The following is a 72,089-nucleotide window of genomic DNA, read 5'->3' on the forward strand; positions in this document are numbered from 1 at the left end:
GAACATACTACATTGTGTATTTGTTACATGGGCAAGTGCACAGAACCTGAATCAAAAGTTTACAGAAGATATGCTTGATGTATAGAGAACTGCATAGATACAGAGTATCAAGAAAGAAGTTCCTATTGCATGATTTCTACAACTCATTACAATTGCAGTGAAGGGTTGCACAATGAATTGGAGATAGTTTACTAATCGTTGATGATGTTAGAGAGTGTGCATGTACATAAGTTGCACATGTGAAATTTTTTGTATAATTGTGAGTCCACAATATTAATTAAATGTGTATTTTATTTAATTAAAGTATGATAATGAAGTCAAATCAAGGATTTATTAATTAAGTATGGTATAAAGGAAAGATGTTTTCCATGTCTAAGATAATAAGGAAAAAGAGAAGACTTGCAAATTACTAAGCAGCAGATCAGAGTGACATACTAATGCGTGTAAGTGACCTTAAGGATTACTATTACTAATCACAAAGTTCCAGATCTAATTGCATTATTTGAAGGTGAAGGAGTCTAACTTACTGGATAGAGGAAGAAGTAAAAGCCTATTACACATCTATTATTTTGAAATGAATAGTACCGAGGTCAATTGGATAGTGGGTTTGTTGATCTAATCTTGAAGCTATTTGGACAGTGGGTTCAGTTGCCTTCCATAACTCCTAATAGGGTTGGAATCTCCTAACATCGATTTAAAATCTCCTAACAAGGATTCTTTGTACTAAATGTTTTAATAAACTCCTAAAAAGATCCATCCTCTAACAACGAATATTCATATTAGTACATCATTTTGTGGGCATCATTCTCACCAAGGTTTTCCCTCTGATCAAGGGTTTCGCTAGTCAACATATTTGGTGTAATTGTTTATGTGCATCTCTTTATGGTTGATGTTTACTTTGGTTGAATGGTCAAGATTGCTTAAAAGAATAAAAAATTTAAATTATAATATAACTAATTCATACCCCTCTCCCCAAATCTCTTAGTTATATTGGTGAACCATTGTTTCTAATAGTTGACCCTCGGTTTTAAAGATTGGGAAATAATTCTTGTTGATTTGTAGCATAGACCTAATGAACCAAACAAGTTATGCTTTCTGTGGAGACTCCTCTTGTACAAGCTACCCATTCTTAAGCCAAATGAGGTTTTCAATGTTTGACCCTGCTGTAGGAAATCACAAACCATCTACCATATCTTCTTTATTGTGTCTTTTTGAATGAAGTCTTGGCCATATTTCAGATTATGCTTGATCGGAACTTTAACATTCATAATATCATTTCAAGGAGATTTTTTAGTAACAATAAATATTGTAATCTCTTTTGGTTTGTTCTTTCTACTATTATTTTATGGCTCTTATGGAAAAAGGAATGATAATTTTTTCTCTAGTAGTATTAGAAATCTTATTGGGTCTCTTAGCAGACTCAAAATTTATGATATTTCTATGCAGGTTACCTTGGTTTTGAAGATTGCAAAGGATAATTCTTAGAAGCTTCTCTAGAATGGAACAACCACCATGTTGAAGAAAGAGGTCAAGTATGATTATATGATAGAGATTGATAAAAGGGTTCCTTCCACATTTATTAATGTTGTAAGAGAAGAAAGAAGAATGATCCTAGAGAAGAAAGAGACTCATGTTATTGTTGAACCAGTGGCCTTTCTTTGTCTAGTAGCAGTTATTGTGACATTCCCAGGTCCACAAGGATGGGCTACAATAGTCCCTATAAATGTCATACTTGAGTATAGTTGCTTCATAAATCTTATTTTTGTCTATATGTATATGGTCTTGTTGTTAAATACTCCTTGATGGGTCCTTTATACTAAATATGTAATATCTGATGGAACAAGTGATACAAGTCAAACTACTTTAATGGTTATAGTGTTGTAGACATTTTCAAATCTCATATACTCAATACAAAATTTTAAAATAAAATAAAATAATGCTACTTAAATTTTTAAAGATTCTTAACTAAAACTATAATGATGTTAAAAGAAATATTAAGGGATAATGAATAAATAAATAAATTTTAATATCGATATTGATAATATTTATCTGTGTATATTGTAATGGTCAATTTATCTTTAATTAATCCAATAGGCTTATATGTGGGAGCTTTGCTCCCAAATTTTATAATTTTTTTCCGAGAAATTGTTAAGATTTATTTTTCACTATTTTTTGACTATTTGAGTTGTTTTTTATATTCTATTTATTTCCTTATATTCTTGTACCTCATAAATTATAGAAACAAATTAAAATTATAGAAATAAATCAATTCTATTTTTCCCCCTTTCTATTTCTAATGAATTTGTTGCATCACATTAATAAATTAATTATTTCACAATTTTACTCAATAATGTTCTAGTTGTAAATATAGAGAAGGTGTTGCAACAAAGCTAGTTCAGAGATATATTTTGATACACTCAGGGCCCATTTGGTTGTTGGAATACGATTTAGGAATGGGAATCTGAAACCCTTGATTTGGGATTCTGGAACTTGAAATCTAGATTATGGTTTCTAAATTTATGTTGGGACCACTTGGTTCAAATTAAGAATTCTATTATAGTGTGCTTTCCTTACTGTATGTTCTATGACTGGAGAGCAAACTAGTATGAAAGAATTGTATGATGAATGCCTTAATTTGGAGTGTCCTTAATATTTCTTGTTTGGCATTACTATTCTACAACATTGGGAGAATGTATTTAATGTCTGGCATTAGTGATTTGGGGTAAGGGGTTATAGGTTATGTATTTAATTATCAGCAAAGAGAAGCAAGAAATCATCGTAAAAATCTCCCATATCAACTTGTGTGACTCCAAGAACAGAGCTGAAATGTCTGGCAAGAAATCAGCACCTGGAAGACCATGTGTACCCTACAATGCTAAAGTGCATGAATCTATCACTGCGGCAAAAGATGAAGTGTCCGCCTCAAAAATTAGATGGATGTCATCAAGAATGTCTCCCACAACTTCAATGTGAGACTCCATGAACAACTGTGCAATGTCTGAAAGGAATTCGTCGCATGAAGGTAAAGTAGGAAGACATAAAGTATCCTATTGTACTGAATCCGAAGCATCTGTGGCTAGAACAGGATTAGTAGGAGCAACAAGAGCTGGAGGTGTGATCTCATCTGAAGAGGTGTCGGCTGCAACTGGAGGAATGAGTTCCTTTGGGAAGGGAGGAATAGTTGGATCTCCATATGTCTCCCAAAGAAACATCCAAACATCATAGGGATCAGTGGACTTAACTTCATCCGTGGTGAAGTCAATAACATCATAATCCATATGGAACCAGAGAGTACGAAAAATGATGTCATGCTGATCAAAAGTAAACTCAAGATATGGTGCATAGGGTAGTACATTGTGCTGACTAAGATATCTGATAGCAAGTTGACTCCATTCTTGATAGTTGTGTGTGGTCAATTGAATCAAATCGTCCTCTTCCATGATGGATCAATCAAAAGAACCTCCAAAAAAAAAGGAACCCCCCCTTAAAAAGATGTTTTTGGCATGTGAAATATGGCATGTCCACTAGTCTAAAAAGAACAAAGTAGACTACTAATTTTGCTAGATGCAACTGTCGCTTGAGGCGAAAGACTCAGAAATCCTAATTCGGAAAGTGAAAAATATGTCCACACAACCCTAGAATCTGAATGTAGATCTAAAAAGTAGACAAAAAAATACACACTTTCAAAAAAAACAAAACCTGAAAAGGAGTCCGGATGTGCCTGGACGGAGCGTTTCAAGTTACAAAATGCAGGATGAAGCAGGTACAGCCGCCAAAAGATGCAAATTTTGACCAATCTGTGCACCAAAAATAGAAAATAATACCACCACTAAAAACTTCAGGAAATTCTACTTGATTTTGAAAAAAATTGCACCTGATTTCAAATTAGCAGCAGGAAAATTTTGCAAACCCTCGCCGGTTCGAGCAGCCAAAAGTCGAACAAATAGCGGTGTCGAATCTGCAGTGGGTGGGCTGAAGGTACTTTGCAAAGGCCAAAATTTTAGTGATACTACAGCCTGATGCCAAGAAAGGAAATGCACGACACCAAATTTTTTACAGTCTACGGGCACTAGATTCAAACCCTCGCTGAAACCACAGGTCGGGAAGTGCAGCGCCGTGTCCGGACTGAGACAAATCTGTAGGTTAGAGCCGAGATTGTTCAACCGCATGGCCGGAAAGAGTCGTGTGGCCAGAAATGAATGTCGAGCCAGAACCTGAGTTTGCAACGCCAAAAATCGTGGGCGGGCTTGGGTTTATAACGAGCCCACCTAAAAAATACCCTGTGAAATAAAATTAATTCTGCAAATGTGCAGTACAGGATCTGACAACCCATACTACAAAAAACAAATTTTTCTCCGACTAAATCTTAAAAAATAGCCAATTATTCAGATAATAAATCTGAAATAGACAAATAATGCAGAGAAAAAAAAATAATTCATTAGATCATACCCATACTGCAAATTGGGACCTTCGAGTTTCGATTTGCAAAAAAATTTTGCCTCACGGTCGACTTTGAGCCAAAGTAAGCTTGCTTATAGTCAATTTTCACTGATTCAATGTTCCAAATGCAATGGAGAGGTCAGATCTAATGCTAGAGGCTCCCAATTTCTACAGCACTCCGGATTCAAGCTGAGGTGATGAAGCAAGAAAGAGGTCTCAAATGGCTTGTGAAGAGAAAGACTCCAAGCTCTGATACCATGTAAGAATTTTCTTAAGGGAAAAATTCACCCAAGAACTAAGAACTCAAACACAAGCACACAGTAGACCAAAGAAGGATATGATCAATTAATCAGAGTATGTCTGAATACATTGCTCTCTTCAGAATGTGATGCTAATACACTAGGAGTGCCTGATTATAAAGGCTACAAGAGAACTTCTAGAATGCATAGAAGTTAGCACCATGAAGTGTCAAACAACCAAGCACATGTCCACTAGATATGGATTATCCTCCATTAAGCATGGAAGTAAGTGCGGTGATGAGAGCATAAGCCTAGAAGAGTGGAACATGCAAAACAGTGTTGTCGACACCATGTGCTCAAATAAAGGTGCATACTCCTATTTTGTCAACATGACAAATCACAAGGTTGCACAAACTCCTAAGTGTCTCATAATAAAATTAATAAAAATAATAAAATAATGCAATATAATTAAATAATGCATTAACCTAAGTAAACTTAAGTAAGTGTAAATAGTAAAGTACTAATTTACACCAACACCCCCCCTTAAGTGCAAGTTAGGGAAATGTGCTTAAGCTTACAAGCTAGGATGAAGATGCATAATGGGTCCTGGCTACTAGGCCATGTTAGGTACCCATGTACATAATGAAATGCAAATCTCCCATAAAGCGGAGAAAGAGGGAAAACCTCATGAGAAAAACCCTCCCCCAAAAAGAGAAATAGAAGAGGATGCATCGAGGGATGGAGTAATCAAGACGCCCCCGTTATGACATACATCCATGTATATACAAGAAAGAATGGAGAAGGACAAAACCTCCTATAAGGAAAAATTGCCCCCCAATAAAGAGAAAAAAGAGACGAGGCAGTCCCCCCCCTTAAAAATAGTGTGCCAATCAGTGAGAAGTGCTCAGATGAAGAAGTTGATCCACGACCTCTTGATGACGTTCCTCCCCTTTGAAAGAAACAATGGCAAGGGTGCCTTTGAGAAGTGTCCCCTGGATGGAGAAGGAATCTCAATGATGACCGATATCTATGAAACCTGTGTCATAACACCAACAGTCTTCTCAAATGTGAGAGAGATCACCTATAGATGTTGGAAATAAGTATCCACAATCACACCAACCTGAAATGATTGATCATGTATAGCATGTACAATAACTGTAGAAGAATCATTCTCAGTAAAGAGAAGCAAGAAATCATCATAAAAATCTCCCATATCAATTGTGTGTGACTCCAAGAACAGAGCTGAAATATCTGGCAAGAAATCAGCACCTGAAAGACCATGTGTACCCTGCAATGCTGAAGTGCATGAATCTATCACTGCAGCAAAAGATGGAGTGTCCGCCTCAAAAAGTAGACGGATGTCATTGTTACCTCTGGTTTTACCGCCAAAGATTTAAATTCAAATCCGCGGCCTTTTCAACGGTTAGCCAAAAAATTGTTATTGTAATGCCCCGACCCGCCAAAGTTTCTCTCCATCAAATTTTAGATGGATCGACGGTAGGCGCGATCTCGTCATCAAAAGTTGCACGGGAGATAGTATCGGCGACATTGCACCCGAACAACACGTGTTTGGTGGGCCCTACGGGTGGGTCACAATGTAGGGCGGGTCGAGAAAATTTTTTGGTGCCGCAGGCGCTATGGCGCTATCACACACCAATCGAAAAATCTCCATGGCGACATAGTGCCCGGCAGAGATGCTCACAACGGCGGGCGGGTCACGTTGCCGAAAAATATTGCGACAATCAGATAAAGTTTGGCGGGCCAGAGAAAATAGACAGCGAGAACTTCAGACAAAATGTGGGGCCCCATTACGTACCTCATCTGCCCAGTTGGCGGAGCTCGTGTCACGGCAGCGAATCAAAAGGAACCATGCATAGATAGGGACACATCATCGGTTGGGCGCTATGGTCCTATGGGAATTTAGCCTCAATTTTCCCATAGCGACATGGCACCTGGTCGACACGTGGTCACCCTTTGAGGCCAAGTCGCAAGATTGCCTAGTGGTGTTCCGCTGGGCTAGTGAGGAACCGCCGCGTGTAACCAGGCTAGAGTCTCTATCAGTACGATTGGCACAGTCAAGGTTTGCGATCTCCACTGTCAGATGCCATGTGTATATGTCAGGACACGGCAACCATGGGCCCAACAATTTTTAGGAGGGACGGTGAGTGAAGTACGTTGTCGCTCTAATCGTCAGATCTGCAAAGATCTACGGTTGGTGCTATCTCGCCATCAGGAGTTGCCTGGACTTTAGCATCAGCGACATAATGCCCATGCGCCACGTGTCCTGGCGGGGCTGCATTTCATGCCATTAGAAGCAGATAGGGTGGGGTGACCGACGAACCAACAAGGGGACGCCACGTGTTGGCAGGCCTGGCGAATCAATAGGAACGGAGGGTTACAGAAGGTCAGGCTCTCCACCGTCAGATGAGAAAAGATCAACGGTAGGCACCATGTCGCCTTAGCAAAATTGCAAGATTTTTACCATGGCAACATCGCGCCCGATTGACACGTACTAGTGGGGTCAGGTCTTGCTAGATGCACCATTAAGGTGGCACCAATTCGGATGGGGCCCAACCACGGGAAAGAGAGTCCACGACGAATCAGAGACAACCAAGTGTGCCGAGTCAGAATACAGATGCATCGAGGGGCTAAATTTCTTGATGTGATCAGCGCATTGAGGGGTCGATTCTCTACCATCAGATCTGCAGGAATCTAGGGTCGGTGTTATCTCGCCATGGAGGAACTGCACAGATTTTACAATAGCGAGTTAGCGCTCGGAAGACACATGTCCTCGCATTTTGGTTTTCGACGTGGCAATTCGCTGACGGCCAGCGGTTAGGTGATAAGGTGGCGCGGTTAGTTTGACAAAGGCGGTTAATCGCAGGAGGACTTTCCAAGTGGCAAGACAAAGGATTACGATTGGCACGCGTGGCCCAGTCGGCATATAAGAAATTGAGTCGACTAAAAGGCCAATTTGATTCATGAATCAAGATGCAGAGGCGATCGACGTATCTTGCAATCTGATCTTAGCGATCATTCCCGACCTACCAGGAATGAATGCAGGACATAAGGACACTCCACCCATCCGATCGATCCATCTACCATGTCAGGGAATGTTATGGCGTCGTTTTTATCTTATCCAGGCTTTTCTCAGAAGAAATGAGATTTCTCGGTATGCAGGCCAGGATTTCTATCCAGATCCTCGATTGGATTCTCAAGACAGGAAGTTAATGCCAATAGGTAAGAAGTGAATGTAACGCAAAAATCTTCAGTTGTGCCTGATCTATAAAGGCAGTTTCATGATCTGTTCTGAAGGTGGATTCTTCCTGATTTTCTCTGCTACTGCTTGCAGACTTGCAGTGTAAAACCCCTTTATCTTTGAACCATGTAATAGCCTATATCATCTCTTTCAGCCATCAGTGTGAATGTGCATCACTTTTCCTCCTATTGGTGTATTGTTGAGATCAACGATCTGCATACTGTATCTATCTTTGGCCTATCGGATAATACATAAGTGAAATCTCCTTTTCCTAGTGTCATTCGGTTGGTTTCTTCTGATCTGTATGTGATTACTGATCGATATAAGTCTGGATGTGTATGACTTTTGCATGTTATTCTGGTTTTGTAGTATATACATGGGCAGGAATGAATCTGAACACTCTATCTTGGTGCATCACCGCCTTAGATTAGACTAGGTAGATTTCCTTTGACGCTCTCTTTCTCCCTTTCCCTTCTGAGAATAGATAGGTGCGCCCTGATAGTAAGAGGAAGCCAGCCTTCTTCAGAGACTCAACCTCGTCGTTCAAGTCCCACAGCTTGGAGGTTGTTTCCATGTTTCACTAGGTTGTCCTCGCGCATAGGCCTTGGACAAGGGTGCAAACCTATGTGACAACAATTTTTGGCATGCCCGGTGGGACAAATATCAGAAGATTTCATGTCTACTGGTGTCAAAAGAAGAAAGAGTTTCTGAGATTAATGCTGAAGAAGTAGTGCTGGCTTCAGTATTCAAGCCTTCAAGAGGCTGATTCATCAAGTACTTGGCGACTCTGAGCATCAAAAAATCTTGTTTCAGGCCAAAGTTGCAGAAATTCATGCCCAGAGCTGAAACAAGGGCGTCTTCTAGGGGTAATTTTCAATATCAAGAACTCTCACTTTCAAGTCCTAGAAGAAGGAGGACTAGAGCTTCATTATCACTAGTTAGAGGTAGAGTAACAATCAATATACCTGTGAGATCTATCTCTACTCCTCCTACTGTCCGAACTCAGCCTAGATTGCCATCAGCACTCATCAATAGAACACTTGTTTATATGGCACAGCCAAGAGTTCATCCTTTTGCCACCTTTAATGGTGGAAGTCCTCTGTTGTTAGCCCAAAGACATGATATACCAGTAGCCGCACTAAAAAGCATACCTGATTTTACTGGTGAAACTTCTATTTCCCCCTTAGAGCATATCCAAGAAGTAGCGAATGTTTGCAATATTCATGGTATTATGGAAGATGATGTTGCTGTCAGACTTCTAGCCTCATCTTTAAAAGGAAAAGCATTACAGTGGTATAGAGGCTTAGCTCATGGTTCCATAACTGATTGGGATGGACTAGGAGCAGGATTATGCAAACATTTTGAGGATAAGAGTGACCATTTGTCACTATTAGAGTAGCTGACTACAATAAAAAGAGCCCCCCATGAATGTATGACTGATTTTAATTACAGATTCCAAAAGACATGGGATAGAATACCTACTATAGTGAAACCTACCCCTGGTAATGCCTTCTTGCATTACCTTAGAGCGTTTAACAATGATATTACCACTACAATCCAAACTATGGGAGGAGATATATTACCTAATGCTTATGAGATAGCCATAAAAGCTGAGAACATTGTAATACAAGGACGAAAGTTGGCCCCAAGGCCTCCTATGCCTTTCTTTCCTGATGTTCCCAACCACCAACCAGCAATAGCCCCTCTCCCTACAATCTCTACATCGCAAGCCCTTACTCCAGTTCCCCAAGCTTCCACATCCTCAAATGGAATAGATGAACTCAAGGAAATGCTCCAAGGTCTAGTATTGAACATAGATAAAAGAGAAAAGACCCTGGATAAAAAATAACAAGAGCAGGGGAGGGAGTTGAAGGACCAAGGGAAGAAACTAGAGGATAGTTTTTCCCTAATACAAAAGATGAGTAACAAGGTGGTGGCCCTAGAAAGACAGCAAGCCCAGGGTGGCAAGCCTCCCCAATTGCAATATCAGGCTCCAAGTGGTGGTAGACCTCCTAATCAGTGGAATAGCTCTTTTGATCAGAATAGGCAGAATAGTCATGCTTCTACTTCAAGCTCAAATCAGAATAGAGCTATAGTCCCTCAAAATAACTTGGCCCAAGACCAAGATTTTTGTCCCTCGTGTAACTATTCTTATACCTACTGCTTGTGTCAGAAAGCAGAATCTTATTTGGCCCTAACTGTCCAGGAGTTCACAGTAAAGCAATCACACAAAGAAGGTCATCCCAAGGAGGCCCCATGTGTTCAGAGGTAGGGTGGTTGCTCTTTTATGAATCACCAAATGGAGGAACATTGTAATGTAAACCAAGACTCTGTCACTCATAACACAAGAAGCAAGAAGAGAGCTATGGAACATGTTGCTCCTCCTTCTCCTAAGCAGGCCTCAACTTCAAGTGTTATACCTAACACACAAACAACAAATGAGCAGATGAACACTTCACAACAGCAAAAGCAAGGTCCAAGAAATGAGGATGCAAGTGATCCTTTTGTTGCCCCATCTCAACCTCTTATAAGTGCAGCCCCCAAAGTTTCTACCAAAATTCCTAGTGCACCATTGAGTGTGGTAGAGCAAATGAAGAAGACCAATGTAAACATTTCCATGTGGGATGCTATTGCTACCATACCAATGCAGAGGAAGATGCTGCAACACGAATTGGAAAGGATTGAGCCCAAGGATCAGTCATCTGCCATGGAGAGTGCCACTAGTTTAGTACAACCAGTGGGAGATGTGGAGGTAAATAAAAAGGTTAGACCTCCTCCATTTTATGTTTCTCTGATTATAGGGGGAAAATTAGTCCATAATTGCATGATAGATTCAGGGGCTAGCAGCTCAGTAATGTGTAGGTGTGTTGCTAATGCTTTAGGGATGAAATATGAGCCCATTGTTAGGGATGTGTTACAACTAGATGGGAGTACTGTTAAAACCGTAGGCATCCTTAGAAGTGTGGAAATGGCCCTACATGCATGCCCTGGTTGTACTGTGTTTCAAGACATATCTGTGGCTGAGGTTAAGCCCTATTTTGCCATTTGTCTTTTGAGAGACTTCACTGCTCAAATTGGTGGATTCATATCTGTTGATTGGTCTTACATGTCATTTAAGACCAGATATGGGGCCAATGCTTCAATAAGAGCAGAACCTCAAGCCCTTCACCACACTGAACCCTACACTCCCAACTTCATCAATATGAATTGCCCTATCCTAGATGTGAGTGAAAATAATGTAGTAAACGAGCCTGTCACTTCCATAGCAGGGATTCCTGATTTCTTCTTGGATGAGTGGGCAAATACATGTCAGTTTGAACCTATGTCGGAAACCCTTGAGACAGGCCTTAGCACATACTGCATAATAGAGAAGGAGGTTCAAGTTCCTAACCTTGTTAGGACTAACGATGACATAAATGGAGTATGGAGAATGTACTTTGATGGCTCAAGGAATAAAAATGGATCAGGGGTTGGTGTTATGTTGATCTCTCCTACACAAATAAGATACTACTTCTCCTCTAGGTTCCAATTCAGTTGTACCAATAATGTGGCCGAGTATGAATCCTTGATCCAAGGTCTCCTACTTGCCCAAAAGAGGGGAATTTGAGCCTTGAAAGTATATGGAGACAGTGAGTTGGTAGTGAACCAAGTGAGAAATCAGAATATCACCAAAAAAGGCCTGCTCAAGTCTTATAAACATAGAGTCTGGGATTTGCTCGAGGGTTTCAATGCATTTAACATTCAGAGCATTCCTAGGAAGGAAAAAAAACATGCTGATAGACTTGCAGCAGTGGGTGCATCTTATGATGTGCCAGGGAATCTTGAGGAAGAAAAGAAACAACAAATAAGGGTAGTGGTGAGACCTACTATTCCTGATAATAATACTCACTGGCAAGTGTTCAAGTCTGATGAGCAAATTGTGAGCTTCTTGCAGAATGAAGCAGAATTTTCAGAGAGAAGTCAGCTGAGACTACAAGATCAATATGGTGATCAGATCAGCCATCTCAATTCCAACAGGCTACCCAAGGGTCTCATTACCTTGGAAAGCATCTTTAATCCTGATGATCAAACAAGAGGCAAAGGGATGAATCTAGCTACAAAAAAGGATGACCATGCCCCAATTACTATTGCTGATGGAAATTCTCTTAACATGGGGAAGGTATGTTCTAAAGCTGAGCAAGAAGATTTCATTTATCTGTGTCAAGAATTTAGTGATGTATTTGCTTGGACATATGATGATTTAAAAGGGTTTGACCCTAGTTTGTTTCAGCATACCATAGATTTAGTTGATAGGGTCAAACCAGTAAGGCAAAAATAGAGGCCAGTGAATCCCAAGATTGAACCTTTAATGAGGAAAGAACTATCCAAACTGATTGAGGCTAACATAATTTTTCCTATCAAACACTCATCATGGGTAGCTAACCTTGTCCCTGTGAGGAAGAAGAATGGAGAAATCAGATTGTGTGTGGACTTTAGGGATCTCAATCAGGCTTCCCTTAAAGATCACCATCCTCTCCCTTCTATGGAGCAAATTCTATCCAAGGTCAGTGGGTCAAGGAGATTCTCTTTTCTTGATGGGTTTTCAGATTATAACCAAGTGCTGGTTAAAGAGTCTGATAGATATAAGACAGCATTTACTACTAAATGGGGCACCTATGCTTATTGCAAAATGCCATTTGGGTTAACAAATGCAGGTGCCACATTCCAAAAGGCAATGGAGGTAGCTTTTAGAAGATTAATTGACAAGTTTGTCTTGGTATACCTTGATGATATAACTGTGTATTCCAAGAATGTGGAAGATCATCTTGATCATTTGAGATAGGTATTTCTAAGATGTAGAGAGTTTGGGGTATCTCTCAACCCAGCCAAATGTGTCTTTGCTACAAACCAAGGAAAACTATTGGGACACATTGTATCTAAGAATGGGTTGACCGTTGATCTAGAAAGGACAAAAGCAATACTTGCCCTTCCCCTCCCTAAACACAAGAAAGGGCTACAAAGCTTCCTTGGTAGGATAAATTTTGTAAGAAGGTTTATTCCTAATCTTGCCACCATGGTGAAACCCCTTACAACCATGCTCAAGAAAGATATGGTCTTCTCATGGACCAAGGAGGGGAAGGAGAGTTTTGAAAAGATCAAGGCAGCCATAGCATTGGCCCCTACCCTCATGAACCCAAAGTTTGAGAAAGATTTCATCCTCTACACTTTAGGTGGTAAGTCAAGTATCTCTGCTGTCTTGACCCAAACAAAAGACAGGAATGAGGAGCAGCCCATAGCCTTCTTTAGTGAAGGGCTTAAGGAATATGAAGATAAGTATAGCTTTGTTGAGAAGCAAGCCCTTGCAGTCATTAGAGCCTTGAAGATGTTCAGATACCTCTTATCCCATAATAAGATCCATTTGTTGGTACCCCATGCAAGTGTAAAAGACTTCCTATTAAACAAAGATGTCAGTGAGAAGAGAGCTGGATGGATCACTAGGGTAATGGAATATGATGTTGACATTCATATTACCAAATTGGTAAGAGGAAGAGGATTATGTAAAGAAATGTTATCAGATCAGAACTCAGATGAAGAAGTTGCCATGGTGATAGCAGAGCAGTAGGAGGAAAGGTATGCTGATGGTCCAAGGAGCTGGATAAATGACATGAAGAATTTCTTATTAGGGAATGGATACCCTCAGGGATTGGACAAAATGAAAAGAAGACAATATAGACTACAATCCATTCCCTATGTTGTGATTGACAATATCCTATTCAGGAGGGATTTTAATGGGACCCTGTTGAGATGTGTTGAAGGGGATCAGGCTGAAAGGGTGATTAGAGAACTCCATGATGGCCCTGATGGCGGCCACTTCTCTGCAAGAACAACCGCTATGAAAATCATGAGGGCTGGATATTATTTGCCATCTCTGTTCCATGATTGTTACGGGTATGTGAGGAAATGTGAGAAATGTGCTTTTTTCTCAGGCAAACAGAGACTTGCAACTCTTCCTCTCCATCCTATCCAGGTGGATCAGCCCTTCACTCAGTGGGGGTTGGATTTTATAGGCCCCATTAATCCTCCATCTAGTGCAGGTCATAAATGGATCTTGGCTGCTACTGATTATTTCACTAGGTGGACAGAGGCAGTTGCCTTGAAGGATGCCACAGAGCCATCGGTTGTTGAATTCCTTGATGGAATTGTATCTAGATTTGGTGCTTCTTCTACTATTATCTCAGATAATGCCAAGTCTTTTGTTGGAACCCAAATTTGTGCATGGGCCATGAATCACAATATCTACCTAAGCACATCATCGAACTACTATCCTCAGGGTAATGGTTTGGTTGAATCTTCCAACAAGAATCTGATCAGAATTATGAAGAGGACAATAGAAGACAACCAGAGGACCTGGCACAAGAAATTAAGGACTGCTCTATGGGCTGATAGGATAACACCCAAGAGATCTATTGGAAATTCACCTTTTGTGCTAGTATATGGTAGGGAATCTAGACTCCCAATCTCGTTGGAGTTCCCATCCTTGGAGTTGGCTCATCAGCTAGAACTGGTTGAAGATGGTGCCATGTCAGTAAGAATGGCAGAACTAATTGAGTTGGAAGAAAAGAGAAACAAAGCCATGAAAACTCTAGAGATTCACCAGCAACAGATGAAGAGGAATTTTGACAAGAAGGCAAGGGCCAAAATCTTCAGAGAGGGAGATTTAGTTCTCAAGTGGGACTCAGACAGAGCAAAACCAGGAAGGAACTCCAAATTTGACCCATTATGGAGTGGCCCTTACCTGACTTCCAGTTGCAAACAGGCCAACGCATTCCAACTAAGCAGGCCAAGTGGTGAAGTTCTACCCATTCCAGTCAATGGGATCTATCTGAAGCCCTATTTCTAAAGGGTTGTGAATCTATGTACATAGTTAATCTAGTTGCTTCCTGCTTGTTTCTATTTTGCAATAAGTGCACGAGCACATGGCTCTCTTCGTGAGTCATTTTTGACATGTTTCATGCTGCTGAGGAGGTCCTATTTTTGTTTCCAATTATAGAAGCAGAGCTAGAACCTTAAGGGTTTTTAATGTTTTGATTTCCTCTTTAAGGGTTAGGGTTCTTGCAGCTCTCAGCTTTGTGCCTCCTAGTCCTCTTTCGACTCCATAGCCCAATGGATCATTCTCAGGCATTGGTCATGCATCGAGCAGGCTCATGCCCCCTGTGAGTCGCCAGAAGTGTTACCTCTGGTTTTACCGCCAAAGATTTAAATTCAAATCCGTGGCCTGTTCAACGGTTAGCCAAAAAATTGTTATTTTAATGCCCCGACCCGCCAAAGTTTCTCTCCATTAGATTTTAGATGGATCGATGGTAGGCACGATCTCGTCATCGAAATTTGCACGGGAGATAGTATCAGCGACATCGTGCCCGAAAAATACATGTTTGGTGGGCCCTGCGGGTGGGTCACAATGAAGGGTGGGTCGGGAAAATTTTCTGGTGCCGCAGGCGCTATAGCGCTATCACACGCCAACCGAAAAATCTCCATGGCGACATAGCGCCCGGCGGAGATGCTCACAACAGCGAGCGGGTCACGTTGCCAAAAAATATTATGACAGCCGGATAAAGTTTGGCGGGCCAGAGAAAATAGATGGCAAGAACTTCAGACAAAATGTGGGGCCCCATTACATACCTCATCTGCCCAGTTGGCGGAGCCTGTGTCACGGCAGCGAATCAAAAGGAACCATGCACAGATAGGGACATGTCATCGGTCGGGCGCTATGGTGCTATGGGAATTTAGCCTCAATTTTCCCATAGCGACATGGCGCCTGGTTGACACGTGGTCACCCTGTGAGGCCAAGTCGCAAGATTGCCTAGTGGTGTTCTGCTGGGCCAGTGAGGAACTGCCGCGTGTAACCAGGCTGGAGTCTCTATCAGTACGGTTGGCACAGTCAAGGTTTGCGATCTCCACAACTTGGAGGTTGTTTCCATGTTTCACTAGGTTTTCCTCGCGCATAGGCCTTGGACAAGGGTGCAAACCTATGTGACAACAGTCATCAAGAATGTCTCCCACATCTTCAATGTGAGACTCCACGAACAACTGTGCAATGTCTAAAAGGAAGTCATCACATGAAGGTAAAGTAGGAAGACATAAAGTATCCTATTGTACTAAATTCAAAGCATCCGTGGCTAGAACAGGATTAGTAGGAGCAACAGGAGCTGGAGGTGTGATCTCATCTGAAGAGGTGTCAGCTGCAACTGGAGGAATGAGTTCCTTTGGGAAGGGAGGAATAGTTGGATCTCCATATGTCTCCCAAAGAAACATCCAAACATCATAGGGATCAGTGGACTTAACTTCATCTATGGTGAAGTCAATAACGTCATAATCCATATGTAACCAGAGAGTATGCAAAATGATGTCATGCTGATCAAAAGTAAACTCAAGATCTAGTGCATAGGGTAGTACATTGTGCTGACTAAGATATTTGATAGCAAGTTGACTCCATTCTTGATAGTTGTGTGTAATCAATTGAATCAAATCATCCTCTTCCATGATGGATCAATCAAAAGAACCTCCAAAAAACAAGGACCCCCCCCTTAAAAAGATGTTGTTGGCATGTGAAATGTGGCGTGTCCACTAGTCTAAAAAGAACAAAGTAGACTACTGATTTTGCTAGATGCAACTGTTGCTTGAGGCGAAAGACTCAGATGTCCTAATTCAAAAAGTGACAAATATGTCCACACAACCCTAGAATCTAAATGCAGATTTGGAAAGTAGACAAAAAAATATGCACTTTCAAAAAAACAAAACCTGAAAAGGAGTTCGGATGTGCCTGGACAGAGCGTTTCAAGTTGCAAAATGTAGGATGAAGCAGGTATAGTCACCAAAAGATGCAAATTCTGACCAATCCATGCACCAAAATAGAAAATAATACCACCACTAAAAAATTCAGGAAATTCTACCTGATTTCAAAAAAAATTGCACTTGAATCGGAGTCCGAATGACGAAGTTAGGAGCTCTCAAAGTCAGGCTGCCAAACTAAAAAGCAATCTGGAGAGGGGTTTGGAGCAGCAACTGAGAAGTTAAATTTGACGGTCAAACAACCATCAACGCAGTTCTAAAATGCCTTGAAATGATGTCTAGACGAGCATGAAATTTAACCCCGTGAAATGATGACATCAGCAAGAAAAAGACAGTCCAGCCGATGACATCGCAAGCTTAGTGTGATGTACGGACATGCACGTGGCGATCCATACGAATGACATAGCACTGTCGGGTTCCATGGGGGACGTGGTAGTCCCGAGCTGCCAGAAAAAGGAGTGCAGAGGAATGTCGTGCTGGAGTCAGTCAACACTTGCCAGAATCCTCAAAAATGGAATTCCCAAACAGCGCCAGGAACAGTCTAGCATGCGGGCGGGAAGAGAGTCTGCGATCGTCGAAAAAATGCAAGCAGCAGCTGCCGGAGAATGGTCTGTGAATGGGGCTGGAAGTCAAATCGTCGGGGTTCACAGACAGAGAGCCAAAAATTCCTAAAACCACCTTCTCAAACCACTGTTGCCAAAGTCGGATCTGCATCACCGGAGGTTTCAAATTAGCGGTAGGAAAATTTTGCAAACCCTCACCAGTTCGAGCAGTCGAAAGTCAAACAAACAGCGGTGTCGAATCTGCAGTGGGTGGGCCGAAGGTACTGTGCAAAGGCCAGAAGTTCAGTGATGCTACAGCCTGATGTCGAGAAAGGCAATGCACGACGTCGGATGTTTTAGAGTCTACGGGCGCCGGATTCAAACCCTCGCGGAAACCACGGGTCGAGAAGTGCAGCGTCGTGTTCGGACTGAGACAAATCTGCAGGTCAGAGCCAGGATCGTTCAAATGCACAGTCGAAAAGAGTCATGTCGCCAGAAATGAATGCCGAGCCAGAACCTGAGTCTGCAGTGCCAGAAATCGTGGGCGGGCTTGGGTTTATAACGAGCCCGCCTAAAAAATACCCTGCAAAATAAAATTAATTCTGCAAATGTGCAGTACGGGATCTGACAGCCCGTACTGCAAAAAATAAATTTTTCTCCGACTAAATCCGAAAAAATAGCCAATTATTCAGATAATAAATCCGAAATAGCCAAATAATGCAGAGAAAAAAAAATAATTCATTAGATCATACCCATACTGCAAATCGGGGCCTTTGGGTTTCGATTTGCAAAAAAAATTTTGCCTCACGGTCGACTTTGAGCCAAAGTAAGCTTGTTTATTGTCGATTTTCACTGATTCAGAATTCTGAATGCAATGGAGAGGTCAGATCTAATGTTGGACGCTCCCAATTTTTGCAGCACTCCGAATTCAGGCTGAGGTGATGAAGCAAGCAAGAGGTCTCAAACGACTTGTGAAGAGAAAGACTCCAAGCTCTGATACCATGTAAGAATTTGCTTAAGGGAAAAATTCACCCAAGAACCAAGAACTCAAACACAAGCACACAGTAGACCAAAGAAGGATATGATCAATTAATCAAAGTATGTCCGAATACATTGTTTTGTTTAGAATGTGATGCTAATACACTAGGAGTGCCTGATTATAAAGGCTACAGGAGAACTTCTAGAATGCATAGAAGTTAGCACCATGAAGTGTCAAACAACCAAGCACATGTCCACCAAATATGGATTATCCTCCATTAAGCATGGAAGTAAGTGCGGTTGAACCTATGTAAGAACCAGAAGAATACAAATCATTTGTATACTTTTATGAAGGAATCCTACTGAAGAAGATATTGTAAATCAATTTACAAATCAACAACAAGTATTAGTGTCTGTCGAGTCACATCCTGTGAATGTTGAGTTGTGTTCAGGAACTAAGCTACATTCAGATACCAAGTTGCAAAATGAAGAAGATGAACCAAGATTATCTAAATATGTCTAAAGGCATCATCCTACTAATCAAATAATTAGAAACAAAGATGCTAGGCCAATGACAATAAATAGATTGAGAGGTGAATCATGTTTATTAAGCATGAAGGAGCCCAAAATAGTAAAAGATACATTAGAGGATGATGATTGGTACAAGGCCATGGAAGAACAGATTGAATAGATACAGAACAAAACATGGAGTCTAGTTCCTAGACTAGAAGACAAAAATGTGATTGGCACCAAGTGGGTATTTAGAAACAAGTTAGATGAGAAAGGTGAAGTCACAAGTAACAAAGAAAGATTATTTTGCAAGGGTTATGCACAAGAAGAAGGAATTGACCATGGACAGGCATTTGCTTCTATTGTAAGAATGGAAGGAATAAGAACTCTACTTGCTTATGCTACATACAAAGGTTTCAAAGTTTATTAGATGGATATTAAATATACATTTCTAAATGGCATACTAGAAGAGGAATTCTACATAGAACACCCAAAAGGATTTTTTGATGATAACAATAAGAACATGGTATGTAGATTGCATAGAGCCCTATATGGATTGAAGAAAGCACCAAGAGCATGGTATGAGAGACTTCATACTTATCTTGTGAAGATTGGATTTGAAAGGAATGATGATAATAATAATCTATAAATAAAGACAAAAAAAGGCAAAGGTATTTTGCTATCTAAATATTTATTAATGATATCATATTTGAAGGACAAGATGCTTTCTGTAAGGACTTTGCAAATTAGATGAAGCAAGAATTTGAAATGTCTATGTTTAGAGAAATCAATTTTTATGTGGGATTGCAAGTATATCAGATGAAGTATGGTATATACATCACTTAATCAAAATATGTCAAAGAGATATTGAATACATTTGGACTAGAGGATTCCAAACCAATAAGTACACCTATGGTGACAGGACACAAGTTGTCAAAGAATGATGATTCAGCTGAGGTGAATCAAACATTGTACAAGTCTATGATTGGAAAATTGCAATATGTAGTACATAGTAGACCTAATATTGCATTATCTATAGGGATAGTAGCAAGATTCTTTGCAAATCCTAGGGAGAATTACTTAATGGCTATGAAGAGGATAATGAGATACTTGAATGGAATAGAAGAGTTTGGTCTATACTATAAGAAGAATGAAAGGTTTGACTTAAGAGCCTACACTGATGCGGACTGGGCTGGAAACATTGATAACAAAATAGAACTAGTGGAGGAGCATTTTTCTTAGGCAAAATACAAGTTACACTGAAAAGCAAGAAATAGAGTTGTACTTCATAATCTACTGCTGAAGAAGAATACATTGCTACTACTATAAACTATACAAACATTGTATGGATCAAAAAGCTACTCAAAGGAATAAAGGAAGAAATCATAGATCAGTGATACTATATTGTGATAATACAAGTGTTATCAATATATCAAAGAATCTAGTGATGGATACAAAGACAAAAAGAAATTGCAATCAAGTATCATTATGTAAGAGAATTAGTTGAAGACAAAAAGGTTAAGATGAAATATATTAACTCAAAGGAGAAAATTGTTGATATCTTCACAAAACTATTACCTAAGGATGCTCATGAGTATCTAAGAGGTAAACTAGGGGTGATACCCCTATCAAAGGCTATTTAAAAAATAGAAGGAGTGCCCTACATCAAACAAGTTGATGTTTATATAATTAAAAATTGATGCAGTGGATAGATTACTTTAGGAATTGTCTAAAGTAATCACAGAGCTAAAAAAATTAAAATTAGTCACAACCAAGGTGATAGAGAGAGAAATAGAGGAAACTACAAATCTTATATCTACATATTTTAAGGATGACAAGTTTTTGGTATAGGTATTTGGTATTGTTGTCATATATGGTATTGTTGTCAAAGATGAAGAAAGTATTTTAAACTGATCATCATCAAAAGAAGAGTTTTACTAATCAAGTGCAAGAGATAAGTGGGAGAAATTCCTAAATTGTCTACTGATCAGAGAGGGAGAAAGTTATCAAGAATCAAGTCAAAATAGAGAGGGAGACATTGATTAGAAAGCCAAGAAGATCACACCAGAGGGAGATACAAGAAGGAACTTAGAGGGAGTTTTAAGAAAGAGTTTTGTAACCTAATTAGAAGATGGAATTTATTTATAGAGGAAGCAATACAAGTTCTTTTTTTGGTATTTCCTTAGTATTTTAGTCTAGTTATTTTGGTTTTTCGTGATGTTCATCATTTGATTGACTTGGTTGATCAATTTGGTTTCCCATCAATGCCAAAGAGGGAGATTGTTGAAATCTAATTGAAAAGATCATTGAAAAAGGGATTGTTAAGAAGGATATTGTTGAAGAAGATTATGTGTTTGAATCATTATTTTATCATTGATGTCAAACCTGCTATTTTCTAGTAAGATAATTGCTTATAAGATTCAAGTACTATCACTTAGTTGATTGATGAAGAGGATTTGATCAATAAGATGTAACAAAAGCACCTAGAGGAAAGGTTGAGTTATGATTATGAAATGAAGTACAAGGATCGGTTAACACAATGATGACATGATGTGTTGATGATATACTTAAGGTTAGAAAATGGCTAGCTACACTTAGAAAGTTTAGAAGAATAAGTTAAAAAAAGTTTGTTTGCCAAGCTTGACCGAGTAGATCATAGGTGCCAAGAAAAGTTAGTGCAAGCCAAGAAGAAACTCAGTTGGAGCTAAGTAAAAGTAGAATCTAATGAATGTCAAGTAAGTCAGTTGATGCTGAGTAAAGTTTAGTTGATGTCAGAAACTAGTAAACTTTAGTTGATGTCGAGTGATTTTATAGTTGATGTTGAGCAATGCAATATGTGCCGAACATCAGATGATTGATAATGTCAAGCTACTACATTATGATAACTTGATCAAAAATTCACTTAATTTAAGCTGAAATGTTTATTTTCTTGAAAATTGTGAACTAGGAGGAAGATAAGATTGATGAGTTGGTGGAACAAAATATGAAGTAAATCATTTTTAGGAAAATTCAAATGGATTCTAAGAGAATATTCTAGAAAAGGAAAGATATGGGGTAGATACATTTTATCTTACCTAATCCATCCAAAATCCCTAATTTGGACGATGGATAATGAGCAAGAAAATATTCTAATTTTCTATTTATAGGAATGTCTAGTCATAAAGCAAGAGAAAGGTTGGTGTCATGTTGAAGAACCTAAGAAGGAGAAGGAATTAAGAGTTTTACTTCATCACGTGACCCAAGAGAATAGTCTACAATGGCATGTTAAACAAGAAGGCTTAAGGAGATGAATGCTTGAATGGTGAACAAGCTATCAAAGTTGCAAAGTATGAAAGCCAAGTAGAATTGAGGACTGGATAGAGATCTATAATTTGCAAGTGAAGTTGTAAGTTGTATCAGATCAAAGCTCTACTGTTACTTTCTAACAATTGTACCATCCTAGGGTAAATCCTTTGGATTAAGGTTGACCTAACAGTCATTGGAAAACTCTTTAATAGGGTGGCATTTCAGGTGAATGATCTAAAATATTCTAACAAGGCTCACTTTTAACAGGATGATTGAAATCTCTTAACTGGGTCACATTTAATAGTGTGTATTGTAAACTTTAACAGGGTTGGCCTTTCACAGGGCATCACTTCAGAAGAGTGAAAATGAGTAGCATATTACTAGTGGTTTTTCCCAAATTGGGTGTCCACATAGACCATTGTGTCAAGTGTATTGATGAATGTGGTGTGTTTCATGCTTTACACTTTTGCAAATTGATTTGATAGTAACATACAAGTTTTAGTAAATACACAATGAATGCATGCATGGGCATGAATATTTTATGGGTTCACTAAATTGTGAAAAGTTTTTATTCATACATCTGGACCTTGGATAACTAACTCACCCCCTCTCTCAATTATTCTAAAGTAATTCCAACATTATCTGTAATGGAAATAAAATGATCAAAGTAAAAGACTTGCTGTGTACATTGATGGAAGGCCAAAAATAATAGGGAACAATGCAAGTTTTATAAATAGTATGCATCCTAGGTCAACTAATAAGCAACCCAATTGCATTTTTGAGGTGCATGAGGGAAGTCATGTTTTTTTATCTATAATAAAATCAATAAATTTAGGGGAAGAGTTGCTAATAGATTACAATTTGAATCACATAGATACAAAGAAAGTTACTATCATGGGACTTGTAAGTACTATATATGTAAAATTTAAACTGATTACTTCCAATTAGAACTCTAATATACAATATATCATTTTAATAATATGTTTTTTTGCTAAGTGGACCATTCCTTTCATTAGGTCGATGTTTTTATATATATTCTTTGTCATAGGGTGACATGGCTAATCCACTGGATGATAGAGGTAGGGATGTTGCTCACACCCCTTCTCTAGTGCAGGTACAACATTATTGGTTATCATAATATATTATGTGTTTGTTGATGTATGACATTAGTGGTTATCATTTTATATTATATATTTGTTCATGTATGACATTATTGGTTATCATAATATATTATATGTTCCTTCATGTATGACATTACTTGTTAACATAATATATTATATGTTCCTTCATGTATGACATTATTGGTTATCATAATATATTATATGTTCATTCATGTATGACATTATTGGTTATCATAATATATTATGAGGTTTCATGGGTACTTGTACCCACACCCTTGGTACTCATACCCATGTACCCAAGTACCTGGTACTCAGTGGAGAGCAGCATAGCTAAGGACCTAGATTGAGATTTTGGATTTTTTTTTTTGGTTTTTTGTTTGTGTATCAGCTCATTGCTTATCAAGCTAAATTCAATACCTAATTAGTTCAAAGCTTTGATAGAATATTGATTAACAATAAACTTTATCACTGTTTAAGAATAATTTTATCATTTCCAATATGTCATTTTCATTTGATTTATGATCATGTTCATGTTTAAAGTTTTCCTTCTCTATGATTTGTTTATCAAGCTTAATTCAATATGTAATCGGTTTGAATTTTTGATACAATACTGATTAGCAATAAACTTTATTAGTGTTAAAGCCAGAAATTTATCATTTGCAATATGTCATTGTCATATGATTAATGATATTCTTGTTCATGTTTAAAGCCTGCCTTCTATGTTATGCATCTAAATATTTATCATAAATTATTATTAAAAACATATAACAAATCTAAAACTGAAAAAAATACATTACATTTGCAAACTTTATCACTATTCTTGATTTGAAAAATCATTGTCATGATTCATAAATTTAGGTTTTCTATAAATATAAAAATATAATTAAAAATAAAGTTTGACATACCCAAGTAACCCCATCCCCTATTATAAAAAATAGTTTTACCCATACCTATACCCATCCATATACCCTAAGTACCCCAAATACCCCCGTCCCCTTGCAACATTGTATATTATATGTGGATCTTGGTGTTTTCTGTAGACCTATGTGGTCTATAGGATCTCTTGCTACTTAGAACATCCACTAACCTTGCCCAACCTCCTCAAATGGAAGCTTTATGTGTGGTAATTTTTAATGAATATGGAATCTAGGACATTGCAGTTGTCAGATACAAGTTTAATGTTTCATGAGGACCCTTCAATACATCCAGCTGATTTTATTTTCAGCACCACCCAATGAGAAATTATTGTGCACCCACTTGCATGAGAATAGTGCTTAGTTTAGGTTTCTTAATCTCTCCACATGACATTCAAGCCTCATGCAATAATTTTCCAATTTTTTTCAACCAAAATCATCAGTTAAATTGTATCTAAAAAACATTACTGCACCAAAGTTACTGCATGGGGAAAAACTCTTCAAACATTTGAATAGATGTTGCGAATTTGTCATACCCCTATTTTATTTGGGTTCAAGGATAGTGCCTATAGGACATGGACATTGAGTGGACTAAATGTTACTAGAAGCGTAACTATGAATGATAGAGGCTGAGAACCATACCAGGCTGGAGAAGATGAGGGGAAAAAAATAACAAAATAAGTTAGATGTTAAACTTTAACTGCAATGCATAGTATTATTATCCAAGAGGTACAATTTGAGATTTTGTACACATTGGTGCCTAATCTAGTCCCCTAATCTACCACTAAACTGGCTCCTAGAGAATAGAAGGGCTAGATATATCACTACAACTATTTTTAGTTAGCGAAGATGTCAAGAAAGGTGCCACTGGACATGTGTGGCAAGTTTTTAGAAGACTTACATTGTTGTGTTTCTCTGATGTGTTATGTAGGTGATGATTATGCTGTTGATAGAGCAACAAAGGGCTTATCTTAGTATAGACAGAGTTATGTAACCTTGAGTCCCCCAAACCCTTAAGAAGCATTAATACCCATTGTGTCCAATTGTAGAATGAGATGTGGAGATTTCTAAGCAATTTGCACTTTTTTCTACCCCTATCCTTTGGAAGGGACTTGTGCTTCCATCATTAGGAAGAGTGTGTCTCTTGATGGAAAAATTAGATGTTGATTGTTGATGATCTAGTTACTATTGGTTAGGGTGGCACATAGAGGATTGTGTTCAATTAAAAATAGAGCCTTTGTAGCATTGTAGATTTCAATAGAGGTGGCTAGTAATGACGTGAGAGTTTTGAATTGAAAATGAGGTGCATAACAAGCTAGGAAGGAAGATTTGCTCAAAGGTGGTGTCTAATTCTACTTACCTGGTGATGTTATAGGGCTCATAATGCAGTGGCCAAGCTTGTGGTGCTACCTATACTTGGTAGTTATGTTCTACAGAATGGTTTGCATATATTGTTGTATTTTTTTAGTTTGTGTGATGAATTCAATAGCTTTGTCAACTTTTTCTTAAAATAGAGTAATTGATGCTAAGGATAGTAGCATGGGATAAGCCCTGTCATTCAATTATAGAAGTCGAAATTGGAGTTACATGGAAAGGGTTGTGGTTTGTAGAGTTGGGAAGAACTTTTCCATAGTTGTGCTTAATGAAAAGTAGGCTTCCATCCCATGTGTGCTTCTTGAAGTAGTACATTTGAAGAAGGTGCAATATTAATCCTTTTACTGAAGGAAGTAGATCAACTTCTTGCCTGTCAATGACCAAATTTCCATGTGGGGGTGTCTCAAAAACATGGGGGATTGATTAGAGATGATGGTACTTTGACTTCATTAGCAACTCAACAACATAAGTTTCACAAGTCCATATTCATCAGTAAAAACTATAGTTGTTCTCTTATCTAACAAAATTTTCAAGCTGTGAGCATTTAGTATTGCCCATGTTACATCTCCTTAGCATAGGATCTCTCTACCCCATGATGAATAGCTATTGTTGAATCACTATTAATTTTTTCCATAATTTACCCGCCAATCCATTATGTCAACATATGCTGAGAAGGGAAGGGAAATGTTTGATAAAAGATGCTAGTTGATCATCATTTCTATGACTAGGACTTCATTTTGTTCTTCCATTGTTCCTATTCTATCTACTTAGTATATAATTCCCTCCATGTTTTGCATGTGTGTTTAAATATTGTTCCAAATCTGTCACCATCCTCATCTCTATTTTGACCTAATTTCACACCATGTTTACAAGCTTCCATTATTCAAATAGTTGTTTACATTTGTATTTTGGCTTTGATACCATGTTAAATTCCAAAGATCAATGATGCAAATGTAATGGGATTGCTTATTGAAGGTATGTGTGTTTCAAATGTAGCATTATCTTAGATTTATATATAGAGAGAATAGGCCATGAATAGACATGTACCTTCATGGGACATGTCTATTCTTTAATCAGATAATTAATAATAATAAAAAATTTAATATCATATATATATATATATATATATATATATATATATATATATATATATATATATATATATATATATATATATATATATATATATATATATATATATATATATATATATATATATATATATATATGGGTAAGTGCACAAAGTTGTGGTGCCAAAAGGGGGGTATAAGTGGACACCTTTTTCCTAAAATCAGCAAATTATGGACTTCAACAAGAATTTGAAGATAGTTACGCTCAAAATTTTAAGATATGACAAAAACAAAAGTCGTAGTCCTTTGAATCTAGTTTCTAAACTACTAATTTTTTTTCAAAATGGTTTAGTTTTAGGTCCTCAAAAAAGGGGGCCACAGAAAGTGGTACTGTTTATTCCAAAAAAACATAACATAGTACAAAGTGTGGCCCCCTGAAATTTTACCTTTTTTTTTGAAATTCTTTAATCGCTCTAGTCAAAAGTTACCTAACATTATGTAGTTTATCCCAAATTTTTTGGGTAATTTTATAATGTGTATTTTTTTTTTAATGAATTTTTAAATTAGACCCATCCAAAAATGTGAAATATCTGTGTGCTTCCCCTAGAAATGATTGAAAACTAATCTAAAATAAAAACTTCTTTTTTTCAAAGTGTGTAGAATGGAGTCTAGTTTCTAAAAAACTAAGTTGTTACAAAATTCGATGAATGAGCTAAAATCTACAGCCCAATTAGTACATGGTGGTTTTTGACAAAAAATGAACATACATTCAAAAGAAATTATAGATGAAAGACTTAAAATAGTTCAAATTAAAAATAAATTATATGGTTAGATAGCTAACACAGAGACCTATAATGTTATGTAACCTGATCTTATCGATACCCAACCACGAAGAATCTTGAAGGGGAGCACACAAGAAAAATCAATCATTTTTTGTATGTTTGTTGGAAAACATGTATTAGACCTGTTTATAAACTCCAAACCTTTGGGTTGGATCTCCAAGGCAAAACCAAGCCTTAGGCTTGGTTTTAATGCAAAGCTTTGAATAGCGCATGCGCCCTATAGCGCGTGCGCCCTATTAAAAATCTATTGAATTTGAGGTAGTGTGCACGTGCTATAGTGTGCACGCACTATTGAGACCTAAATTGCAAACCAAAACCAAGAGAGAGCTGGGGGGGGGGGGGGGGGGGGCGAGGGAATGGCTATTTGTGTGTGTGAGAGAGATAGAGAGAAAGTAGGGGATGGGAGAGGGGAGAGAGGAAGTGAGAAAGAGTAGGGGTGGCAGAGAGAGTATAGGATAGGAGATAGAGGAAATGTGAGAGAGTAGGGGTGGCAAAGAGAGTACAAGATGCAAGAGAGAGGAAGTGTGAGAGAGAGAGTAGAGGTGGAAAAGAGAGAGTATGAGATGGGGGAGAGAGATTGAAAGTAGGGGATGGGAGAGAGAGGAAGTGTGAGAGAGAGTAAAAGTTGGGAGAGAAAGATTGAGAGTAGGGGATGGGGGAGAGAGAGAGTAGGTGATGGGAGACGGAGTGGGAGAGGAAGAGCGAGAGAGAGGAGGATGGGAGTGCATGTGTGTGAAAGAGAGAGAGTAGGGAATGGGAGAGGGGGAAGATAGAGTAGCTTGAGAGAGAGTAGGGGATGGAAGAGACAGTAGGCGATGGGAGAGGGAGTGGGAGAGGGAGAGAGAGAGGGAGGATGGAAATGTGTGTAAGAGAGAAAGAGAGAGAGTGTGAAAATGTGAGAGAGGGTAGGGGGTAGCAGAGAGAGAGTAGAGAGGTAGAGAGAGTGAGAGAGAGAGAGAGAGAGAGAGAGAGAGAGAGAGAGAGAGTAGGCTATGGGAGAGGGAGAGCAAGTGAGAGAAAAATTAGAGGATGGGAGAGGAGAGAGTGGGGATGGGTGTGTGTGAAAGAGAGAGAGTAGGGAATGAGAGAGGGGAGAGAGAGATAGAGAGAGTAGGGGATGGGATAGAAAGAGAGTAGGCAATGGCAGAGGGAGAGAGAGGGTGGATGGAGGAGAAAGATATTAGGAAATGGTAGAGGGAGTGGGAGAGGGAGAGAGAGGGGGGATGGAAGTGTGTGTAAGAGAGAAAGTAGGCGATGGGAGAGAGTGTGAGAGAGAGTAGGGGTGGCAAAGAGAGAGAGTGAGAGTAGGGGATGGGAGAGAGAGGGAGGGAGAGAGAGAGAGAGAGAGATAGTAGGCGATGGGAGAGGGAGTGGGAGGGAGAGGGAGAGGGGGAATGGAAGTGTGTAAGAGAGATAGAGTTGGGGATGGGAGAGAGTAGGCAATGGGAGAGGGAGTGAGAGAGAGAGAGGGGGGGAATGGGAATGTGTATAAGAGAGATAGAGTAGGGGATGGGAGAGAGTATGAGAGTTTGAGAGAGAGTAGGGGGTGGTAGAGAGAGCTTGTACAGGATGGGGGTGAGAGAGAGAGAGAGAGAGTATGAGAGAGAGTAGGGGATGGAAGAGAGAGAGTGAGAGTAGGGGATGGGAGAGAGAAAGTAAAGAGGGAAAGAGAGTACTTGAGAGAGAGAGAGATAGTAGGTGGTGCAAGAGGGAGTGGAAGAGGGAGAGAGAGGGGGGATGATAGTGTGTGTGACAAATATAGAGAGTAGGGGATGGGAGAGGAGAGAGAGGGGGGGGGGATGGGAGTGTGTGTCTATGAAAGAGAGAGAGTAAGGGATGGAAGAGGGGAGAGAGAGAGTAGGGGATGGGGGAGAGGGAGTGGGAGAGGGAGAGAGACAGGGGGGGAATGGGAATGTGTGTAAGAGAGACAGAGTAGGGGATGGGAGAGAGTGTGACAGTGTGAGAGAGAGTAGGTGGTGGCAGAGAGAGCTCGTATGGGATGGGAGAGAGAGAGTGAGATTAGGGGATGGGAGTGTGAGAGAGAGTAGAGGATGGGAGAGAGAGAGAGTGAGAGTAAGGGATGGGATGGGAGAGAGAGAGAGAGTAGAGAGGGAGAGAGAGAACTAGAGAGAGAGAGATCTAGTAGGCGGTAGGAGAGGGAGAGGGAGAGAGATAGGGGGGATGGGAGTGTGCGTGAAAGATGTAGAGAGTAGGGGATGGGAGAGAAGAGAGTGGGGGGATAAGAGTGTTTGTGTTTGTGAAAGAGAGAGAGTAGGGGATGGGAGAGAGTGTGAGAGTGTGAGAGAGAGTAGGGGGTGGCAGAGAGAGAGTACAAGATGGGAGAGACAGAGTGAAAGGATGGGAGAGATAGAGTGAAAGGATGGGAGAGAGTGAGAGAGAGAGTAGGGGGCAGTAGAGAGAGAGAGAGAGTACGGGATGGGAGAGACAGAGTGAAAGGATGGGAGAGAGTGTGAGAGAGAGTAGGGGATGGGAGAGAGTGTGAGAGAGAGTTGGGAATGGGAGAGAGAGAGAGAGTAAGAGTAGGGGATGGGAGAGAGAGAGTAGAGAGGGAGAGAGAGAACTTGAGAGAGAGAAATAGTCGATGACTTGGGAGAGGGAGTGGGAGAGGAGGAGAGAGAGGGATGGGAGTGTGTGTGACAAATCTAGAGAGTAGGGGATGGGAGAGAAGAGAGAGGGGGGATGGGAGTGTGAGTGTGTGTCTGTGTCTATGAAAGAGAGAGAGTAGGGGATAGGAGAGAGTGTGAGAGTGTGAGAGAGAGTAGGGGGTGGCAAAGAGAGAGTACGAGATGGGAGAGACAGAGTGAAAGGATGGGAAAGAGTGTGAGAGAGAGTAGGAGGTGACACAGAGAGAGTACAAGATGAGAGAGATAGAGTGAAAGGATGAGAGAGAGTGTCAGAGAGAGTAGGGGATGGGAGAGAGTGTGAGAGAGAGTTGGGGATTGGAGAGAGAGAGAGAGTAAGAGTAGGGGATGGGAGAGAGAGAGAGAGAGTAGAGAGGGAGAGAGAGAACTTGAGAGAGAGAGAGAGATAGTAGTTGGTGGGAGAGGGAGTGGGAGAGGAGGACAGAGAGGGATGGGATTGCGTGTGAGCGATCTAGAGAGTAAGGGATGGGAGAGGGGAGAGAGAGAGGGGGATGGGAGTGTGTATCTGCAAAAGAGAGAGTTTAGGGGATGGGAGAGTGGAGAGAGAGAGTAGCGTATGGGAGTGTGTGTAAGAGAGAGTAGGGGATGGGAGAGAGTGTGAGAGAAAGTAGGAGGTGGCAGAGAGAGAGAGAGAGTAAGAAGTAGGAGAGGGAGGATGGGAGTGTGTGTGAGAGATCGAAAGAGTAAAGGATGGGAGAGGGGAGAGAGAGAGAGTGTAGGGGATGGGAGAGGGGAGAGAGTAGGAAGAGAGAGAGAGAGAGTAGGGAGAGAGAGAGAGTAGGGAGGGTGGAGAGTGATGTGTTCTAATATAGTACGTGTGTGCTATAGTGCGTACGCGCTATAGCGCGTACGCACTATGTGAAATCACCTAAAAATGGTCAAAAAGAAACTTTGGGGCCTGTTTCATTCATTCTCTGCTTTTGTTCTGTTCTGCACTCTGTTATCCCGACAGAAATCGCGGGTTTCAACATAGCAAACATTCTTTCAAAATGGAAAACACTATTTCAAGCTAACAAACACTATTTCAAGGTGGCAAACACTTTTAGAACCTAAAAAACACCAAATTCAATCATTGGATACATGATTTGAAGAAATTTTGAATATTCCTTGTATAGAAAAGGTTAGTGCAATCTATTTTAAATATTGTTTGTTGATATATAGATACAAATTTGATTATAATTTGACATGTTGTTTAATATATAGTGAATTCATTGAAATTTGTATGTTTCAATGAAATGTTATTTCGAAATGGTTAGAAATTTGACAAGTCATTTTATATATATATTGTGTATTCATTCAAATAATTATAATTTTTATATGTATTTGAATAATTTGTAATTTACACATTTTAAGTAATTCAAATGTTTGAATAATTTGACATGTAGAAATCATCATCATGCCAAGGAAGAAACCAAAAAATCAAACAAATGAAGATAGGGAGAGAGATTTGGCAATTAAAAGAGATAAAATGAAATTATTACGTGAGAAAAGAAAATTTCAAAGCAATAATGAAGAATTGACTTTCGAAGAGGATCAAGAACCACCGGTACCAAGAAACAAAGAGGAAGAATTGGAAAGACAAAGAGAACGAATGAGACTGTTACGCTCAAGAAGACAATTGAATTGTGAAGCTACACCATCTTCTAATGTTGGAGTCATATCATCCGCTACACCATCTTCCAATGTTGAAATCATATTGTCCTCTCATGTTGAAGAGACACCTATTTGTAGATCCGACGATATACACACTCCATCATGTCATGTTGAAGGCACAACATCAACACATCAAGTAGGTGATATTCCATCTTTTGCATCTTATTGCCAAGGCAAATCATCTTCGGTTCAAGGTACGCAATACACTCAACCTTATGTTGATGTTTAAAATGTTGAGAGAATTGAAGAGATTATAAAACCTTCTAGAATTCATTTTAGAAGACCAAAATATTTGATTGATATTGATAGTAACATTTTGAAATCAATGTCTGACAAGATTAGCAAGCGTACTTGTCAAAGAAAAGTTAATCGTATGTGGAGATTATTTTTTGATGAATTAAATATTACAGGTCAATGCCAATTATTTGTTGAAATGATGAGGAATTTAAAATTTAGGCCTATCATGAAGATTCTTGGGCTAAGAACGATGGATGATTCAAATGAAAAAAACATTTTAAAGAATCTAATGAATGCTTATGACAAAGTGGGTTCTAAATCACACACCAAAGATAGTAATATTGCAAGACGAGTACTTACATCGACAATAGTAAGTAGCCAAATGAAGAAAGCTTGACACATGAGAAAGACAAGAAAAACATTAAAAATTGGTAGAGGTACTCTAAGGAGAGCCATGCTAAGGCGTGAGAGATTGGAAGATCCAACAAAAAATGAGTTATGGACATTTAGCGGTAGACTACCGCAAAGGGATAAAGAAATTAGTGAAGCCTTGAAATCATTGATCGAAGATTTTTGGAAAAATAACACACGTGTTTCTCCTAATCAAAGAGATGTTGTAAGAAGGAGGATTGGTAGCCAAAATCGGGAGCCACATGCAAAACATTTTTTGGACACAACTCAGACACAATTTTTTGCAAAATTTATTGGTATGTATCCTCAAATTTGAATAAGTCAAATATTTTTTTAGATGGGTAAACCTTTTTATGTGAAGATAAATCACACACACACAACTTGTTGTTGTAGGATACATATTGAATTTTCTAACCATTTTGATGTTTTTAGGCATATATGCATAATTTTGCATTCTCAATTTGTTTTGCAGGATTGTGACATAAATGAGCCACCAAGATCTTCAAGGGAATTCATATCCAACATTTTATGTGAAATAAGGGATGGCCAACAATTTTACAAGACATCATGCTTGGATGGTACGTGCTTATTTTGTGGTTCTTTGCAACTTTTATCAACTTGTCAACATATGGATAGCACACATGCAATTGGAAATGAAATAGTAGATTATGGAAAATTTAAGACAGTGAAATATGCTCTAAAAGATGGGAAACATGGTAAAAGATGCGATTTAGTCATTGAAAAGATTCCAGTGTATGAGTTCATGAAGATTTTTTGTGAAAACATTATTTACGAGTATACAAGGCATAACCATAGAGCTCGATGGCTAGATTTGCAATTCAAGTTGTGCAAGGATACGTTTCCACTAGATACCATTGTTTTAGTTGTAGATTTCGCAGAGAACTACACACTACAACCACAAAATGAGGTGCAAGCAAAGCATTATACTTCTCAACAGGTTTCCATATTTGTTCATATAACATTCATGCATTCACCTACAAGTATAGAGGATGACAGGAAGATTTTGAGGGAGTACCATTTTTACATCAGCGATGATCGATCACATTCTACAGAGTTTGTACATGGTTTTTTTCAACTATTTTATGGAGATTTGGCTAACAGGGGCATCAGATATCGTCAGCACATTATTTGGTTAGACAATTGTGCATCTCAATTCAAGAATGCACGGATGTTCTATTGGTTGAGCAAGATGCACAAGTTGTGTAGAATTCAATACATGTGAAATTTCATAGAGGCTGGCCATGGAAAGGGAGAGCAAGATGGTGCAGGTGCATGCATCAAAAGAGCCTTAGCTCGTGAAGAACTAAAGTACAAAGATGGAGCAATATTGACAGATGCAAAATCCATCATCTAGTGGTGTAATGCTACAATGGGTCGAGGTAAGGAAGGTGAGTCTACGGTTCGTAGATTTTTTTGGTTGATAGATAATACTAACATTGCACCATATCAGGATTGTTGTACACTAACAGGATCCACTGAATTGCACTCTTTTAGAAGCTCTGATGTAGGTTCATGGAGTATTCACACACGAAAAATGGCATGCTATTGTCCATCATGTGCAGAGGAAAATTGGGATGACTGTGAGTCGAATGAATGGGTGGACAAATGGGATATACGGGTTTTGGACCCAATTGACACCTATCGTCCCCCACAAGCACTAGAAATGGTACAGATGGAATTGTCTATTGACTTTCACCGCTTGTCTGATCTAGTGCAACCTGGTAATATATATATTTATATATCTTTGTAATTTCAATATGTAACTTTATAACTTTTACGCAAGTATTTTCTAAATTAATGACCGCATTTTGTACATTTGTCACTGCAAGCCATATTTTTGCTATTATTGCACCTGAAGACAATGAAGAAGGGACAGATTATTATTTGTGTCATTGTTTTCAAGCCAAACAAAAATTGGATCACTTGATTATAGATGGTGAAGGTTTAGAGTACCATGTCGGTGTGGTGGTTGTAACTGGTACATGGCTTAGACGATATTCTATGAAGAACCCTAACTTGTGGTTATTCGAGGATTGGCAAACAGAGAGTAAGATTCTTCATTATTCAAATCTTGTTGTCGCATCAAATGTCCACTTGATAAAATATGGTGGAAAACCACATAATAAGAATCTTTGGAGTGTTCACGAGTCAGACCACGAGGCAATACTTGAGACACTAAAATGTCGAGCAGATCCAGTTGGCTCATTAGATTGAATACAGAGAGAGGGAGAGAGAGAAAGAGTGATCAACTGGATCCAAATACATTGTTGCAACCTCTTCCCCAAGACTGTCCACATGAATAAGGTGGACCGTATTGTTATGATGCGTAAGTGATGAGATTTAGTTTAAATCATAGATTTTATGTTTTGATGTCTCCAATTTTTTTAAAGCTAGAACAATATTTTTCATATTTTCTTATTGTGACGATATTTTTCTTTCATTGCATGTTCTCTTGGATGACAAGAGGGAGAGAAGATAAATAAGTAGATTTCCAAACAGCCAACCACCCTTCTTCATGTAATTTATTCATTTAAGGTAAAAGTCCCATTTCCTTTGTTTGGCTTTGGTATTTGGTTATTTAAAGTCATTATTCTAGTTGGACCTTCATATGTTTGAATTTGGGATTGTTTAGTGTCTATTTGTTATGATTATACTAAATTATTAATTCTACGATGTTTCTATTATTTAATTATTTAAAATAAATTAAAACTTTTTGCATAAAATTATTATTTTTTATTTCTATCTATTTGTTATGATTATTTCTATTATTTAAAATAAATTAATTCTATAATATCTCTATGATGAACTATTTATATTTCTAAACTTTACATATTTTACGCCATGACCAACAATCAAACTATTATAACAATACAAATACATTTAAATAGTAATGTAAGAATGGTTTAGTTCACATAAAAAATAAGTCTATCTTAGATATTCTAAATACATCACAAAACTTTATCGCTTCAAAAAAATTCAAATTTCTCCCATCTACTTGAGTTCCCATCAATTGTCCATAAAACTGGGAAAGGGAATAGGTGCTATGCTCCCAATCCCAACATCCTCCTGTCCACTACTAGGAGATGTGTGTAATGTAGGATTCAGCTCCATCAACTTAGTCATTTTTTTCACTAGTTGATTGGGACTCTCACCATTTGTTGCCAACTATGGTGACAATTCTTGGGGTTACACTTATTAAGTAAGAGTATTTCCTAATCTAGGGATTAGAGCATTGAACATATTAGAATGTGATTTATGCTATGGGAGAAGAGGTATGTTGGGCATACTAATTGATTCTAGGGCTAGTGCAATTACATCTCCTTCCAATAGTGTTGTAAATATAATTTCTATAGTTGTTGAAGGTGCACCTCCAATATTTGGTCTATATATCTTTCAAACATTAATATTATCCTCTCTTTCTTTCCTCTTCTATTCCTTTAGTGCAACCTTCTCCGCAACTCATTTTCCCCTCTCTATAGCATATAAGATCTCATTTCTTGCAATCTTTTCCTCTCTCCCATCTTTCCTATCCCTTATCTTCTCCTTCATGTAAAGTGCATTAGCCTCAAATAACTTCTTAGTCTCTCTTGTTCCTTAGAATTTTGTATCCTTTTCTTTGGTAGCTATAGGAATCTACTGGGTAAACCACTATGTTGTTTTCTGTCTAGTGGCATGTAACGTATAAAATCATCATCTCCATCATAGTCATTTTGGGCCTAGGTATCAAAAAATTGTTAACTATTTATTTCATCATGGTTGCCACAATTTTCAAAGCATTAGATGACGTCCTTGGGGTCAACATGTGGTGGGGATGGAATTAAAAGGGAAACATTTTCATCCCCACAAGTATTTGGTTACCCAAGGTTTGTGACAACCTCCTACAACCAATCTGGTTGTGAATCTTGCATTAGCAAGCTTAATCTAATATCAATGTTTGTTGTATGCTCAAGGTTTTATCTCCTATAATAGTCCACTGGCTGGTTCAGGTTTTTTGGTTGGGTATTTTTAGGTGCAATTGTACCTAGTCCCTTCATATTTTTTCCATAACTCCTCAACAAAGTGTTAATTGGTTCATCTAATAAGCCATTGATTTTTAGGAAGGATTCAATAGTGATTTCCTCCCCCTCGCTTTACAACTCACCAATATTTGCATCATCTACAGTAGTTGTTTCTTGCAACTCATCTCTTACACTTTCTCAATTTTGCCTCTTCTAGGCTTGTTCCAACTAGCCCTTGCCAGTCCTAAACTATTGGGTGATTAAAATACCATTTTCCTCACTCTAAACTATACTCCAAAACCAACTACACTTGTTTTGTAAAATATCACTCAAAACTGGCTATTTCAGTCTACCAACTAGGCCTAGTTTGAGGCCATTTACAAAGCAACTCACAATCCCTTGACTTTTGGAACTCCCATGACCCAAAAAAGTCTTAAGAAATGACTCAATTGCAAGTATCCTTTTTTTTTTGGTCTCATGATCAACTTTACAATGGTTTTTACAAAACCCTCCTTTCTAGCCCCTTTACCCTAGCGCTTTCTAGAACTCTTACTTTGCAACGTCTCTAGAACCCCAAAATGGTTCAACCACCTTCACTTTGGTTATATTAGATGACTTCAAACATAAAATGCAACTCTTTTTTGGAGAAAACACTAAATCCACCTTGGGAGCAATTACATACCCCTTTTTATGCACTCAAATTTTAGGGAAAACTATGCAAATACTTCTTAAATGGTTTCAACACTCAACTTTTCAAATGGAAATAGTTATTATAGACTCAAAAGAACAAGAAAAATCCCAAACTTGAGGTTTCTCAACACTCAACAATCAAATTTCAAAACTATTACTAGCACTTACTACTAGGACAATTTCTAGTTTTAATGGTCAAACTCCCAAACCATACAAAGGACCCCCCACTATTTTTTTATTTTTAAACACTCTTTTTGGAGACCTACAATAACCTCTCTCACTTTTTGGAGATAACACTCCGTTTTCATTTTACGACGCCATCTCGGGTGATGCTGAAACTTGCAATGTCGACTAGTACAAAGTTGCCAACTGCCAAATCTCTCTCACCTTTCCTTGTGGGATCAAACTGTCTACTCTGTTAGCTCCATGTGGTCAGTAAACCCTATCCCCAACCTTTTCATATCCCCTTCAGTGCTCAAACGTTCTCAGGCACGCCAATCCAGAATGTCCCCAAGGGTCACTAAATTCCATAGGGCTGCAATCTTTGATGGGGCATTTCTCAGAGCTCGTGTGAGGTATGGATGCGATTCTAGTTCCTAAAGGACCGTGTTGTGAAGACCTACAATAACCTCTCTCACTTTTTGGAGATCACACTCCATTTTTGTTTTACAATGCCATCTTGGGTGATGCTGAAACTTGCAATGTGGGCCAATTCAAAGTTGCCAACTGCCAAATCTCTCTCACCTTTCATCGTGGGATCGAACTATCTGCTCCGTTAGCTCCAGGTGGCCAGGTAAACCCTATCCCCAAACTCATCCTATCCCCTTCAGTGCTCGAACGTTCTCAGGCATGCCAATCCGAAATGTCCCCAAGGGTCACTAAATGCCATAGGGCTGCGATCTTTGACGGGGCATATCTCGGAGCTCGTGCGAGGTATGGATGGGATTCTAGTTCCTATAGGATCATGTTGTGGAGACTTACAATAAACTCTCTCACTTTTTGGAGATCACATTCTATTTTAATTTTACAATGCCATCTCGGGTGATGCTGAAACTTGTAGTGTTGGCCAATACAAAGTTGCCAACTGCCAAATCTCTCTCATCTTTCATCGTGGGATCAAACTGTCTCCTCCATTAGCTTCGAGTGGTCGGGTAAACCTTATCCCCAACCTCTTCCTATCCCCTTTAGTTCTCAAACATTCTCAGGCACGCTGAACCAGAATGTCCCTAGGGGTCACTAAATGCCACAGGGCTGCGATCTTTGACAGGGTATATCTCAAAGCTCGTGTGAGGTATGGATGCAATTCTAGTTCCTACAAAACCCTGGTATAGAGACCTACAATAACCTCTCTCACTTTTTGGAGATCACACTCCATTTTTGTTTTACAACGCCATCTCGGGTGATGCTGAAACTTGCAGTGTGGGCCAGTACAAAGTTGCCAACTGCCAAATCTCTCTCACCTTTCGTCGTGGGATCGAACTGTCTGATCTGTTAGCTCCAAGTTGCCAGGTAAACCCTATCCCCAACCTCATCCTATCCCCTTTAGTGCTCAAACATTCTCAGGCACGCCAATCCAGAATGTCCCCAAGGGTCACTAAATGCCATAGGGCTGTGATCTTTGATAGGGCATATCTCAGAGCTCGTGTGAGGTATGGATGTAATTCTAGTTCCTACAGGACCGCGTTGCTGAGACCTACAATAACCTCTCTCATTTTTTGGAGATCACATTCTATTTTCATTTTACAACACCATCTCGGGTGATACTGAAACTTGTAGTGTTGGCCAGTACAAAGTTGCCAACTGCCAAATCTCTCTCATCTTTCGTCATGGGATCAAACTGTCTACTCCATTAGCTCCGGGTGGCCTGATAAAACCTATCCCCAACCTTGTCTTGTCCCCTTCAATGTTTGAGTGTTCTCAGGCACGCTGAACCAGAATGTCCCTAAGGGTCACTAAATGCCACAGGGCTGCGATCTTTGATGGGGCATATCTCGAAGTTTGTGCAAGATATGGATGAGATTCCAATTCCTACAGGATTGTGTTGTAGAGATCTACAATAACCTCTCTAACATTTTGGAGATCAAACTCTATTTTCATTTTCGATGCCATCTCGGGTGATGCTGAAACTTGCAATGTCAACTAGTACAAAGTTGCCAACTGCCAAATCTCTCTCACCTTTCCTCGTGGGATCAAACTGTCTACTCCATTAGCTCCATGTGTTCAAGTAAACCCTATCCCCAACCTCATCCTATCCCCTTCAGTGCTCAAACATTCTCAGGCACACCGATCCAGAATGTCCCCAAGGGTCACTAAATGCCACAGGGCTGCAATCTTTGACGGGGCATATCTCGGAGCTCGTGCAAGATATGGATGAGATTCCAATTCCTACAAGACTGTGTTGTAGAGACCCACAATAACCTCTCTCTCTTTTTGGAGATCACATTCCATTTTCATTCTACAATGCCATCTCAGGTGATGCTAAAACTTGTAGCGTTGGCCCGTACAAAGTTGCCAACTGCCAAATCTCTCTCATCTTTCGTCGTGGGATCAAACTGTCTGCTCCATTAGCTTCGAGTGGCTGAGTAAACCTTATCCCAAACCTCTTCCTATCCCCTTCAGTGCTCAAACATTCTCAGGCACACTGAACCAGAATGTCCCTAAGGGTCACCAAATGCCACAGGGCTGTGATCTTTGACGGGGCATATCTTGGAGCTCGTACAAGGTATGGATGTGATTCTAGTTCCTACAGGACCGTGTTGTGAATACCTACAATAAAATCTCTCACTTTTTGGAGATCACACTTCATTTTTGTTTTATAATGCCATCTCGAGTGATGTTGAAACTTGTAGTGTGGGCCAGTACAAAGTTGCCAACTGCCAAATCTCTCTCACCTTTCGTCATGGGATCGAACTGTCTGCTCTGTTAGCTCTGAGTGGCTGGGTAAACCATATCCCCAACCTCATCCTATCCCCTTCAGTGCTCAAACATTCTCAGGAATGCCAATCCGAAATGTCCCCAAGGGTCACTAAATGCCATAGGGCTGCGATATTTGACGGGGCATATCTCAGAGCTTGTACGAGGTATGGATGCAATTCTAGTTCCTAAAGGACCGTGTTATGGAGACCTACAATAACCTCTCTCTCTTTTTGGAGATCACATTATGTTTTCATTTTACAACACCATCTCGGGTGATGCTGAAACTTGTAGTGTTGGCCAGTACAAAGTTGCCAACTGCCAAATCTCTCTCATCTTTCATCGTGGGATCAAATTGTCTGCTCCATTAGCTCCAAGTGGCCGGGTAAACCCTATCCCCAACCTTGTCTTGTCCCCTTCAATGCTTGAATGTTCTTAGGCATGCCAAACCAGAATGTCCCTAAGGGTCACTAAATGCCACAGGGCTGCAATCTTTGACGGGGCATATCTCAGAGCTCGTGCAAGATATGGATGAGATTCCAATTCCTACAAGACTGTGTTGCAGAGACCTACAATAACCTCTCTCACTTTTTGGAGATCAGATTCCATTTTCTTTCTACAATGCCATCTCAGGTGATGCTGAAACTTGTAGTGTTGGCCAGTACAAAGTTGCCAACTGCCAAATCTCTCTCATCTTTCGTCATGGGATCAAACTGTCTGCTCCATTAGCTCTGGGTGGCTGGGTAAACCCTATCCCCAACCTCTTCCTATCCTCTTCAATGCTCGAACGTTCTCAGGCACGCTGAACCAGAATGTCCCTAAGGGTCACTAAATGCCACAGGCCTGCGATCTTTGATGGGGCATATCTATGGGCTGTCAATACTTTGACTATACTTTAAGTCAACGATTATCAATATGTGAAAAAATGGAACTCATTGTATTTTGAAGTACTAAGAAGATGGCCTTGCCCTTCCCCAAGAGTTTCAGAAATGGGAGACATTAGGTAAGAGAGTGAAAATGTTACTATCACTTCAACACACATGACGCAATTGGAAATGCAAATTTTGATGATAATCATTTTTTGATAAGGGAGAGACTAGGGATGATCATTGTTACTATCTCTTTAGTAGTGGAATTTTTTTTTCTCTTGAATTTGGTGGTGGGGGATCAGTGGTAAGACTCCTTGGATATTACTTCTTATGATGTTAGTGACAAGTTTTTCTCTTTGAAAACACTTGTACAATCTTTTTTAAATTATTAGATAAAAACAGAGAATTGTAAGTATTAAACATGATTAGCCTTTAGTTCCTAGAAGATCTTTATTCCCCCATCAATGCATTTAGAAAGTTAAGTTTGAAGAAGATCATAAATAGAAAAAATTAGAGAAGCAATTTAAACATTTATATTGATTGGAAACATGTGAGTCTTGAGTTTCCTCTACCTTTTAAGGAACATTCCTTAGCTAGCAGACCTAATTCCACATTCCATAAGACTGTCATTGCGCTAAAGATTTAGGAAACCAACTGCTCTAAGATAAAGCTTCCCGGTCAATAATAATCTAGCCTATTGAGGTACATAATACTTCTCAATTAAACTTGTGTTAATTCAATATTAATTTTGTAATTAACTACAATTTCAGTATCTGTGTATAGGGGGTGATTGAGAAAACTATTTGAGGTCCAATTTGAAAATATATTTGTAAGGATCTTGACCAAGGTTCACAACTTCAATGATTAATAGATTCATTCAGGCCAAAACCTCACTACAAAAAAATAATATATAAAAAAGGTAGTGAATAATGTCATGTCTAGACCCAAATCAACCAATGAAAGTCAAATTAGCATAATGTGGAACAACAATATATGCATTGAGTGGGTTGTCATAAAAAAGCTTCATAATAAAATTCATGTCTAGAATTAAAAGACCTTAAAGAACATTTATGCTTGTAAGACAAATGGCCATTCAAAACTGAATATGATTACAATATGTGAAATAGCATTACAAGAACTTGTAATGCTCTTGTGAACATCGTGTTAATTCTTGTAAGAATCCCTAAGATGCTTGTTATACTCAAAATTTTGTTAAAATTGAATTAATTTTTATCCTTTCGGTTAATTGGCTTAGGGTGATATATGCTTCTTGGATGGAATAATGAGTTCATGATTAACTCTGTATTAAGATTCATAGCATCTTCTAGTTATTTGCAAAGGAAATTTATAAATTACTTGCTAATGTCATATGGCTTGCTTGAGAAAGATGTCTGTGTTCTTATTGATGGATACTAATGACTATCCACATTTAGTTCTTTAATATCCTATTTAACAAGCTTTCCATAGACATTTCTTTGCCATACTAAGTATTTTTGAAAACATATTTGAGTAGGACTATAGTAGATACTACCAAAAACAGCTTCTTTCTAGTTTTTGAGAAATACTAATAAAGCAAAAAAGAACATCTACTAGTTGGTAGACATAATGGCAACTCTCTAGCAATTGAATTTAATTTCATACATGCACATATCTAATTTAATGTCATACACGAACATATCTAATTTAATTTCATACATGAACAAACATATAATATAAAATGATAACCAATAATTTCATATACATTAACAAACACATAATATATTATGATAACCAATAATGTCGTATATGAACAAACATATCATATATTAACCAATAATGTCATACATCAAATATAGAATGTCATATGTACATCAAATGTGTATCAAATATGTCTCTTAGATGCCTATATATATACATGGGGAAGGAAACAAGTCTCTATATATATGTATCAAATATCTCAACTACATCTTTTCCTTCCCATGAGGGGAAGGAAACAAGTCTCTCGACGTCCTCTGCCGTCGTGTGGAGGGAGACAGTGGAGATGATGGGGCCTTCCTGACATGCTCACTTGACCTCTTGTTGATGCTCTTCTCCAGGTCCAACTAATACAAAGAAAGTAGATATGAATCAATATTTATTATATGTTGAAATCAAATATATATACTTACAAAATCAATTATTTTCTTACCGCCAACAAATAGTCACTCTGTAAGTCCACCTCAAATGCTCGTGGATGATCAGGCGTGAAAAGACCCTACAAAAATTCAATAAATATAATCACTTATAAATAACATTAGAAATTTTGAGATTAACTATTATAAACAACAACTAAAATGAAGAAAATTCTTTCATACCTTCGTCACTGGCTGTGAGCTAGCCATAGCTGCGGCCACTCCACTATCAACAGACTGTCGCAGATGAGGAGGTGTGTCCAACATCATGAGCTGCACGTCATAAAATACACATTATATCTAACATGAAACATGGAATAAATATAATCAAATGAATTAAATTAACATGAAACAACTGTACCTATGTGAAGTTCATATGATGTCTCTGCTCTGCGTCTGTTGTAAAGGTTGAGGGTCCTGTGGAGAACTGATGCACATGCATATTTTTTTTGGTTAATCCTTAATATGATTACATAATAAATATATGTATTAATTAAAATGATTAAATTGATACATACCTCAGGACTCGTCAAAGGGACAAAAAATGGGCCTAGAGGATCACTGCTAGGCCCAGGAACACTTTGACCCTAAATTTTGAACAATGTCAATAAATCCTAATTAATTAATCATTCACTATACGTATGAAATGTGATCAAATTAGTAATTTACCTGTGTGTCAATGCCAAATGTCTCATTTAGGAACTGATCGGTGACAAGCCCATCATTTGCACCATCTCCGACATGAGTGCCAAATGTGCATAGGGATCCACATGAAGTGCACATGTGACCACGATGTATAGAAGGATCTCCCTCAACTAATGGGCTCATGGAATGGATGAGGGTCTGTGTCAAAGCATTAATGGTCCCTAGAGTGCTGGCCTCTACATGTTCCTTCACAACTGAAGGAATAATCACATGCTCACGCTATGGATGGACCACGGGTGCCCTAACTACATTAGGGTCACGATGTGCTTCGGGCCTCTCAAATGATGACCCCCCACCTCTACCCTAGGAGTCTAACATATCAAAATAATTGGGGATCTCCCCAAGGACAAACTCACAATATAATTTCTTCAAAAAATACATGGGGACCTCGTGATTGTTGCAAGGAGGGGCATCAAAAACCATCCACCATCTATCCCAAAAATTATTTCTAATAGCATCATGTATGCACCAATGGATGGGGAATCATTTAGTACCCTCTCTGATAGTATTTTGCTCACCAGGTTTTCTAAATAATGCACATATACTACCTTTTGGTATTTCCTTTTTTTTAACATCTTCATATGACAATTTATTTGCATAAAATCTTTTTTGTTCATCCCTCTTAGCCTGCCAAATATCTAACTGACCACTAACTGAGGCTATTTGAGTGTTAATGGATTCCAGGGATGATGCCAATTGAGCCCTCATTGGATTGGTTTTTTCAGATTCTTTCAATCGAGCAATGATTCCTTCTAATTCAGTTTTGCCTCTCTCTATTTCATTTCTTAGATTTTCTTGTGTGCCTGGTGGAGGTCTTGCAATTGGTTCGGGTTGTGGAATTTGTTCTTCTTCTTGAGGAGGGTTTTGGTTTTGGGGTTCTTGAGGGTTTTGAGGTTCTTGTGGATTTTCTGGTTGATTATGAACATTTCCTGATAAAAAATCAATTGAAATTCAAATAAATAAACAAATCTAAATGAAATTTGTAAAAACCCTACAAAAGAATATAAAAAACTTACAAAACAATATGAAAAATATATCAAACAATGCAAAGTTAGGTTTATATCACTTACGGCATCATCGTGGGTGCGCTTGTGGTCTTGGATTTCATCGACGAGGAGGCATTTTGGCAAATGGTGGTGCAAATGTTGAGTCTTCAACTCGCGTACGCGCTGCTCGATGTAGGAGTAAAAGAAAATGGTAATGAAAATGATGGGCTGCGGGTTTGCAGCCCATCATACATACTTTTTATTTTTTAGAAAGCATGTACACGCTATAGCGCGTACGCACTATTTAAAATAGGAAAAAAAAATTTCGTTGTCACCTTTTTGGCACCACAACTCAGTGCATATGACGATATATATATATATATATATACACACACACACATATATATATATAATTTTCTCATATAAAAATGACCTCATATCTCAATATAAAGAACACGAATACATATATATAGGTTTATCTGGCTGAAGCTATCAAACATTGACAAGTAGAACTATTTCTAGAGGTGAGATTGATTTTGTACAAGGCATAAGAGTTGCCATCTTAGAGAATATGTCTACCGCAACATACTTAGAATTGTTGCCCTTTCTATAGTTGGATAGCTAGATATGAAGTCAATGGAACTAGATTCCTATGAATTTGTTGGAACCAAGAAAGGCTTATACATTCCTTGTTTCTTGTTTATCAACTTGGTTATGACACATGCACACCCAAAGATTGATCCAAATACAAGTAGCAAAACAAGTTTTGTTTTAATAGTTAAAACTTAATGCAATTAAGAATGTTCAAGTAAGCTATAGGATATTTTAGAACAAAAAAGAAGAATAAAAAAACTGTAATGCATAGCCAAAATTTTATCCAATCTAGAGATGTTGATAGTTACACTACTACAAAGGTTTAAAAATTTGTTCATCACGCTCACTATTTTTGCCTTGAATATTTTCCTTCGATCTCACTCCTTCATAATGCCTTTACCTTATGCATTTATTATCATTAATGTTGTGTTGACAATTATAGTAGCATTTTATCTAAAACCCTTCATGAATATCATTAATGCAAGAGGTAGTGAATGTATTATTTGCTATTCACAAATATGACATTACATAAGATAAGATCCTTGAGAAGCCCTCATAATGATGCAAAATAGTGATCTCTATCATTCCTTTTATAGTTTTGACACAACCTTATAAATCTATGGCACATTAGAATATGTGCCATATTAAGCCTACCTCTAATAAACCCTTAAGATCGTGAGTTATGATGAGGAAGAAAAGTTATGAACCCTTTAGAATCTTCTCCTTCTACACATCACACAATGTTTTCTCCATGAGGAGGAAAAGTTATGAGCCTACTCTCTCTCACTCTCTCTCCCATCCCCTACTCTGTCACTCTCTATCTTGTCCCATCCCCTCCTCTCTCTCTCCTCTCCCATCCCCTACTCTCTTTGTCTCACACACTCCCATCCCCCCTCTCTCTCAGGCTACTCTCTCTATCCCATCTCTCTCTCTCTCTCTCTCTCTCTCTCTCTCTCTCTCTCTCTCTCTCTCTCTCTCTCTCTCTCCCTCTCCCCTCTCCCATCCCCTACTCTCTCTCTCTCACTTTCCCTCTCCCACTGCCTACTCTCTCTCTCTCTCCTTCTCCCACCACCTACTCTCTCTCACCCTCTCTCCTCTCCCATCCCCTACTCTCTAGATCTCTCACACATACTCCCATCCCCCCTCTCTCTCCCTCTCTCACTCCCACTCCCACTCCCTCTCCCACTACCTACTATCTCTCCCTCTCACTCTCTCTTCCCCCTCTCTACTCTCTCTCCCATCCCCTACTCTCACTCCCTCTCCCATCCCCCTACTCTCTCTCACACTCTCTCCCATCCCCTACTCTCACTCTCTCTCTCTCTCCCATCCTATTCTCTCTCTCTCTCTCTCTCTCTCTCTCTCTCTCTCTCTCTCTCTCTCTCTCTCTCTCTCTCTCTCTCTCTCTCCCTCCCCCGCCCCCTCTACTCTCTCTCTCTCTCTCCCCTCTCCCATCCCCTACTTTCTCTCTATCTCTCTCTCTCTCACACACATAGCCATTGCCCCCTCTCTTTTTCTCTTCCTTTGCAGCTCTTCTTCCTTCTCTATGTAATATTTAGGTCTCAATAGTGCATACACACTATAGTGCACACGTGCTATTGAGACCCAAATTCAAAAAGCTATAAATAGTGCATGCACGCTATAGCTCACACATGATATAGAGCATACACGTTATCCAAAGCTTTGCATTAAACCAAGCTTAAAGCTTGGTTTTTCCTTGGAGATCCAACCCAAAGGTTTGGAGTCTATAAAAAGGTCTAAGACATGTTTTACTGCAAACATACAAAAAATGATTGATTTTTCTTGTGTGCTCTCCTTTAAGATTCCTCATGGTTGGGCATCAATAAGATCATGTTACATGACATTGTAGGTCTCTATTTTAGCTATATAACCATATAATTTATTTTAAATTTGAACTATTTCAAGCCTTTCATCTATAATTTATTTTGAACATATGTCCATTTTTTATTAAAAATCACCATGTACTAATTGGGTTGTAGATTTTAGCTCCTTCATCAAATTTTGCAACAACTTTAGTTTTTTAGAAACTAGACTCCATTCTACACACTTTGAAAAAAAGAATTTTGATTTTAGATTAGTTTTCAATCATTTCTAGGGGAGCTCATAGATATTTCACATTTTTGGGATGTCTCTAGTTAAAAAATTCATTAAAAAAAACATTATAAAATTACTTGAAAAATCTAGGATAAACTACATAGCATTAAGTAACTTTTGACCATAGTGATTAAAGAATTTAAAAAAAAAAGTTAAAATTTTAGGGGGGGCACACTTTGTACTATGTTATGTTTTTTTGGAATAAACAATACCACTTTCTATGGCCCCCTTTTTTGAGGACCTAAAACTAAACCATTTTGAAAAAAAATTAGTAGTTTAGAAACTAGAATCAAAGGACTACTACTGTTGTTTTTGTCATATGTTAAAATTTATAGCGTAACTATCTTCAAATTCTTGTTGAAGTTTAGAAATTTTTTATTTTAGAAAAAAGGTGTCCACTTATACCCCCCCTTTTGGCACCACAACTTGGTGCACTTACCCTAGAGATAAGATTTCTAATGCCAAAACCATGATTATCAAACCAAATATTTCCATGCAACTAGTCATTAATTTAGAGAAAGGTAGGCTTATGGATTTACCGAGATTTTTGGTTTCTTAAGATATTAACAATATCCCTTATAGGAAATACATGAATGGCTAGACTTAAAATATTTGGGTCAAGAAATTTGGTTTTAAATTTTCATATTTTAGACTTATTAAAAAAGGTTGTTTTTGGTTTTTTTCTGCAACCCCAAGTATAAAAAAAGATGTGGTAGATAGTCAATATTGGAAGATAGGACATAGTGTTTTTAGGAAATTTTTTTGGTTGCCTAATGTGTTTCTTGAATAAATTGTGGCTCTTTCATGTCCTAGATGGATTATAGTGGGGAAAATACCAACCTTCCTTTGGAATTTCTTACAACATGTCCTAACCCCTGTTCACAATGTAATTATAATTGATCAATCTAACATAATTTTTCTACACATGGATGCTTACATACTCATTTCTATTAATCCTAGAGTGAAAATTCTTAATGTTTTAACCTTTTCCATTGACAATCAATCTCTCTTATCCTATCACCTTCCTTGGAGAGTTTAACATGTGTTTCTTATCCAAGGAGGGACATTGGAAAAGATATTTCCCTGTTATCAAATCCAATATTAAGGTGGGTCATTTTGAGAAGAAATCTATAGATGCCCAACTTGTGTTACAATTTTCTCTCTCTAACTTCTAATCAAAAAATCTAGAATGATCTCAATGCTCTTCAAGAAATTTTTTGGCATAAAGATAAGGAGAGTGATTTTATTGTAGAGCCTCAGCCCCTAATTATTACCGGGCTTCCAGATATTGATACTATTGAATTTGGCCTAGAAAAACTCCAAACCAAACCTAAGCACATGGTTGTTAATGACCAACAAATTTCTCTTTAGAAGATTAGGAGTCTCTCTTCAACTAGGTCTACACCAAACTCTATCATTTGTAGTAGCATCAGGTAAGAGGATACCTTTTCTTGCACTCTCAAATGAATAAATAGTGTGAGAGATATTGTAGTTGCAAAGATGGACATTCCCCTAGAAGAAGTGGATGTAAATACCTTAGGCATTTTGGAGCATAACAAGATTAGTAGTAATAACCTTTTAGAACTCATAGATAATTTTGAAGGGATAGATAAAATCTCTAACTTACAAGTGATTCTTATCCTTGCTAAGTCTACCTTATAACCATTGGAGGATCATCCACTAGTGGATAAAAGTTGCTCTTCTATTGTTCCCTCCCCAGCTAGTGGTGATGATATCATCAATTTGTTTGTTAATGTCAATAAAGAGGAAGGTATGGTCATTTATGAGATACCCCTCAAAGAGGGTGAAACATTTTCCTTTAAAGCTCATAAAATGAAGATGGTACTTAGGAAATACAATGTCCCATTAAAGTGTGATGAGAACCAAGACTAAGGAAGTGGCTTGGAGAAATCATCAAGGAAGAGAGGGAAGCCTCGAGGTTCCACTAATATCCCTAAGGACAGTAAAAAGAGAAATCCCAACTTCCTAGTTGTTTTAAATGGTTTAAGGCTCCCATAAGAGACCACTACTAATAGAAATAAATAATGTAGATCCAACTAGCTTCTTGGAATGTGAGAGGCTTTGAATCCCTTGATAGAAAATATGTTATCAAAACATTCTCAAATGCTAATAGAGGTATTGACATAATAATGATGCAAGAAGTGAAAGCAATTGGTTGTGGGCTTGACATTAGCCTCAAATGCATTTAGAGATATGTTGATTCATTCTCCACCACTCATCCAAAAGGTAAGGGAGGATCCTCCATTTTAGTTGGTCCTAATTAGAGAAAGAATATTCTAGAATGGGGAACCTCACCTTTCAATAATGCAATCTGGATTAAACTTCATAATGATGGCAAGGAATTTGGGATTTGAAATTTATATGGTCCAAGTGATTATAAAGATAGCATCAATCTTTGGAACTGGTCGAGTGATCTTCCTAATATACCTTGGATAATGGGAGGTGATTTTAACATGGTTACAGTAGTCTTTGATAAATTGGGAGGTAACAAGTTTAATTGGAAATGGAATGAATATTTCTATAGGAATGGAATGATTGACAAACTTAGACTTTTTGATCCTCTTGAATATCTAAAGGTGAGCACATAGGAATTTGGTTTACATGGTCCAACTTCTAGAGTTGTGGGAAGAGAATATTTTGTAGGATGGACATAATCTATGAAAATAAAGACATGTTTAGAGTTGAGTTGGGATCCCATGATATTCCTATTATGATTACCCAATATTCTATGTCTGATCACCACCCAATTATTGCCATAGTATTTGATATATGGGATCCTCCTAAATTCCAAGGTAAGAATGATGCCTTTTTCCTTAACATCTCCATCTTAGAGGATGCTGATGTTGGTCAAGTAATAAAAATCATCAATTGGTCCAATAATAAACATGGGTATAAAGGAGATGTTATTCAATGCTAGAAGAGCAAGATTATATCTTGGAGGAAACTATTTCGAACAATAGGAAAAAATGAGCTATGGATGGTAGGAAAGAAGAAATAAAATTTTCAGAATAAGATTCTAATGCTAGAAAAAAAGTCTTGTGTAGAACAAAAAATGAAAATCTTATTGAGGAAATAACAATAATTAGACATGTAATTGGTATTCTAGATTTTAGTTAGGGTTGATTTTCATAAGTTACAACCTCTCCATTTTAAGGTCATTTACTATGCATTGCTGATAGCTTCAGTCATAGGGATTTGTAGTATATTGTTCTTTACATGGACTATCATCAGTTTTCATCCTTTTTTATTTATGGCTTAGGCTAAAAGCTTCCTTTTTTTTGTTATTTATTTTGACTTCTCACTTTTACTATATTGTTGGTTTTGGTTTATAATATTGACATCTATCTAGATTATCATTTAATTATTTGATCAGTGGTTTTGTGATGTTGATTTGATTATGAATAAAGGGTACGGACATTGTATATTTATTTTGTGTATAGTTAGTGGTTTTATTTTAGCTGTAATTAGTTATTGTAGCTTTCTGGCTTCTTTTTTAGGCTATTTATAGTTTTTAATTCATCCATGTCCTTATAAATAATTCCTATTTTTATTTAGATGATATATGTAGGAGATAATGTACATATCTATTGATGTCTTTGTCTTTGCAATTTATCAAGATTTTTATCATTCTTGACTTAGTTTTAGGTAAAATACTATCTGAAACTTTATATTATCCATTATTAACCAATTTAATGCAAGATAGCCAGATAGGGATTATTGCATTTGGGCTTTATGCATGTTTGAGGTGGAACTCTTACCAAGAGAATGTGGTGGCCTCAAAAGAGAGTTGTACTTTAATGCTGATGTAAATAATTTTTTACACTATAATGTATTATTTGGATTTTTTGAATGGGGTATGCCCCTTTTATGATGTAGTAATAAAGGACAAAAGTCCTAGGCTAGACTGGAGGTTTTCTTTCCTTGTTCTTTCCTACTAGTGCCTGTTTGAATAGTGGAATGATACTGTAATTATTTTATTAATAATAATATATTATCATGGCCTTGGCCATTTACCAATTAAAAAAATAGTAATTAGACATGCATTAAGAAGACTTTAGCATAGAATAATATAGGGTGCCAAAACTAGAGCTAGACTCAATTAGATTAGCATGGGTGATAGAAGATCCATGTACTACTTTAACATGTTCATGGCAAAGGAAGAAAGAGTTACAATTGATTAGATACATAATGATGACAAGGATATCCATGATCAAGAGGGAATCCTTTAGAAATTTGCATAGTACTATAATATTTTGTTCACTTCTGAGGATATTGGAGATACTAGTGAAATTTTGAAAGAAAAAGTGTCTAAACTCATCTCTAAGAAGTTGGATCTTATATACACTATAGAACTATATCAAATAATACCAGAAGGTGAAATTAAGAAAATCTAAAAATAATGACAAGGTCCCTAGCCCATATGGGATTTCTATTGAATTCTATAAACATAATATTGATTGGATTAGCAAGGAACTGTAAAAAGTATATAATGATGCATTTACAAAAGAAACATTGGGAGAAAGCATTAATGCGGGTATGATTAAACTCGTTCCAAAAGAAGGGCACAAAATGTTGATAAAAAATTGGAGGCCCATAATGCTTCTAAATGTGTCTTATAAGGTCCTTGCATAAATATTAGCCTCTAGGCTTGAGAGCATACTACCCAAGATTATCTCTAAAACACAAACTATTTATGTAAAAGGAAGATGCATTCTTGAAAATTTAGTTACCTACTAGTAGGATTTGGATTGGGTGAAGGAGACCAATCAAACGGAAAGCATGCTTCTCCTTGATTATGAAAAATCATATTATAGAATTGAATGGCGATTTATAAAAATGATGCATAAATAAATAGGGTTCCATAGTTCTACTATATTATGGTTCATAAATTGTTCAAGGACTCCAATGCATGTGTGGAAATCAATGGTTAAAGGTCTCATTTTTTTTGCTCTATCTAGGTCTCTCAAGTAGGGATGCTCCTTAGCCCTTGCCCTATTTTTATTTCTAGTAGATGCATTGGGTTATATTTTAAGAGATAGTGGCTTGTCACCTTATGTGAAAGGTATCATTTTTTGGAATGGTGACGATGTCATCAATATTTATTTTTTGAATAATATTGGTATTAACCTAGTGATGGAAGAAAGTGATATTAAGAATTTAATGTCAAAATTAGATCTTTTTTTCTTAGCTTCTTATAGTATAATTTTTATTCCAAAATCCATCATGCTAGGTTGGAAAAGTGATCCCCCAACTTGGAATAGTCAATATTGATTTTCCTAGGGAAGCCCCAAGAACATAGTAATGTATCTAGGGATTGCATTTTTAGTTGACCCTAATCTATCAAATATGTGGAGATGGGTAAAAAGAAATATTGATAAAAAATTTACCAAGTGGAATATGAGGTACCTTTCCTTAGCAAGTGGATTGCAAGTATGTTAGAAAATCCTGTCCTCTTATACTATCTACTATGCATCTGCTTGGATGTTTCACTAAATCCATATCATCTAAGGAAATCCCATGTTGTTAAGTGGCAATGATGTACCATGAATAGAGTGATTGGAGGACTTGGTCTTAAGGATGTCAAATTAAAAGGTGTGGCTCTAGCTGTAAAATGAATTACTAAAGAAACTAAAGGAGGTGAGCCTTGGAAAATACTAATCATTAATAATATTAGCAAGGGTCATCCTGCTAAAGCCTCTTATTGTAAGAACTTAGATCTTGGGGATATCTACTCCTTCAAAGATATCTTGGTGAATCTAATGTTATCTATTTTGGAGAGTTTATGATCTAAATATAACCTTTGTGTTACTTAAAAGAGGACCTATGCTATGTTAGAGAAAGTGTGTGGGCTTGTGCTTCCCTCTTATCTTATTGCTATTAAAAGTGGTAGCCCCTTGGATCTAGCCTAGCAAGATGTTAACCCTTTTTCTAATACTGGTGGCTAAATTGATTTATCATTTCCTTACTTCTAGCTTTGTCATCTTAGAACATCTAAATTCAGTCAAGCATTTGATGTTAGCATAAGTGTTGATGCTATGGGGGAGCATTGTAGAACATTGATATGATGTATTTATAATTGTGCTTGTCATTGATGACAGCATAGTAATAAGCTTGTACAAGACTGATAGAGCAGAAAACTGTAATTTTTGTATTGAGAATGTTATATTACATATTTGATGATGTGAAGTTGCCAACACATACTACATTGTGTATTTGTTACATGGGCAAGTGCACTGAACTTGAATCAACAATGTATAGAAGATATGATTGATTTACAGAGAACCATATAGAAACAGAGTATTAGGAAAGTGGTTTCTATTGCATGATTTCTAAAGCTCATTACAATCATAGTGAAGGGTTGCACAATGAACTTGAGATAGTTTACTAACTATTGATCATGTCAGAGAGTGCACATGTACGAAAGTTGTACGTGTGAAAGTTTGTGTGTAACTGTGAGCTGACAACATTAATTAAATGTGTATTTCATTTAATTAACATATGATGATGAAGTATGAAGTTGACTCAAGGATCTGTTAATTAAGTATGGTATAAAGGAAAGATTTTTTTCATGTTTTAGATAACAAGGAAAAAGAGAAGACTTGAAAATTACTAAGCAATAGAGAAGAGTGACATACTAATGTGTGTAAGTGACCTTAAGGGTTACTATTACTAATCATAGAGTTCCAGTTCTAATTGCATGATCTGAAGGTGAAGGAGTCCAACATACTGGATAGAGGAAGAAGTAAAAGCCTATTACATATATGCTATTATGAAAGGAATAGTACCGAGGTCAATTGGATAGTTGGTTCATTGATCTAATGCTGAAGCTATTTAGACTGTGGGTTCAACTACCTTCCACAACTGCTAATAGTGTTGGAATCTCTGAATAGGGATTCAAAGTCTTCTAGAAGGGACTCTTTGTACTAAATGTTTTAATAGACTCCTAATAGGGTCCATCCTCTAACAAGGAATATTCATATTAGTACATCATTTTGTGGGCAGCATTCCCACTGAGGTTTTCCCTCTGATCAAGGGTTTCCCTAGTCAACATATCTAGTGTAATTTTTTATGCGCATCTCTTTATGGATGATGGTTAATTTGTTTGGATGGTCAAGATTTTTTAAAAGAATAAATGTTTTAAATTATCATATAACTGATTCACCCCCCTAGTTATATTGGAGAAACATTATTTCTAACAATTGGTACCAGAGCATGAGGTTCTTGAAGAAAAAGTTTAACAAATTTGGGAGATCCATGGCAAACATGTTCAAAAAGAAAAGTTCAAGATTTGATGGCACAAATTATGACAACTAAAAGGATAAAATGAATACTCATCTCTTGTGCATGGGTCCAGGATATTGTCTTGTAACCAAGGCATCTAAAAACATTGCAGAAGAAGGTAATTTTTAAAGGTGTACTGAGGAACAAAGAGAAGTATTTATGTGCAACATAAGGGCAAGAGAAGAATATTGTTAGCTCTACCTAAAAGTGAGTATAGTAAGGTAAAACAACTCAAAACATCTCATGAAATTTGGAAAACCTTAGAAGCTAATAATGAGGGTGATACACATGCAAAAAGAGTTAGATTACAAAATCTATATTTCACATTCCAAGATGCTAAAATGATGGAAGAAGAACCTGTGAGAAGCTATGGTAGAATATCTGAGATTGTTGTAGGAATCACATCTCTTGGTGGAAAGAAATCTAATGATGAATTAATATGAAAGATCTTGAAAAGTCCAACACCGCCTTTCAAGATAATAACACAAATGATTCGGTTAATGTTACATTGTACCACTAATTTTGCCAAAGAAATATTGCTTGATAGATTGGAAGTTGAAGAATTCGATCTTAAACAATCTAGAGAATTAAAAAAAGTTGAGACAACATTTATTGCATTTAATATTAAACCTAGTCTAGCAAGGAACACAAAAGTGTAAGAAGATATTGCTAGCAGCAACAAGTTTATGGAGGAAAAGATCCAGGAAGGAGCGGCTCTTCTTGTGGAAAGAGAAAAGGCTGGCAAGAATATCTTTAACTGTTGGACATGTAATGAATATGGTCATTATGCATTTAAGATTCCTAAAAGAGAAAGAAAGTATAAGGGGAGATTCAAATCTAGAAGACCTAGAAATTGTTTATATGCATATGAAGAAGAAGAAGAAGAAGAAGAATCTAATTAGAAAAAAAGTGAAGATGAATTAGGATTAGTAGCTATAAAGGAGGATGATCTTGATAGAGAAATCAAAGAAGAAAGCACCCTGATTTCGCAAGTTGAAAGGAAACATTGGATCAGTGATACTGGATGTTCACATCACATGACTGGTGATATGAGTAAATTTTTCAAATTTAGAAGCCATGATGGAGGAATTTTTGGAGTAGGGAACAATGCAGCCTACCATATTATAGGAATTGGATCTATCACACTTGATGGTAAAAAAAATATTGATGATGTTTATTTTATTGATGAACTAAAACATAACTTGTCAAGTGTTGAACAAGTTATGGACAAAGGTTACCAATTACAGTTTGGTAATGACACATGCATCATCAAGAACAAGGAAGGAAAATTGCTTGGTACTGGCATAGGAACTAGAGGTAATGTATTTTAGTTAAACACCACTGAAATTACATGTTTAGTAGCTAAAGTTGACAACAATTGGTTATGGAACAAAAGATTTTGTCACATAAACTTTGATAACATTATGAAAGCCAGTAATACACTTGCTGTGAGATATTTACCTAAGATCACTAAGCCCATTTAAATTATTTGTAAGGAATGTATCTTGGCTAAGAAGAAGAAAGTTTCATTTTCTAGCAAGCAATTTGGTACTACACAAAAGTTGGAATTGGTTCATACAAATTTGAGTGGTCTTGCAAGAACAAGAGGATTCTATGGAGAAAGGTATTTAATGATTTCTATTGATGATTTTACCAGAATGATGTGGGTAGCTTTTCCTAAAGAAAAATTAAAGGCATTTGAGAAATTCAAGATATTCAAGAGCAAAGTAGAAAATGAATCTAGAGTTAAAATAAAGAGCTTAATATCTAATAGAGGAGGATAATTCACTTCTAAAGAATTCAATATCTACTCTGAAAATCATGGAATCAAGAAACAACTACCTTCACCCCATCACATGAGTAGAATGGGATTGCTAAAAGAAGAAATAGATCAATTACTAAAGAAACAAGAGCTATGTTATTTGAAAATGATGTACCAAAGATTTTTTGGAGAGAAGTAGTCAATACAATAGTATACACTCTAAATAGAGTACAAATCAGAAAAGGTATGGAGAAAACACCTTATGAGTTATGGTTCAGATACTCACCATCAGTCAAATATTTTAGAATATTTGGAAGAAAATGCTACATCAAAAGAGATGATGATATTGGTAAGTTTGATCCAAGGAGTGATGAATGTATCTTTCTTGGCTATTCATTAAAAAGTAAAGCTTACAAATGTTTAAACTATAGAACAAAAACTATAGTAGAGTGCGCAAATGTGAGACTAGATGAAAAGTTTGGCACTAAAGAAAAGATGGTGGATTATAACCCTGATGGAGATGATTATTTTGGGATGACCAATAGATGTAATGAATTATTTCTCAAGACTAAAAATGACTTGTAGAATAATGTGCAAACTGAAGAAGTAAGAGAAGAACATAGTAGCGTACCTAAAGTAAGAATTGAAGTAGAAAATCTTAACCCAAATAAGAATGTGATAAGAAATCATCTTGTTGATCAGATAATAGGAAGTAAAGAAAAAGGAATAATGACAAGAAGCAGAAACAATGAAGAACTATGCCTAATATCTCAAGTAGAACTAGAAGTGCAGATGAAGCAATCAAGGATAATCATTAGATGAAAGTAATGGAAGAAGAAATTCATTATATAATAAAGAATGACACATGGGAACTATTCCCTAGACCTAAGGACAAACATGTGATTGGTACAAAATGGGTATTGAAAAATAAAATGAATGAACAAAGGAGAAGTAATAAGAAACAAAGCAAGACTGGTATGCAATGGCTACTCTTAACAAGAAGGAATTGTTGTCACTTAGGTTTGCACCCTTGTCCAAGGCTTATGCACGACGACAACCTAGTGAAACATGGAAACAACCTCCAAGCTGTGGGACTTGAACTATGAGGTTGAATCTCCAGATAAGGCCAACTTCCTCTTACTATCAGGGTGCACCTAACTACTTTTGGAGGAGAAAAGGGGGAAGGGGAGCATGAAAGAAAATCTACCTAGTTCTAATCTAAGGAGGTGATGCACCAAGATAGAGTGTTCAGACCAATCTCTGCCCATACATGCGCTACTGAACCAGAATGAAACTAAGGATATATGCATCTAGACTTGCTTTAATCAAATAACCACATACAGATTAGAAAACCAAGATGAATACACAAGGAAGAAGTTCACTTATATATCATTCACAGGCTAGCAGAGATACAGTCATGCAGATTATAGATTTCCACAAAACAATGGCACATGCAAAGAATTCTTGCACTTTAATACCAATGGCTAAAGGAGATAAGTGGAGAATCAGACAGTTTAGAGGCACAGGGGAATTTACACTAGAATTGTAGCAATAGCAGATTAAAATCAGAGAGAAGGTCCCCCTTTTCCAAATTTACAAAATCTACCTTTATAGTTTCGGCATAACTGAGATCTTTTCCTATTGAAATGACTTCGTAGCTACCTACCATTAAGTCCTGCAGAGGACAATCATGGGGATCTGAAGAAAATATGATCCTTTTTTGCAAAATGTGTTCTGAGAGGATAGAAAATGGTGCCATCAATGCTCTGACCAGGCAGATGGATCGACTAAGATAGTGGAGTGTTCCTCTTCATTGCACATTCATTTCAGGTAGGTCAGGATCGATCATGAAGATCAGATCGCACAACAAAATAGATCACCTTCATTTTTTGGTTCATGAATCAGCAGGGTTAGAAAGTAAACCTAGTTCCACAAGCCAACTGGGCCACATAGGCCAATTATTTCTTTTCCATCTGCCACCTGGGAAGTCCTCTATGGTTGACCTACTTTTATTGAACTAACCACGCCATCCTCAAACTGTTATCATTAACTGTGATGATCACACAACCTGACCGCGACACTAACTGCCAATCGTTAATCATCAACCTTGGCTAAGCTAGTGAGACACATGTTAGCAAGGTGCTATGTCGCCATGGTATTCATCGTGTAGCTTCTGATGGCGAGATAGCACCAACCATTGATCTTCCTAAAATTGAATGATCATGAAGACTCATCGTACCACTATACTATTCTTACCCCGAGCCCATCATACCTGGCACCACCTCAGCAACTGTAAAACACTCAAATGACACCTGGCAATACCTGACAGACGTACCTTGGTGATACCTAGCCTCGCTAATCCACGTGGTGAAAGGGCACTATGTCGCTATGGTAAAGATTGCACAACTTCACCATAGTGAGATGGCGCCTTTCGTCGATTTGACTTAATTTGACAATCGTGAAGACTCATCATACTTCACACTTTGCTTCTCTGCTTCTGGGCTCATGAAACACTGTCAGCACACCTAGCATCACCCCTGAGGTTTACAAAATAATGCGGCCCCACTTGCAACATGTCACTAAGGCGCTATGTCACCATGGTAAAGATCACGCAACTTCACCATAGCGAGATAGCGCCGATTGTTGATCTGAACTAATCTGACGATCGTGAAGAATCATCACACTTCTTAGTGTATCAATGAATAGGAACTAACCATGTGCCAACTGTTTGACGGATCCTTGCTGACATCTGACCGGGCACACCTGAGACTCACCGGACACACGGCAAAAGGGTGCTATGTTGCTATCGTATTCACCATGCAACTTCTGATGGTGAGATAGTGCCAACCGTCGATCTGCTATGATCCTATGCCCATGAAAGACCTGCCTTGATCCTACTAATCACATTAGAAACCTTGGCCCCATAATACACGTGGCATCCCCACACTAGTCCACGTAGCATCATCCTGGCGACTTGTACTACCTCGACCCGTTGAGTAGCTCTTCCTCGCAGATGTGGCATGTTGTGATTTGTTAGCGTGGATCGAGGACCCCTCCAACTGGGAAAAGGAAGTATGAAATGGGACCCAAATTGAAGTTATTCTCTGTGGTAACTTTCTGTTACATGCTATGTCGCTATCAAAAAACTCGTGAGTTTTCTGATGGTGACATAGCACCTCACCAGCATTTTTCATCTTCGGCCCATGAAACTGACCGCTCGCCTAAAGTTCTTTTTCAACCCGCCAAAGAACCTTGGATGACCTACAAACTGGACCCACCAGACACATGTCGATAGGGCACTATGTCACTGTGCTATCCAACGTGCAACTTCTGATGGCAAGATAGCACCAACTATTGATCTCCTTAGATCTGATAATGGATAACCTATGAGCCACAAAAACCATGTTATAAGGCTTGATCACTTAGGCATTAAAATAATATTAACTTTGGGAATCAGCCATTAAATAGGCTGGACATTTGAAATTCAAAATTTGGCCGGGCAAAAAAAATGATAACTTTTCTGGTGACTCACAAGGGACACAAGCCTGCTATGTGTATGACCAGTGGCCTCATGTATCCATTGGGCTATGGAGTTAAAAAAAATGAGTCTGTGCATACTGTGAAACCCTAACCCTACCTGTGAGAGATTAAAACATGAACACCCTAAAACTTTGCAACTAGAACTGGAATCGAAATAAAACTTCCTCTGCAAACTGAAACACCTCAAAATTTGCTACCTCACAGGAAGACAGTTGTACCTGCACACTTCGTGAAAAAGTAGGAAATAATAGAAGGAAACTAAACTACATATATACAGGAACTCGACCCTCATCAGAAGCAAGCTTTAAGATAAATCCCATTGACTGGAATGGGCAAAACTTCACCATTGGGCCTGCTCAGCTAGAATGCATTAGCCTGTTTGTAACTGTTAATCAGATAGGGGCCACTCCATAATGCATCAAATTTGGAATGTCTTCCTGGTTTTTCTCTATCTACATCCCACTTTAGAACTAAATCTCCTTCTCTGAATGTTTTTACCCTAGCCTTCTTGTCAAAATTCCTCTTCATCTACTGCTGATGTATCTCTAGGGTTTGCATAGCTTTATTTCTCTTCTCTTCTAGTTCAATTAGCTCTACCATTCTTATTGACATGGCACTATCTTCGATCAATTCTAGCTAATGGGCCAACTCCAAGGATGTGAATTCCAATGAAATTGGGAGTCTGGCCTCCCTACCATATACTGGCACAAAAGGTGAATTCTCAATGAATCTCTTGGGTGTTATCCTATCAGACCACAAAGAAGTTCTTAATTTCTTATGCTAGGCCTTCTGATTGTCTTCATGATTCTGATCAGATTCTTGTTGGAAGACTCAACCAAACCATTACCCTATGGATAGTAATTTAATGATGTGCTCAAGTAGATATTGGGGTTCATTGCCCATGCACAAATCTAGGTCCCAACAAAAGACTTAGCATTGTCTAAGATCATAGTAGGAGCACCAAACCTAGATACAATCCCATCAAGGAACTCAACAACTGATGGTTTTGTGGCATCCTTCAAGGAAAATACCTCTGTCCACCAAGTGAAATAATCAGTAGGAGCCAAAATCCATTTATGACCTGCACTAGATGGAGGATTAATGGGGCCTGTAAAATCCAACCCCCACTGAGTAAAGGGCTGACCCACCTGAATAGGACGAAGGGGGAGAGCTGGAAGCCTCTATTTTCCTGAGAAGAAAGCACACTTCTCACACTTTCTCACATATCTATAACAATTGTGAAACAAGGATGGCCAGTAATAACCAGCCCTCATGATCTTCGTGGCAGTTATTATTGCAGAGAAATGACCACCATCAGAGCCATCATGAAGTTCCTTAATCATCCTCTCAGCCTGATCCTCTTCAATGCATCTCAATAGGGTCCCATTAAAATCCCTCCTAAATAGGATACCATCAATTACAACATAGGGAATGGACTATAGTCTATATTGTCTTCTTTTAGCTTTGTCAAATCCCTCAGTGTATCCATTCCCTGATAAGAAGCTCTTCATATCATTTATCTAGCTCCTTGGACCATTAAAATTTCCTTCCTCCTGCTGCTCTGCTAATACCATAGTAGCCTCTTCATCAAAATCCTGACCAGATAACATCTCTTTGCACAACCCTTTCCCTCTTACCAGCTTGGTAATCTGAATATCAACATCATATTCCATTACCTTAGTGTTCCATCCATCTCTCTTTTCATTGATATCTTTTCTTAACAGGAAGTCTTTTACACTGGCATGGGGCACCAACAAATGGATCCTATTGTGGGATAATAGGTACTTGAATTTCTTCAAGGCTCTGATGACTGCAAGGGCCTACTTTTCAACAAAGTTGTACTTATTTTCATATTCCTTAAGCCCTTCACTGAAGAAAGCTATGGGCTGCTCCTCATCCTTCTCATTTGTTTGATTCAAGACAACAGAGATACTTGACTCACCACCTAAAGTGTAGAGGATGAAATCTTTCTCAAAATTTGGGTTCATGAGAGTAGGGGCTAAGGCTATGGCTCCCTTGATCTCTTCAAAACTCTCCTTCCCTTCCTTGGTCCATGAGAAGACCATACCTTTCTTAAGCATAGCTGTAAGAGGTTTCACCATGGTAGCAAGATTAGGAATAAACCTTCTTACAAAATTTATCCTACCAAGGAAACTTTGCAGCCCCTTCTTGTGTTTAGGAATAGGAAGGGCAAGTATTGGCTTTGTTCTTTCTGGATCAATGGTCAGCCCATCCTTAGATACAATGTGTCCCAATAATTTTCCTTGGCTTGTAGCAAAGACACACTTGGCTAGGTTAAGGGAGACCCCAAACTCTCTACATCTTAGAAATACCTGTCTTAGATGATCAAAATGATCTTCTACATTTTTTGAATATATAGTTATATCATCAAGGTATACTAAGACAAAATTGTCAATTAATTTTTTAAAGGCCATCTCCATTGCCTTTTGAAATGTGGCACCTGCATTTGTTAGCCCAAATGGCATCTTGCAATAAGCATAGGTGCCCCATTTAGTAGTAAATGTTGTCTTATGTCTATCAAATTCTTTAACCAGCACTTGATTATAACCACAAAATCCATCAAGAAAAGAGAATCTCCTTGAACAATTGACCTTGGATAGAATTTTCTCCATGGAAGGGAGAGGATGGTGATCCTTAAGGGAAGCCTAAGTATGATCCCTAAAGTCCACACATAGTCTGATTTCTCCATTCTTCTTCCTAACAGGGACTAGGTTGGCTACCCATCATGAGTGCTTGATGGGAAAAATTATATTAGCCTCAATCAACTTGGATAGCTCCTTTCTCATTAGAGGTTCAATCTTAGGATTCACTGGCCTCTATTTTTTCCTTACTAGTTTGGCCTTATCAATTAAATCTATGGTATGCTAAAACAAACTAGGGTCAAACCCTTTTAAGTCATCATATGTCCAAGCAAATACATCACTAAATTCTTGACATAGATGAATGAAGTTTTCTCGCTCAGTTTCAGAACATACCTTCCCCATATTCAGAGAATTTCTATCAGTAATTGTAACTGGAGCATGATCATCCTTTTCTGCAGCTAGATTCATTCCTTTGCCTCTTGTTTGATCATCAGGATTAAAGACACTCTCCAAGGTAATGAGACCCTTGGGAAACTTGTTAGTGTAGAAAAAGATTTAGTATGCAAAGAACATTAACAATAAAGTTAACATTCACAAACTAAAACTAAATTCACATATATGTTTAGACAAAGAAAAGCAAACAAGAAGCGCAAACCTCAAAAGAGAAAACAGTCCATGCTTTCTTGATTTTGTAGACGTGTCCTTTGATGTGGATGTATGCTCAATTGCTTTCCCAATTGCTTCAATGGTGGAGATGGGTAATGGAAAATTGGTAGCCTTGTGAGCTCTCAATTTGGCATTATAAGGTTAAGATTGATGACTTCGGTTCTCAAAAGAGCATGGTAACTTTAGCTCAAAGATTATTGTTGAAATGGCTTGGGAGGGGATTCAATTTATAGGCTAAGGGCTTGAGGGATGGAGGGCTAATATGCAAGGGGTGATGAAGGCTTAAGGAGGGCTAGGATGCACTCAAAGAAGAGCACATGGATTGTTCTTGTTTAGCACCAATGGGAAGGTGACACTTGTCACAAGGAGGATGAGTGTGAGAGGGTAGGGTAAGGGTTTGGTTAAAGGCATGATGAGTGGGGTTGAGTATGTAAGAGAGATGTAAGAGGGATGAGTGTGGAAGAGGGAAGAGTGTGGAAGATGGGTGTAAGAGTCATGAGTGGGCTTGTAAGAGTCTTTTATGGTTTGTAAGAGCACTCATGACTTGGTGGTTGAGATTTTTGAGGGGAGACTTTGGTTTGGTTTAGAAAAGTCTTAATCTTGTTTAGGGAATGTGAAAACATTAGGGCGTGGATTAGGCTTGGGTTTAGGATTAGATTAAGGATGTTAGAGATGTACAAGTAGATGGAATTAATGAGGTTGTGTGAGTTAGTGGCTAAGCTTGGTTAGTATGGGTGGATGGGGTGGATTAGGCTAAATGGAGGGTTAGGGATAGGTTAGGGGTTTTTGAATTTGAGGATTTTATTTATCAAATAGATTTATTTAATAAATGGGGATTTTTGGAATTAGATAGGAGAAAAGGATTTTATTGATAAATAATAGGTTATTTAATTTATCATTTAGGACTATAGATGATTAATTAAATTAATCAGCTAGGGATGGCAAAGGATTAATTAAATAAGAATTTAATTAATGATTCCTTTAGAGATAATTAAATAGGATTACTAAAGCGGTGTAATCAAATTTAGGTGTCTACATTTTTTCCCTCTTTGACATAGTGTTGAGACAACACTATTTCAAAGAAGTTCGAATGAAGACGACACGAGGAAGATATTTTAGCAATGAGGTTGCCCCAATCTCAGATAAGAAGAGCAGAGACTAGACTTAGATGATGCCCCCTCAAGAAGGCAACGGGGAGAGAAATGAGGCTCGACAACTTCTTGAAAAGTACAAGAAATTGAGATGAGCTAAGACACAGATTGGCAAAGAGAAGGGGCTGAATTAGCTCAAACTCTCACTACGAGAGAATGATAAAAGGAGAATCAAAGGCATAAGAGGAAGTAAGCTTAAGACTTTCAGGATTTGGGGGAGGATGGAGGAGCGGAGCACTATAAAAGGAATCCAAGCTAAGGAGATGGATGATGGACTGATAAAGCTGATGCAATAGGATTTCAAAGAGTCAGATTGGCAGAAGATGGGTTTCGGAGATCCCTAGGACTAGGATTGTGGATCTCAAAAGATGAGGCTTGGTGGATTGATTTGATTGGTGGATCCCTAAAACTAGGATTGTGGATCCCTAAAGCTAAGCGTGAGGATTGATTCAAAGAGATACTGATGCATAAGCTGGGGTAGGAACGAAAAATGCAGAATATGGATGGAGGATAATGGAGATGAAGGGGATCCATTGAAGCTTTTTTGAGTAGGGGGGATATTTCAAAGAGAAGTACTAACATGTAGTTAAGCACTAGATTTTCTATAGGACTGTTGGTTAATTTCCAAGGTTACCAAGAACATCAAGGCCTTTTCACCAACCGTCCAGATCACTAACGAACTGACTCGAAACAAACATGCAAGGATTGCCCCAGTATCACACATGAATCCCAGAGGAAGCAGTGTGGAAATGACATTAGGTAACCCATAGGTAGAAAAGAAAAAAAACAAAAGACCTGATCAAGACCTTATGCTCTCATTACCCCATTCACAGCATACCATGATATGGAAGATCGTGGCAACCTTGAGGAGGGAACAAGGAGATTGCTTGGAAAAGATATTTCAAGACCCAAAACAAAAGATTCCAAATCAAAAGAAAGTGAAAATCCAAAAGAGAACCGCTTGCCAACAAGATGGGTAGGACAAGGTACTAACAGACCAAGATCAGACATGAGGAAAGCTATATCCTGCAAGGACCTATCGGAGAGCACCTAAGCTGGTGGATTTGGATGAGTGATGCATCTGGCAAGCTGAACTAAGAAGGATAACACTTTGGTGATAGGAAATCTAGCTAGAGGATGCATTGGAATAGCTAACCAAGATGTGCAATGTGTGCAAGATGCTGATCAAGGACGAACTGACACAAACACTGGATAGATACAATGGTACTAAGCTAAAGAGGGATTACAAGCTGATAGACCAAGATATGTTACAAATGTACAAGTTTGTTCATGTTTTTGTTTTTTGTGAGATGGAAATGTTTGTGAAGGATGGGATGTCTATAATAGTTGATAAGTGGATAGGTAGACGGTTTGCAAAACGCTTAAGTGAAAATGGGGTTTTGTGTGTGCACATGATAGGATACAAGCTTATTTACAAGCTGGAATATGGTACAAGCTTTGGACAAGATTCAGATATAAAAGGTATGGTACAAGATTTACAAGGTATAATACAAGCTTTGGTACAAGATTTTACAAGGTGAGGTCCAAGATTTACAAGCTGTACAGGAGGTATTTACAAGCTTCATCAGATTTTGGATATTTGGTTGGAACACTAGGGGAACAAGTAGGTGTGTTATGGGACGGTGAATGGATGGATGAGGGATAGGATAGTGATAGATAATGGATTAGTCTTAATACACAAGGTGCCTAAATTACCAAGTTTTCACCAAAGTTCCTATCCAAGGTGCTTCAATTGCCAAGTTTTCACCATTGGACGCTTATTTCTCTTTACTATTTTATTTTTATTTTTCAAAAGCTGGGTATACCAAGGATCTTCAAGCATAGAACTTCTTGAGATGAATGATGTTAGTAGGATCATTCAAGAGTTCTCCTTCCAGTGTAGATAGTTGATAGGCTCTAGATCCAAAGGATGCTGTGACAACATAATTACCAAGCCAGGTAGGTTCAAACTTGCCTTTCTTTTCTCGATCTGCTTGGAATTTCATGTTTTCTTGAAGGACCATTTCACCTAGCTGAAAGTGTCATGGGAGAACCTTCTTGTTGAAATTCCTTTTGAGATGAGTTTGATAGACTATGAGATGGTCATAAGCTTGTTGTCACTTCTCATCTAAGAGATCTAGCTGGGTGAGTCGAGCTACTCTGTATTCTTCATCTGATATTTGCCCACGCAAAGATATGCGTAGTGAGGGAAGTTCAACTTTTATAGGTAATACTGCTTCAGCACCATAGACTAGGGAGTATGGAGTTGTTCCTGTGGATGTACAGAAGGAAGTTTGATAGGCCCATAGGGCAGGATTTATTTGTAGGTGCCAATCACGGCCGGAATCATTGACAACTTTCTTTAGGATTTTGAGGAGGGTTTTATTAGTTGCCTCTACCTGGCCATTACCTTGTGGGAAATATGGTCTAGAAAAGAGGTGATGGATGCGGAGGGAAGTGCATAATTCTTCCATGTTGAGATTTTCAAAGTTACCTCCGTTGTCAGTGAAGATGGTGGATGGGATGCTGAAGCGGCAAACAATGTGGTACAAGATGAACTTCGAGACCTGAACTCCTATAGCTGAGACTAGGGGGACTGCTTCTGCTCACTTAGTGAAATAGTCTGTAGCTATTATTATCCATTTATGTCCATCAGATGAGAGAGGTGTGATAGTTCCAACTAGATCAAGGCCCTAACGAGCGAAAGGCCAAGGTGGCGCAATAGGCTATAGATCTTGTGCTGGAGTGTGCATAAGATTTGCATGCTGCTGACATGGGAGACACTTTCTAACAAAGTCACAGGAGTCTTCTTCAATGTTAGGCCAATAGTAACCTGCTCTAAGGATTTGTCGCGCTAGGACAATACCACTCGTGTGGGCACCGCAAAGTCTGGAATGTACTTCTTTTAATGCCATCGTAGCCTCATTTTCATCTAAACATCGAGAGAGGGTATCGTGATAACCTCGATGATATAGGGTATTGGCTATGATGACATAGCAGGATGATTTTCGAATAAGGTTCTAGCGTTAGGTGCATGTGAGGTGAGGGGATATGATATCATCGTTAAGGTAAGCGTGAATCTCATGCTACCAAGGGGATTGGGGACCAACCAAGATACAAACACGATTTGAATCCTCATTCGCATAGGTGGGTGTGAGGAGTTGCTCGACTAAAAACTCATACTATGTAGCTTCTTGGGGAATTTTCAAGAGCAAGCCAATAGTAGCCATGGCATCTGCTGCCTTGTTCTGCATTCGAGATACTTGTCTAAACTGAAGCTTTGTAAAATGCTAAGTCAGCTGATCAACTAGCTTTTTGTAGGGTAATAGCTTTTCATCTTTGGTTTGATATTCATTTAGGGCTTGCTTGATGATGAGCTGAGAATCATCAAAGATTTGTAACTCAGTGATATTCCATTCTGTAGCTATATTTAATCTTGCTATAAGAGCTTCATATTCTGCTATATTGTTGGTACTAGGGAATTGTAGCTTGAAGGCTTTTAGAATGTAATCTCCTTGAGGTGTAACCAATAATATTCCTACCCCTGATCCATGAGATGTGTATGAGCCATCAAAATAAAGTTTCCATGGAGGCTATTCTTCAATTAGACAGATATGCTCATCTAGAAATTATGTGATCAAAGGATATGCATCTATTAGAGGTGCATCAGCTAGGTGATCTACTATAGCTTGCCCTTTGATTGCCTTTCTGTCCACATACTGGATGTCAAACTCACTTAGTAGTGCAACCCATTTTGCTAGCTGACCTGTGAGTGTTGTTCTAGAGAGTATATACTTGAGAGGATCAATTTTGGATACTAGTTGGATGGTATGACTTAGCATGTAGTGGCAAAGCTTTTGAGTTGAGAAAACAACTGCCAAGCAAGCTTTTTCCATAGGAGTGTAATTGGGTTCATAACCAACTAGGGTTCTACTGATATAGTAGATGGCTCTTTCTCTACTATAATCATCAAGTTGTGCTAGAAGTGCCCCTAGAGCAGTAGGTGTTGCTGATATGTACAAAATTAGGGGAGGACCAGGAACTGGTGGAACCAAGATAGGGGGATTGGTGAGATACTGCTTGAGCTGGTCCAAGTTGCACTGACATAAAGGATCCCACTTGAAGTTCTCATCCTTCTTTAGTAAATGTGAAAATGGTGGGTGTATACTTATTTGCAAACTGGGAGATGAAGCACCGGATAGATTGAAGCTTTCCCTGAAGAGAGCAAAGCTGTCGCAGTGTCTGGGGAGAAGGCATGTCTAAGATAGCCTTGACCTTCTTGGGGTCGATCTCTATACCTCGTTTAGAAACTATGAATCCTAGAAGCTTGCTAGATGTGACCCCAAAGACACACTTATTGGGATTTACCATGATATGATATTGGGCTAACCTATCAAAGGCTTTCTCCAGGTCAGCGAGATGATCCATGAAGGTGTGGGATTTGACTAGGATATCGTCCACATAATCCTCCAAAATGCTATGGATAAGATCATGGAAAATGGTTGTCATAGCTCTTTGATAGGTATCCCTAGCATTCTTTAGGCCAAAAGGCATCATGGTGTAGCAAAAGGTTCCCCAAGGGGTAGTGAATGTTGTCTTATGCTGATCCTCTTCTGCAATCTTGATCTGATTATACCCAGAAAATCCATCCATAAGAGATAGAATTTCATGTCCAGCTACAACATCTACAATCATATCTATGTTGGGTAAGGGAAAATCATCTTTTGGGAAAGCTTTGTTTAGATCTCTAAAATCAGTGTAGATTCTGATGTCACTGGAAGGCTTAGTGATAGGGACCATGTTGGAGATCCACTCTGAGTAGTCGATAGGTCAGATAACCTTAACAGCTAACATTCTTTCTAATTCATCTTTGACCAGTAATGCCACCTTGGGGTGCATTTTTCTAGCTTTTTTCTGATGGGCTTGATCTTTGGATTGACTGCAAGATGGTGAACTACAAGCTTTGGATCCAACCCTGGCATTTCCTGATATGACCATGCAAATTGGCCAATGTTCTCTCTTAAGACCTCAAAGAGGAGATTAGCTTGGTCTTGTGATAGGGATGCAGCAATGTGAACAAGTCTAGGGATCTTTGAAGAACTGATGTTGACTTCTCTAGTATCCTCTATTAGAATAGATGACACCTTTGGTCGATTATCTTGAGGAGACAATACTAAATCCTCATGTTCTACTTGTGGCTCTGGATTTTTTTGCTGAGGGGATCTCTTCGTTGCCTTAGCTAGTCTTGGTTTCACCTTAGTTCTAGTTTTGGGTACATCAGAACTAGGTTGGGGATTTTCTCCAAAATACCCTTTGGGATCTAGCTTATAGATATAGGCAGAATCTAGCTTTTTCTATTTGTGAGGTGTTTTAGCTCCCATGAATCTTAGAAGTGCTTCCTCTAATGTGAACTCATCAATGTCTATGACACTTGGTTGGTCCCAATCTCTGAGTTGTGGATGAGCAAGTGGTAGGTCAATGAGATGGATGGATAGTTCTTGGAGAATAGAGTCTCCTAGGAAGATTTGGTTTGGGATATCATCGTAGGCTCTCTTATCAACTTCCTTAGGAATGTCTTCAATTTCGACAAGGTCATGGTGGATGTTTGAAAAAGCATGACTGTTCTCATTGGTGCCCCCAGTTGTGGGTATGCCAAAGCCAAGACCTGACTTCGTTTCCCACTTATGTGGTTCGATGGGACATTGCATGCCCCTTTCTTCTGGTCCTAGTCCACCACCTTGATAGTTCCATTTTTCAGTGATGAGCTTATGTTCTTGGGGATACTTCTGGCTGAAGTGGTCAAGGCGTGCTTGATTTCTTGGAGGTGCATCCTTATGTAACCAATTGTTGATATCTAGAATGAGCCCCTCATGAAGAGGGGCTTTTGAGGATACAAAGGTTGTTGGGCCAAACTATTTCTATTGAGAAGGTGGAATCTCCTTAGCTTTGTGATATGTAGGTCGTTCATGGGTATGTGGATTAGGTGGGATTGCTCCGACAACAAATGCATTTGACAGACTATATTCTCCATAGCCTTTGTTGTTGATCTTTACGGTAGATAGGGTAGAGGCGAGGATTGTTTCTGCGTCATTACAAGTGTGGGATGAGCTGGCAATGGTTGTGCCGATGTCTATTCTAGGGCAATGGTTTGTATATGAAGCTTCAACCACATTTTAGTAAGCAAAGGGTTCTGGATCACCATGGATGGTCACCTCAGTGCCCTGATGCAAAAATTTGATGCACTGATGGTAGGTGGATGGAACGACCTTTATAGCATGAATCCATGGGTGACCGAGGAGGATGTTAAATGGTAGCTTTAGATCAACAACATGGCAAACTGTCTCTTGGATGACCAGCCCAACCTTGATTAGTAGCTTCTGTGGTTCTTTCCAAGTTTTCATAAGCTTTGATGGTAATAACCTCACTGATCATATTTGCCTCAGTATACCCAACTTTTTTTATGAATTTTAGGCTACAAATGTTCAAGGCTAATCCATTATCTATCATTACTCTTTTCATAGCAGAATTGGATACCATGATGGCTATGCGAAGTGGAAGGGTGTGATCTGGCTCGACCGCGGGTATGTCGATGGGTTTGAATGATAGGGCACATGAGGAGGATAGGTGTCCAACTAGATTATGAAAGTCAGTAGCGTTGATATTTGAAGGGACACAGGATTCTATGAGAGCACTATCAAGGATGATTTTGTACACAGGACTTGTGCGAAGAAGGTCTAAAATGGAGATTTGGGTTGGCATGTTCCCAAGGTGTTCCAAGATATTGTACTGGCTTTTTGATGGAGCTGATGAAACTGGTGGGCCTACAATGTTAAATTGCACTCTTTGAGTGGTAACTGCACACTCATTTTTTTGTCCTCGAATATTGATAACATTGACAGAAGGCTCTTTCTCGAATATACAACCTATAAGGCTACCATAGTCTATATAGGATGAAGTGTGGTCATTATTCTTCCCATGTTGTTGGTTTGGTTGGCAGTTGTTGGTGTTGTTGTTGGTTTGGATAGGTGCTTTTCTAAGATTTTGGTTGTTGTGTGGAGGAAAAGCATTTTGATAAATCTATAAGCCTGCATTGGGAGAGGTTTGGGCACCAACAGTGATTTATTTCCAATCAATGAGGTCCTACACATAATATTTCAATTTCATGCATCTGAGGGTGGTGTGACCGCTTACCCTATGGAACTTGCAATACTCATTGTCCTTGTACCATGCAACTTTGGATTGGCTTGGATCAATTTGTTGGGTAGGAGGAAATTTGATGAGGTTTTTCTTAGCCAATTTCTCAAAAATGACATCCAATGGCTCACCAAGGGGTGTATAGTTTCTAGGTGCGGGTTGGAATTTGATTTTTTGCCCTACAGCTACATTGACGACATTAGCTTGATTGGTAGACCCTTGAAAGTTGGGTCTTGTATTGTGGTTTTGATAGCTTTGGTTATTCTACTATTGGTAGTTGATAGCTTGTTGATTGTTTGGTTGATATGGTGGGTTGGACTAATTTTGAGAAGGACCAACAATATTCACATGTCTGGTGTCAGTAACCCCATCTATTGCAACGTGCTTGTTTTTGTTCCAATACCTAGACTTGTCATTGGAATGTGATTGATTTTGGTTGGTTTCCTTGTAGATCTTGACCACACCA

This window comes from Cupressus sempervirens, chromosome 8 (genome assembly GCF_028749045.1).
Source record: "Cupressus sempervirens isolate cs-2001-9-10 chromosome 8, ASM2874904v1, whole genome shotgun sequence".
Classification (NCBI taxonomy): domain Eukaryota; kingdom Viridiplantae; phylum Streptophyta; class Pinopsida; order Cupressales; family Cupressaceae; genus Cupressus; species Cupressus sempervirens.